The 50,592-nt window shown below is 45.7% G+C and overlaps 6 protein-coding genes across 6 annotated transcripts; 3 read left to right on the top strand and 3 right to left on the bottom strand.

Moving 5' to 3' along the window:
* LOC100623819 (olfactory receptor 5-like) lies at window positions 5,672-6,583 on the top strand. Its single transcript, XM_003356095.3, has one exon. It carries the CDS (start codon window positions 5,672-5,674, stop codon window positions 6,581-6,583), a length of 912 nt encoding a protein of 303 aa, XP_003356143.3.
* Window positions 12,523-13,461, top strand: LOC100623415 (olfactory receptor 5-like). Its single transcript, XM_003356091.1, has one exon. It carries the CDS (start codon window positions 12,523-12,525, stop codon window positions 13,459-13,461), a length of 939 nt encoding a protein of 312 aa, XP_003356139.1.
* On the top strand, window positions 21,980-22,954 carry LOC100623905 (olfactory receptor 5-like). Its single transcript, XM_003356096.1, has one exon. The coding sequence runs from the start codon at window positions 21,980-21,982 to the stop codon at window positions 22,952-22,954; it is 975 nt and encodes a 324-aa protein (XP_003356144.1).
* On the bottom strand, window positions 28,781-29,796 carry LOC100624006 (olfactory receptor 5-like). The gene has a single exon (XM_003356097.2). It carries the CDS (start codon window positions 29,717-29,719, stop codon window positions 28,781-28,783), a length of 939 nt encoding a protein of 312 aa, XP_003356145.1. The 5' UTR covers window positions 29,720-29,796.
* LOC100736698 (olfactory receptor 10A7-like) lies at window positions 39,586-40,878 on the bottom strand. The gene has a single exon (XM_021095121.1). The coding sequence runs from the start codon at window positions 40,794-40,796 to the stop codon at window positions 39,804-39,806; it is 993 nt and encodes a 330-aa protein (XP_020950780.1). The 5' UTR covers window positions 40,797-40,878; the 3' UTR covers window positions 39,586-39,803.
* Window positions 49,362-50,330, bottom strand: LOC100739859 (olfactory receptor 13-like). Its single transcript, XM_005664908.1, has one exon. It carries the CDS (start codon window positions 50,328-50,330, stop codon window positions 49,362-49,364), a length of 969 nt encoding a protein of 322 aa, XP_005664965.1.

Below are 50,592 nucleotides of genomic sequence, written 5' to 3'. Positions count from 1 at the left end.
TTTTTTGTCTTTTCTAGGGCTGCTCTGGCGGCATATGGAAGTTCCCAGGCTAGGGGTCTAATCGGAGCTGTAGCCGCTGGCCTACACCAGAGCCACAGCAACGCAGGATCCGAGCTGCATCTGCGACCTACACCACAGGTCACAGCAATGCCGGATCCTTCACCCACTGAGCGAGGCCAGGGATCGAACCTGCGTCCTCATGGTTCCTAGTCAGATTCGTTAACCACTGTGCCACGACGGGAACTCCTGAAATGCAGTGTCTTCAAACGTGTATTTACCCTCCTGAATCTTCAGCCAGCTGAGGGCTAGCTAGTCTAGGCTGGAGTCGTCAGGCGGATTCTTCTTATCTTGGCTAGCGTTGCTTATGCCACTGAGTGCTGACTGATGTGGGCTTGGCTTAGCTAGAGAATACTGGCTCCCACGTTTCCCCTTCTTCTCCTAGGACCAGAGGCCTAGGTCCAGTATGAGTTTTCTCATTATAATAGCTGCGTGAGAAGACCCAACTGTGCGATGAATTTTCCAAGCTTTGGTGACGTCACACCCGATAAAACGTTGTTGGCCCATGCAAGTTACATGGCCAAATCCAAAGTCTCGGGGCAAGGACGTACACCCTCTATTTGTGGGAGGAACCAACAACATCAATACAGAAAATAGTAAGGAATTTAGAACGTTAGAATCTACCTTAGAGAGCCAGTCACTGAGATTTTTGCTCAAACATCTTCGTCCGGAGACTTGGGGCCATGAAGATGCAAGCTTGTAGATGCCCGTGAGTGTCTGGTTTAACAGGGAAATTCCTGCTGGATGATGGAGTCAGTGCACAGAAAATCAGAACCAACGGCAGGGATGTGTTTCTAATGACTTTGCTGAGGTTTTGATTCCAGGAATGCTTGGAGTCTGTTCTGCCCTCGGGAATTCCTCTTACATGAACCAATACATTCACTTTTTACTTAAGCCACTTTGGGTTGGCGTTCTGTCTCCTTTAGTGACTGATTTACTGGCTTCACCTCCAATAGCTCACCTCAAACATGCGTTACTTTATTTCTTCTCTCAAGCTCCTTAAGAAGTTTTTAAACTCTAAGTAGATAATTCAGAGAAGTTCCTTCGCTTCAGCATAGAGACTACACTTGAAGGGATCTAGTTTTACTTGTGGGAACAGTTTCTCACCCATCTCCATGCCCCAGGATCCAAGCACAGGGCCTGGCATTAGGGAAGAGATCCGTCAATGCCTGATAGTTGAACTAAGCATGGCTCTGAGACTGACTTTCCTCGGCTCCCCCTCCCTTCAAGGCTCCACAGAGCATCAGTAAAAAACCATCTTCCACTCCACCTCTTCACCAAATCCACAGAGACCAGGGGAGGTCTCTGAGGTCTGGAGATCCCGTTTAAGGCTGCTTCTCCGCTTCCTTCTCATTGTGAGGCTAGTCAGCTCAGCAACACAGAGCTACCAGAGCTATAAAGATATACAAGGGTGGGAGGGGTGGGTGCCTTGTTCAGGACCAGGAGCAGGTCCTTCTGAGATGGACTGACAGGCAAGTCCCCCATTGCTTGGTCTCTCCTCCTCTGGGCAGGAGCCCAGTCCACCTGGACATCAGAGCCTGCTCCAGGTGCAGTGTCAGGAAGAAGGGGTCTGTGCCTGCTGTCCCTCCGCCATCAAATGAGGAGGTCAACTGCTATTCGGTGAAGGTGATGAGAAGCGGCACAGAAAGGAACTTTCTTTTCTAGAACACCTAAGGCATTCCAGGTACTGACACTAAAAACTTTAGATAAAGCAGCTGATTTACCTCTCACTTAGCAGTTACCCCAGATTGCCTGGTCGTTTACAAGGCACGGATAGGACACCTGGCTTGCTGAGGTCCATGCAATTGGTGTGGAAAGGGATCCTTTGTGTCTGTCTTCGTTCAAAGTCCTTCCTTTTTTTTTTTTTTTTTTGTTGTTGTTGTTGTTGTTGCTATTTCTTGGGCCGCTCCCGCGGCATATGGAGGTTCCCAGGCTAGGTGTCGAATCGGAGCTGTAGCCACCGGCCTATGCCAGAGCCACAGCAACTCGGGATCCGAGCCGTGTCTGCAACCTACACCACAGCTCACGGCAACGCCGGATCGTTAACCCACTGAGCAAGGGCAGGGACCGAACCCGCAACCTCATGGTTCCTAGTCGGATTCGTTAACCACTGCGCCACGACGGGAACTCCCCAAAGTCCTTGCTTTTAACCAGTACATCCTACCGTCCCAAAGAGGACTCTCATGCAGTAGCTCCCAGAGCATGGCACTCATTAAGGTTTTATTTAAGTCGTATTTTATGTTATAGTGTTGTTTATGTACAGTGTTATGTTCATTTCGACTGTCCAGCAAATGATTAAGTTCTATGTACACATATAGCCGTTCCTTTTCAGATTCTTTTCCTGCATAGGTTATTACAGACTATTGAGCAGATTTTCCTGGGCTGTACCATAGATCCTTGTGGGTTATTATTTTGTTTACAGTGATGTGTGTCTGCTAATGCCAAACTCCTAATTTATCCCCCCCTAGAATGTATTAATTTTAGGGGGAAAACAATGGCTCCTGAACTGCAAAGGAGGCCAGGGAAGCTTAACTGGATCACATACCTCTCCTGGAGCTACCCGGCTTCAAAGTTCTCCAACGCTTTGAGGCTGAAACCCAGGGTCGTTCATGTCTGCATGCCCTCCCCTCCTGGTGCACTGCTTCTTTGCACAAAGCCTTTACATGATAAATATTAGTGAGGTGAAGTGGAATTAAATAGTATTAAAGAATTCTACCCATCAAGAGTCAGTTTTCTAAGGAGAGAAATTCTGAGTGTCATTCAGGACAAGGGGATTTAAACCCAGTTCTGTATGACTCTGAGGCTAAGCTTAACCACTATCGTCGCTGTTACAACAGCAGAGAAATTAGGGTGTTCGAGGGATTGATGGTTACCTAAAATTTGAATAACGTCAAACTGAGGCACAAAGAGGTTAAACAAAATATGCAAAGCAACAGAGACAGAAAACATTGTGACCCAACTTTCTCTGGAGAGCAACAATGGATTTTTTTTTTTTTTTGGTCTTTTGGGGGCTGCACTCGCAGAATATGGAAGTTCCCAGGCTAGGGGTCGAATCAGAACTGCAGCGGCTGGCCACAGCTACAGCCACAGCAACACCCGATCCAAGCTGCATCTGTGACCCACAGCACAGCTTGTGGCAACGCTGGATCCTTAACCCACTGGGCGAGGCCAGGGGTTGAACCCAAATCCTCATGGGTTCTTAATCCGATGAGGCACAATGGGAACTCCGAGAATGGATTCTTATTCAACACTGTATCTCCTTCTAAACTAACATACATGTTAAAAAATAACTCATGGATAAAAAATAATTTGGAATTATATTGACATTTAGACTTGGCTTGATAAAGGCTGTTTCCACCTGTAAAGCTGAGCCTCACTGGAACAGACACGTCCCCATCTAGTGCCCAAGGCAGACCTTTTCCCGTGAGCTGGTGCTGGAAGTTCTCAATCCCAAGAGGGTTTGTGAAGAATAAATGGGTTAATACACGGATGTTCTCAGTACCAGGGGTGGTGCGTGGTAAGTGTTCAGTCAGTGTTGGGAATGTGCCCTCAGCCGTTGGTGTTTGTTAAGTGAATCCTAAACCATCATCACACCCTCCCTGTGTCCCCATTACACCCAGGGAGAAGCCCAAAATGCGTTGTAGTCTTTGCATTCACACGCCTCCCTGTTACTGCTTCTCCATTGACTCCTTTATTTTCGCTGAAACGTAGTCATTACCCCAGGCTCTGTGCTGGGGTCTGGGACTTAACGGACAGATCAGACCTGCCCTGTGACCTTGGGAGAGCTGGGGAGACCCTTCAGAACATGAAGCGTCCACGTAAGAAAATATTCTTCCTCTATTAAAGGGATGAGGTCAACTCCATGCTCAAACGGGATTCATTTCAAGATACGTTATTAATGAAGCTTGGTGGTGCAGAAAGTATGTCCCCGGCCCAGGAACTTCTGCATGCTGTGGGCGTGGCCGAAAAAAGGATGAGGCTTAAAATAGAATGCCTATTACTAACGAGAATACAGAGAGAGAGAGAGATGCCTACTGCCTCTTTTCACTGGTATAAACACTGACCCGACAGCTGTCAGATCATCTTGGGGCCTCGGGATCAAGTGCGGTGGTTGAAATTTTGAACATCACCCACTTAAGTGGGTCGAGGAAGAAATGGCCAGGCAGAGGCATGTTGATGGGATCCCTTACCGTTGTGCAAAACAGTGGTCATTATGGAGAAGGGCCTGGAAAACTTGGTCCATGACAAGCGGTTGAAGGGTTTGGGGATATTTCATTTGTCCTGAATGCCTTCCCCATTGCTTTCCATGTTGGGGGTCCCTCAGCTCTTATCTTACATCCTCAGGCATTTAGCTTCTGTTGTCTTCCATGCCCTGTCACAGGGTCCTGCACATATTTCATCATAACTCTAATCCCTTCTAGATGGCCTTGCCATTACATCGGCTCTCTTGTTCATTGTCTCTTTCTCACAAGAAACTGGCACACTGCCGACAGGGATGTATCTGCCTTGCAATCCCAGGTATTCCCATTGCCTGTCACATAAAGGGAAGCACAACAACAGTCACTGAGTGAATTCTGTAACCAAAACCCTACAGTCCAAAGGACTCTAGTTGGGTTATTTGCCAGCTCTTTATTCTCCATGTCACAGTATCAAAAATTGTTCACACTTGATTGTAACCATGTGGTGCAATTGACTTGAGGTCAAGCCCAGCTGTGTTTTCCTCCTGTTCTGTTGCTTCCTGACTGTGTGGTCTTGGGAAAGTGAATTTACCTGTGCGATCTCCATACATGCCCTATACATAGAACCAGAGAATGTAACTAGGCTGTGTGGCAGCTTCCTGATGCATCATAGGTACTGACAAATCATAGATGTGTTAGTTATGAGACTCTGCACCCCAATTTACATAAACTCCGTCCTTCCTGAAATGTATCACTAAGGAAATACTGCCTATGGGACTATGTGATCACGCATATGGATACAGCAAATGACATTACCAACCTTTGGCTCAAGGACACGTCAATTTTCGCAGGAACTCCTCCCTCTTTGCCCTGCTTGATCAATGTCATGATGACCTACAGTCTAATACAATTCTCAAAGTAAATTCACACTAAGACAAGAATGACATTTTTGAGCAAGAGACCTGAGAGTCTTCCTCTTCTTCAGATGGATAGACAACTCCTAAATTCCTATGCAGAGTGTAAAAAGAAAGGGAAAGACTGGTCTCAAAACTGTTTTTTTTTTCAGAACCCAAATAACCATTCTTATTTCTTATCTGAAGCAATTTCCATCCAATGCCTTGTTTATTGTATCAAACTCATGGGCGAACAGTGTTATTCTTCCTTCTGTTTGCTGTGAAAATTCACTCTGTAAGGACACAGATTTAGTAAGAAGAGTGACCAGAGTAAAACAATGATCGCCTGTCCAGAGTTTGACTCATAAATCTACAGCATCACTCTGTATGACAGTCCATTTCCAAGAGAAGCTGGGTGTTCGGTGCCTAGATTCTACAGGCACCGTGAACATTTTTCCTGTTTACTGTGTCTTTGCAGAAACAAGGATGTCAACAAACTTATTTGTCTCTCCACAGATGGAGAGGTCCTTGAAGGTGGGCAACATGACCAGAGTCCAGGAGTTTGTCTTGCTGGGCTTGTCCACAAGGTTGGACATAAGGGACGTCCTGTTTGTCACCTTCCTGGCCCTCTACCTGCTGACCCTCCTGGAGAACACACTCATCATCTTCCTCATCTGCAGTCACACCGACCTCCACAAGCCCATGTACTTCTTCCTGGGAAACCTGAGCTGCCTGGAGATGTGCTACGTGTCAGTGACCACGCCCAGCCTGCTCGTGGGGCTGTGGACGGGACCCTTTCACATCTCCTTCACAGCCTGCATGACCCAGCTCTTCTTCTTCATCTCTCTCATCTGCACGGAGTGCACCCTCCTGGCCTCCATGGCCTATGACCGCTATGTGGCCATCTGCCGCCCACTCCACTACCCACTGCTCATGAGGCCCCAGGTCTGCCTGAACTTGGCCATGGCCTCATGGATTGGTGGGTTACTGGTCTCAGTGGCCAAGACAACATGCATCGCCAGCCTGTCCTACTGTGGCCCCAATGTCCTCAACCAATTTTTCTGTGATGTCTCCCCTCTGCTCAACCTGTCCTGCACCCACGTGGCCCTGACGGAGCTGGTGGACTTCATCTCTGCCATCGTCATCTTCTGTGGGACACTGCTCGTTGCTCTGGCCTCCTACTCAGCCATTGGGCTGACCGTGCTCCGCATGCCTTCGGCCGCTGCCCGGCACAAAGCCTTCTCCACCTGCGCGTCCCACCTGGTGGTGGTGGGCATCTTCTACTCAGCGGCCCTCTTCATCTACTGCCGTCCCAGCCGCATCAAATCCATGGACCTCAACAAGGTTCTCTCCGTCATCTACACGGTGGCCACACCCCTGTGCAACCCCATCATCTACTGCCTGCGGAACAAGGAGGTCCATGCAGTGCTGCAGAAAACCCTCCACTGGCCTTGATCCTGGTCTTGGGACAGTAACCCCACATCTCCTAAATAAAACATTTCATGGATTGAAACACCATAAGCAATATTGAAAAACAAGTTAGGACTTCTGCTGGTGGCATGATGGTAACTAACGTGACTAGCATCCATGAGGACATGGGTTCGATCCCTTGCCTCACTCAGAGGGTTAAGAATCTGGTACTGCCATGAGCTGTGGTGTTGGTTGCAGCTGTGGCTCAGATCTGGCATTGCTGTGGCTGTGGTATAGGCCAGCACAGCTACAGCTCTATGCAACCCCTAGCCTGGGAACGTCCATATGCTGCAGGTGTGGCCCTAAAAATAGAAAAGAAAAACAAGTTAAATACTAAAGGAATATGTTTCTCACCTAATATATAGTGAGTTTTGTAACAAGCAATAGCAAAAATCTTATCTACCAAAGAGAATTGCGAATAATGTCTATGAGAAATCAAATCATTGAAAATGAATGATAACTGACTGGTAATTCCCATGACAAGTTGCTTGACTTCATTAGTAAAACAGGAAATGTACATTTAACCATCCCACCGTTTTTATCACTAGAAGATTGGTAGATATTTCACAAATGTGTCTGTTGCCCCCAGAAGTAGAGATTGATATGTACACAGACATTCTTTGCATCTTTGTTTGTAATAAAAAATCAGAAACAGGAGTTCCCATCATGGCTCAGTGGTTAATGAACACAACTAGTAACCATGAGGTTGCAGGTTCAATCCCTGGCCTCGTTCAGTGGGTTAAGGATGTGGCCTTGCTGTGAGCTATGGTGTAGGTCCAGATGTGGTTCGGACCCCTGTTGCTGTGGCTATGGTGCAGGTCAGCAGCTACAGCTCCAAGTAGACCCCTGGCCTGGGAACCTCCCTATGCCACAGGTGCGGCCCTAAAAAGATTAAGAAAAAAAATCAGAAGCAACCTACCTGTCCATCCTGTGCATGAATTCAACATAACTCATTCATTCTAAGAAGAGCATTTGGGCTACTAAAAATAAATAGATTTGTATATTTTGACCTGGAAATTTGGCTGGTATGTGTATGCTAAATAAAATACTCAGTAAAATACAGTATGAAATACTTTTCTTTTATATTCTTTATTAACTTTTAATTTTACGAGTGTACGTAGACCCAGAAGACCCTCTCTTGTGGTCTTCAGATGAATTAGTGCTTCTCAGAGCAGGTTATGAACATGGGGCTCCATGTTATTGTGCTCCCCAGAACCCAGGATCGGATAAAGGAAGGGCAGAGCAGTTTCTCATCTTTATACTCCAGGCTCTGAGCACAAGGACAGGCATTTGGGAAGAAACCAGAGAACACAGCATGACCCCCACTGCGTGTGGCTCCGAGACTGACTTTTCTCGGCTCCCCCTCCCTTCAAGCCTCTGCAGCACATCAGGAAAAAAACATCTTCCACTCCACCTCTCCTCCTAATCCACAGAGACCAGCGGGGGTCCCTGAGGTCCAGGGCTCCAGTTTAAGCCTGCCTCTCTGCCTCCTTCTCACTGTGAGGCTAGTCAGCTCAGCAATGCAGAGCATCCTGAACTGCAGACAAAAACAAGAGTAAGGGGTTCGTTAGAGTGAATGCCTCATTCAAGACCAGGGGCAGGTCCTCTCCAGATGGACTGAAAGGCAAGTCCTCCATTCCCTGGACTCTCCTCCTCTGGGCAGGAGTCAGATCCACCTGGACATCGGCGCCTTCTCCAGGTGCAGCATCAGCAAGAAGGCGTCTGCACCTACTGTCGCTCAGCTATCCAGTGAGGGGACACGTTCTCTGTGGGTGCAGACGAGGAACAATAGAAAGAACCATTCTCATTAGAACACCCAAGGCATTCTCTGTACCAACTCTAACTAATTTAGACCTATCTCTATAGAGCATATGAACATGCTCTACTGGACATTTCTTCTCTAGGTAAGTAGGTCAAGTGGCTTCTTGAAGACAATCCCATTAGTAAGGGAGAGCTATCCTGAAACGCATGAACATCTGGCTTCGAAGTGGCTTCTAACCACTATGTTATACCATCCCAAGGGATTTGGTATATAGTAGCTACTATTACACGGAATTGATTAATTCTAAGCGAAAGAAAATGATTCCTACATTACAAATTAGGAATAGAGGCTAATGGATTACTTATGCTTCTTTCAGTCACGCCGATGGAAAGTTTTCAGTGTCCAAACACCTGGAGGCTAGACCCTGCCTCTCCTGGTGCACTGCCTCTTTGAGCAAAGCCTTTACTTGATTATGTTTGTGGACTGGAGTGGAAGCAGACTTTTCCAAGACCAGAATCTGTCTTCTCGTGAGAGAAGTTAGGAGCGTCATTAGGACAACAGGGTTCAAATCCAATTCTGTGTACCTCTGGGCCCAAGATTTAACAATAACACTCTTCTGTCCCTCATTCACAGAAGTTACGCATTTCAAGGTAGAGTTGCTTCCCCTATTCTTGATGCACATACAACTGGAACATGAAAAGGTTACGTCGAATCCTAACTAGGACCACAGAGCTAGGGTTTTGTTTGCCTTAATGAGATGGTCATTCAGGTGTGGCCATAGGAGGAGAGAGAAGAGATGCTCAGAAAAAAGGAAGTTTTACACTCCCGGGTCCTAGAGACATGAGGCTCACTGTACAGGGCCACTTGGGAAAGAGAGGGGTGTCATGAGACGAGAGCGAGGGAAGAACTTAGGCCACCACTGTCTCTGGGGTTAAAGGCAGGACCAAGAAGAGAACTTAGCATGAGCTGGTTTGCATAATTTTGGCAGGCTTTGGACTGGAGGGGTAGCGCCTCATTGCCTGGTGCCTGGACCTGGGATGACTCGGGCAGAGGAACAGCCCGCTGGGGTTCAAGGACCAGATAGTTGAGGTATGGCCTGGATGGGTTGGTTTGCATAAGGAATACATGCTCTTAGCTATCTCTCAAAGTTGGTTAGCCCAGGGAAGGCAGTCTCTCCTCAGCCAGAACACTTTCTTCTAGTGTCAGAACATCCTAATACAAAGAACGGAAACCCAGTTTCCTGGGAAGCTCATGTTCAGCATCATGGACAGCCCCCATCAGCCCGTACTGATGCTTAGACCTTTACAGGGACAAAAGATAGATCCAAGGAGCTCCCCTTGGGGCACAGCGGAAACGAATTTGACTAGTATCCATGAGGAGGTGGGTTCCATCCCTGGCCTCGCTCAGTGGGTTGGGGATCTGGCATTGCTGCGAGCTGGGTGTAGGTCAAAGATGCAGCTCAGATCTCACGTGGCTGGAGATGTGGCTGGCAATTGCAGCTCCAATTCAACCCCTAGCTTGGGAACTTCCATATGCCATGGGTGAGGCCTTAAAAAGGGGAAAAAAATAAAGGCATATCCACCCAACTTTGGTATGAACTTTGGTAAAAAGTCTGAAGTTGTACAGTCAGCAACTATATATGTGGCTATATTTTTATTCAGTCCTCTCAGTAACCCTATGAGGTAAGATGGCAATTCTCACATAGTATTGACTCAAACATTGAGTCTCTGAAATATTAAGGAGGCAAGACATTTTACTTTCTGAAACTCAGTCATCATCCTTGAAAAATAACGATAATGATACCATTTTTTAAAGTTCTTTGAGACAACTCAATAAAATAACATGGAAAATTCTTGGCACAGCGCCTGGAATACTATTTTGAAGAAGGGTCTTAAGAAACACTTGAACTTTTGTTGCATTGTTAATTGTGGCAAATAACTGGGGAAAATGACATTCCCAAGGTTTTCTATGGACTGATCCTTGACCACCTCTCCATCCTCATCTCTCTCTGCTTTTTGTGCTTCTAAACCCAGCTTCAATGCATGGGTTTTCCATACAAGCCTTGCCGTAGACATCTTTGCCCAAGCACTTTTGCCACAAACATGGTCACTGCATACCTAATTGGCAGTTTTCCCATAAAAGATCAAAGAACTGCCTGACACTTTGGTTTAAACTAGTTGATGCTTTGGATTCATTTCCCCCATTGATCATATACCTCTATTTTTATATTACATAAATCTTAGTCCTTATAACGATCTATACATTGACAAGCAGACATGACAGTCTTTTAAAAGTGGATGTTAACAGGAGTTCCAGTCGTGGCTCAGTGGTTAACGAATCCGACTAGGAACCATGAGGTTGTGGGTTCGATCCCTGGCCTTGGTCAGTGGGTTAAGGATCCAGCATTTCCGTGAGCTGTGGTGTAGGTTGCAGATGCATCTTGGATCCCCCATTGCTATGGCTGTGGTGTAGGCTGGCAGCAACAGCTCCCTATTAGACCCCTAGCCTGGGAACCTCCATATGCCGCAGGAGCAGCCCTAGAAAAGGCAATAAAAAAAAGAAAAAGAAAAAAAAGAAAAAAATGGATGTTAACAATTACCTATAGTGACCTGATAGAAATTTGGTGATAAAACTTACCATAAGTGTGAAATAAGAGCATGTAAGGCCAGGTTGCACAGTATACTGGAAAATGAGAGTATTGGTTTGTAAATCCTTCGATGATTTGGTGATTTTTTGCACAACTTTGAAACTTTCTCCAACAGACATGTGACAACATGCCAAGAACAAGTGATACTGTAGGTTTTCACAAGATGATCCAGAGCTCACTTACAAATGTTCGGAAACTGATGCCTCTCTTAGCGAAGGAATAAATTTTGGCGAAAAAGACAGAGTGTGATGCCAAACGAGAGGATGCATCAGCGCGTGGTCACAGCGCGTGGTCATTACGGAGAGGGGCCTGAAAGGCTGGGTCCACAAGAAACTGTTCTCTCTCTTTCTCACAAGAAGTCAGCTCCCCCTGCACAGAGACCAAATGCATCCCGGTCACCTGTGTATTCCATGTTCCTAGCATAGAAATGGAAGCCCAGTGAATGTCACTGATTGGCTTCTGTAATTTATACCCTATGGACAGAAGGACTCTGTCGCTGAGTTATCTGCCAACTCTCTGCTCTCTGTATCTCAGGAGAAAAAGGCTTTGGGGCTCCACAGCCTTGATCGTGGCAATGTGGTGCAGTGGAATTGGCATAGCACTGAAGTGCGACTCGGCTGTTTTTGACCCTGGTGCTTCCTGGCTGTGTGATCTCGGGCAAGTGATTTTACCTGTCTGAGTCTCGTAGCTGTGTTTTGGCATAGAATAAAAATATAACTAGGATTTCTGGCATGTTACTGGCTTGTGGACTCAGTGGAATTATAGAAGTTTTCAAGAATAGATTGTGTGCCCCAGTTTATGTAACAATTTCCTCTGTGAGCCTCAAGTTCCTTAAGTATAACAGTGGAGAAATAATGCTTATGTCTGTATGTGATTACACAGATTGGGTACATAAATTACATTTTCAACCCTCTGCTGAAAGGTGTGTGCACGTTTGTGGGAATCCAACGCAGGAAGGAAGCTGCCCCTTCGTCCTTACTGAACACGGTAACTGAGCATAATATAATCTAGAATATAAGATTGCATTACGGGAAGAGAAGCATTTTCACAGAAAGAGAGAGCTTCCTGTCTTGGATTTATAGAATACGCCTAAATTCCTGCGTAGCATGTAGAAAAGAGGGAAAAGTTAATTCAGAAAGAACCTCTTTCAGAATAGAAATGACAACCATTCTAATTTATTCTGTAGAGCAACTTGCCATCAAATGCTTCATTTAATTTGTTGTAAAAACCTTGGGAGGCAAGTGGTATCCCAGTTTTCAGTCAGTCCAGTTGTTTGGTTAAAGACCTAGACTTACTAAGAAGAACAATTAGAGTATCCAAGATCATCTGCTCTCATGCTCAGCCTTTATCTCATGTAACGAAAGCATTTTTCTCTGTAACAGCCCATTTCCAAGAGAAGCTGGGTGTTCGGTGCCTGGGTTCTACAGGCACCATGAACATTTTCTCATTTTTTTTTTTTTTTACTACTGTGCCTCCGTAGAAACTAGAATGTCAACAAATTTTGTCTCTCCACAGATGGAGAGGTCCGTGAAGGTGGGCAACATGACCAGAGTCCAGGAGTTTGTCTTGCTGGGCTTGTCCACAAGGTTGGACATAAGGGACGTCCTATTTGTCACCTTCCTGGCCCTCTACCTGCTGACCCTCCTGGAGAACACACTCATCGTCTTCCTCATCTGCAGTCACACCGACCTCCACAAGCCCATGTACTTCTTCCTGGGCAACCTGAGCTGCCTGGAGATGTGCTACGTGTCAGTGACCACGCCCAGCCTGCTCGTGGGACTGTGGACGGGACCCTTTCACATCTCCTTCACAGCCTGCATGACCCAGCTCTTCTTCTTCGTCTCTCTCATCTGCACGGAGTGCACCCTCCTGGCCTCCATGGCCTATGACCGCTATGTGGCCATCTGCCGCCCACTCCACTACCCACTGCTCATGAGGCCCCAGGTCTGCCTAAGCCTGGCCATGACATCGTGGACTGGGGGGATGCTGGTCTCAGTGATCAAAACAGCATGCATCGCCAGCCTGTCCTACTGTGGCCCCAATGTCCTCAACCAATTTTTCTGTGATGTCTCCCCTCTGCTCAACCTGTCCTGCACCCACGTGGCCCTGACGGAGCTGGTGGACTTCATCTCTGCCATCGTCATCTTCTGTGGGACACTGCTCGTTGCTCTGGCCTCCTACTCAGCCATTGGGCTGACCGTGCTCCGCATGCCTTCGGCCGCTGCCCGGCACAAAGCCTTCTCCACCTGCGCGTCCCACCTGGTGGTGGTGGGCATCTTCTACTCAGCGGCCCTCTTCATCTACTGCCGTCCCAGCCGCATCAAATCCATGGACCTCAACAAGGTTCTCTCCGTCATCTACACGGTGGCCACACCCCTGTGCAACCCCATCATCTACTGCCTGCGGAACAAGGAGGTCCATGCAGTGCTGCAGAAAACCCTCCACTGGCCTTGATCCTGGTCTTGGGACGTTAGTCTGACTTAAATTTTTCACGGTCCCAAACACCATAATGATATTGAAGGCAAAGGAAATGCAGGAGAAATGTATTTCCCATCTAGTAGACATGAGTTTATATCCATCAATAGCAAATGCTGAATTACCCTTGAGAAAAGTGGGCAATGTCCAGGAGAAAGCAACTCCTCACAGATGAGTCATAACTGCGTCATTAACACACACGACCAGATGCTCAAGTTTGCTAGCAATTGGAGACACACAGATATAACAATCCCACATTCAATTCCTAGAAGATGGACAAATATTTCCCAAGTGTCTCTATTTGTCCCTACAAGTGAAGAGAGATAATATGTGCAATGATATTCCTTGTATCTTTGTAATGAAAAAAATTAGAAGTAACCTAAGTGTCCATCAAAAAAATGAATGGATACAATACATTTTAATACCTTCATCTGAAAGGAACATCTGGCTATGAAATAACCTAAGTGTCCATCAAACGAATGAATGGATACAATACATCATATTACCTTCATCTGAGAGGAACATCTGGCTGTGAAATGAAAAGAAGCAGATTTTTAGTGTCACATGGAAACATGGTAGAGATTTATGTATTAAAGCAAAATCATGACCAACTATGGATTCCTTTAGTTTTATTTTTTTGTTTGTTGTCTTTTAATTTTTATACAATTTCAGACTTACAGAAAAGTTGCAAGAGTACTTAAAACTCTGATATATTTTATGCATTGTCACAAATTGTTTAGTTTTTCTCCATTTTCTTATTTTCTCTCTCTTTCTTCCTCTCATGTCCATTTTTTTCAAAATTATTTGAAAGTGATTTAGAGATATTTTGCCCATTTATTTGTACATGCTTTAGTGTTTGTTTCCTAAAAGCAAGGACATTATTTTACAATTTGAAACAGAGGAAAATAACTGAAGAATTTCTAACCCATACCTCTTTGAAAAGCAACTCTACTAACTAGAGCATAATATTTGTTTTCCACTCTGTATATAAAATTTATTTATAATGAAATGCACAAATCTTAGACGTCAGTCAATATTTTTTGAAGAATGTGTATATCAACACCCCCATAAATATGCAGCACATTTATTTTTTTCTAGAAAGTTCTCTCTTACTCCTTTTCTCTTAGTTCTGCCAGAGGTAATCAGTTTTCTGACTTTTTTCACCACAGATTTGCTCTTATCTGTTCCAGAGTATATACTCATTTGTGTATGACTTTTTTGACCGGCAGTGTTTGTACTGGCAAAAGCTAGGAAACTACACAAATGTTTATGAATAAAGGACTTGTTAAACATATTATGGTCCATTCCTTGGAGACCTGACTGCGCCATACCTCTAACAGACTCTTCTTCCACCCTCACCACCTTTGCACCAGACATCCCTATATGGTTCACGGTCAAGTATTTCAAAGTTAAAACAAGTCACATTAAGGAAAACTTTCTAGGAGTCAAGGTCCAAGTCTTAGTCTTATTCCCCCTCAATCAACAAACATTACATTGCAAAGAATACAGAAATAGGAGTTCCCTGGTGGCCCAGCAATTAAGGACTTGGTGTTGTCACTGCTGTGGCTTGGGTTCAATCCCTAGCCTGGGAACTTCCTCATGCCATGGGCAGGAAAAGGAAGAAAGAAGACAGAAATAAAATATGAAGACCCTTCTCTGAATGAATCACAGGTTAGTTGTGAGAGAATCAAGGTAGTCATAATTATGTGTTTCCAGAACTAAGCAGTTTTTAGACATAAGTGAAAAAAGAATTCGCGTTCATGACTGCCTACTGTGTGTCTATCACTGTGATAGATGGGTACCCATCCCTGTTAATTTAACTTTTCCTTCATCTCTGAGATGTGCAGGTGATCTCCACTGCACCTGTGTTAGTGCCAGCAGTAGTTACCACTCACTAACCATCTACCGGGTCTAGGAACAGTGACAAGTGGGCGATTTACAGGCACTAGGTAGTTTAATCTTCAAGACGACTCTTCACTATGTGTCATCACCCCATGACAGAGGGAGACACAGAGGCTGAGGGGTGGAGGCAAAGTCCCGCCACCTCTGAATGACAGACCAGGAATTCAAGATCAGGTATTCATGCTCCAAACTCCCAGAGCATTTCTCTCCCTTGGTTTGGAGCCCAGGCATTCCACCACGTTTCTGGGTAACCACTGGGGATCATGACATTTTCACTCTATAACACTGCTCTCTGACTGGCGGCAAAGGGTTAATTCTTGGTGTCTGCAAAAGGAGGAAGTGGGGGAACACATCTCTAAGTCAGTGGAAATGAGCCTGAAGGATGAATTAAATTTCATGTGGAGGGGAAGGGAAAAGACAGGCTGGGTAGAAGGACCAGCATGGGCAGAGACGTACAAAATGCACTGTTTGGGGTGTGCGTGTATGAGAATAGGGAAGAGACACGAGGTACATTCATGAGCGTGTGAAAGTATTTTAACTTTGATTCTCTCAAAAGATGGGAGAAAAAAATACATACTGGTGAGGATGTGGGCCATACCATTTGCTCAAAATATTTTTCATTGTTTTCTGAACATGGCATAATGTGAACAGATGGTTTTGCTGGTCCTGAAAAAAACTCTACACTAGAGTTATGGGCACTTTACTTCTAAGCCTATCTATTTGATTTGGTTGCACGAAAGAGAGAAATAATGAAAAATAATACATGGATAGGGTTCCCTCCAAATATTCATTGGGAATTCCAGGAATAGATAGAAGAGCTGTTTGGTATGAAGCCCAAAGCATAGAGAAGAAAAACTATGTCACATATACAGAATACTGAATGTTGGATGCCAGCTTAGGGAGCTAAGGTATTCAGAAGGCACTGGGGAAAGGAATTTTTAATTTTCTATGTGAGCTGGAAGAGTGTTCTATTTATCTGTTTCTTGTATCAAACAAGTTATGTTGTAACACTTCTGAGAGACAGAACTCTTATATTCCTCCTATGATAAGTTTTCCCAGACCTCCAGCTTCCCCTCTTCTTAAAACCCATGGGTTCTTCACCTCTTATGATATTATAATATGGTACAAAGGTCTCCTTCAGGCTCAGCACCTCCCCGTGTTCTGGGAGGACCTTGAGAGCAGGAATTAATTTCATTCAGTTTTGCAATCCCAGTATCCATCATAAGTCCTGTCATGGTTGAGAGGTTCCAAGCTGCATGAGTACAGCCTCGGAGCCATTGTTAGTTCTTAGTCACCTTCCCAAGCCCCAGTACAATTTTGCGAAAATTTTCCCTTCAAAGTTGTCTCTAAATCCACAGAGATTAGGACAGTCCTCTAAGGTCCGTCCTTTGGATTTAAACTTGTCCTTTTTCTTCAGCTGGCTGAAGGAGCAGCGTGCTCCTGGCAGCGCCTAGAACACACAGATGGAGAAACGAGGAGAGGCAGTGAGCTCGTCAATCAGGACCAAAGACAACGTCTTCCAAACAGTCCTGAGATCCTCGACTACACTGGACAATGCTTTGTCTTCACGTGCGTCCAGGGGCAGACGCTGAATGTTTGTTATCCCCAGAGTCTCCTTGAGGAAGGACAAGCAGGACCTGTCTCCTTTAACCAAGAGGTAAGAAAATAGCATCATTTAATTTGGAACAGAAAAGAGAGAGCACCAGGAAAAGCCCCACCCCTATAAGGTGCCCAAAGTCACCCCAAAGGGTGCCAGACACTACCTGAGTGCCACAAAGGCTATTTTGGACTTAATCCCCATGGCAGTCTGAAGAAGTCAGAGTTGTTACCTCCATACTTAAGACAAAGACATGAGGCTCAGAGGTTCAGTCTTTGTCTAAGTCAGAGAGAGCCCAGGTTACAACGAATTCTGTCTGACTCCAAAGACCTTCTCTTAACCTGCATGCCAGTAATTCACGAAGGCTCATGAAATACGTGTCTTAGGTCCACACTAGCCTTTAAAATCACATGGCATAGAATATGGGAGAAAATATTGAAAGGACTCAAAATAAGGGTAAGTGGTTTTTGTTAAGTTTCTAGATTTATATGGGATGTGTGTGTGATTGTGACTAGGTCACAATGTAAAATGTATTTCTTACTGTGGGCCATGGGAAATACACTAGATTATACTGCGTCTAAATTCTTTCATACACAGAACACAGGTAATATGAAAGCTATCATCAGACAGTATCTTTTTGTTCCTAGTGGAAGTATTATCATTTCAGTAATAGGTAACTCAGGCTACAAGAAATTAAGAATCTTTCAGTTACCCAGCTAGCAAGTTGGTCATAAGTTTCCTTGTGGGGCAAAAGCCAGGTGGGTGATAACCACATGCCAGGTCTTCTGACAAGTGTTTGTGGAATCGACTCCCAATTTTTGAATCATCCGCAAAGAGCCCAGTGCTTTTTTCGGTACATGTATCCATTCTTCAGCAGTTTAATCAGGGACATTCTAAGGCATCTGAATTTATCAGAGGGGCAAAGCCTTCACGAAGATGTTAAGTCCTGAACAGGGGTACATAGACAGGAAAGAAAGGCAGAAGAAGGAACAGAGATAAACCCGGGAAAAGAAGGACATCAAGTCCGTGGCAGGAAGTGGTGGCAGGCATTCGTTTTCAGGACCAAGGACAGTGTCCTGTCCACCCGGCTCAACACTTACTCAAGTCCAAGGGCAGCCCAACCTGAGCCACTCAGAGCGAGGACGCCCACCCTCAACCCTATGCTCCTCTGAAAAATGAAGCACTGTGCCAAAATACCAAGATGAAAATTTCCACCGAGAACATATCTCCCCTCTTGGGCAAAACTGCATCCCTGTAATTAAAAAACAACATTAACTACAAATAATTTACTGCCATTGTATTATTTAACATTTTTTCCATCTGTTACTTGAAGGGGACTATTTTAGTGATCTCATCTATCTTTGCATAAACCAACACACTTGGAAGCATGGTGATTTTTCCTTAATTTGGACATGGCGAGACTCTTCCAGGAGCATTTTTTACTAAAACGAATGAGGGAAATGGCACTAAAGCAAGGGAGAAATTACACAGTATTTGATTCGGAGAGATCTTGGAACTCATACTTGAAGTGTGAATTGGACTATGTTTTTAAGGAGGGGTACATAAAAATACAAGTGCAGGAATATGCTGGCACTATTTCTGGAAGGACTCACAGGAAACCGTTGAGTCGTTACCTCTAGAGAAGGATGTTGGCATGAGAAAAGTTCCTTTAAATTTCATTTTAAAAATTAACATGCATAAAATTGGTGTACAGGTACGTGCATTTTAACACATACACAAGGTCCTTTTGAGCATGGCTTTTATATAAACAGTAGGTGCAAAAGAAAATATGCAGCACAGGAGGAGCGTATAAAAATAACAGAGCAGTGAATGCCCTGTATTCACTCACCACTTGAAGAAGGACACGACCATTTATCGGACCATTTATCGTCTCTGCGTGCCCTCCCCAGCCCATTCCTCCCCACTATCTTGAATTTGGGACCCAACATTTGCCTACTTTATTTTGCCACATGGCTTTTTATCTCTAAACAACGTATTCCTTAAGCTTTTGCAAGGGTTCATTTCTTATAAACGGAATTACCACTCTTTGCCCACTGAGATGAACATCTTTTTTTTTTCTCATTACGTTTCTAAGGTTGATTCATTGATGATGTTAGATGTGGTTCTGATCCATTTATTTACTTGCAGGAGAGTACCCCATTCTATAAAGAGATCACAATTCACATATCAATCCTATTATGGGACACTTGAGATGTTTACATTATGTGTTTTTATTTTTGCCAGGAAAACTGTGCTGCTATGAACATTACTCTGGATAGAGATACGCTTGAACGTAGAATTTCTAGGACAGATTTACTCGATAATGCCAAATTGTCTTCTGAAGTTTTCGAATCAGTTCAGGCTCCTTGCAGTAGTGTATGAAAGTTCTCATTGTTAAACTTTATGTTTTCAGAATTCCACAATTCCACAGCTGTAAAATGGTGTTTAATTTTGGTTTTAATTTCCATTTCCTTGGTTCCCAATAAGATGGGCATATTTTTACACTTCTAGTGACTAACATTCTTTGGTAAGATACACATTCAGAACTTTGCCCATTTTTCTGCTAAAAATTTTTGCATATCAATTGACCCATTTCTCTGCAATTCCCACCCAAGAATCCCTCTTCACTTATACATATGGCAAGTGTATTTTTTCCAGTTTGTTAGTTTTCTTCTAATATTTTGTAGTGATCAGAATTTTTTAATGATCTTAATTTTCGAAATTTTATTTATTTTTCTTTTTAATGAGTTTTATTTTTCCATTATAGTTGGTTTACAGCGTTCTATCAATTTCTACTGCAGAGCAAAGTGACCCAGTCACACATACATATATACATTCTTTTTCTCACATTATCTCCCATCATGTTCCATCATAAGTGACAGATATAGTTCCCTGTGCCGTACAGCAGGATCTCATTGCTTATCCACTCTAATTTTTACATTTTAAAGTGGAAAAGTTTTTTATTCTTTCCCCTTATTGTCATTGTATTCTAAACTGTCCAATGTTGAAAAGACATGCTTCTGTATTTTTTTCTAAAATCTCAGAGATTTGCACTTCGCATGTATGTTTTTAGCCCAGTCGAAATTGATTTTTTGTGTGTGTGCATGCTATGTGATGTAGGGTTTCATCCTCTTTTTATTTCTCTATACTGATAACTAATTATTCAAGAACCATTCCTTCCAAAGGCTGTCCTCTTCCTCACCTGTCTACAATACAATTTATGTCATGAATCAAGTTTGTATCTATGCTTGGTCGGTTTCTGGGCTTTATTCCATTCTATTATTCCAATAATCTCTGAAAGTTAATTTGCATTGGGAATGTCGAAAGAGATTGGAGCACTAGGAGAGACTCAGAATGAATTGAAGAGCGATGAAGCCACCTAAAAATAGATTTTTCTCATATGGATGGAAGAACGCTGATTTCTTCCCTTCCTCTTACGTCTTTACCCTTCAGCTACACTGGCTTTTATTTTCCTGGAAGATGCTAAACTCCTTCTTGACAAGATTTTTGCAGTTGCTTTTGCTTGTTCCACTCAGAATGCTCTTCCACCAGCTCAACATTCACTTATCTTTCTCATTAGTTGAAAATATACTCAAACGTCACTACCCTCCTGAAAGAAGCTCTTTCCCTGAGTGCCCACCCTAAAATGGCCTCCTTCAGAAGATGCCAACCATCCTGTTTTGCTTTCTCCTCAGCACTTCCTGCTGAAATTCATTATTTATCTTTCATTTGCCTTCTCTATCCCTTACTACCTAGAATATAAATTTCAAGAGCTCATGGACATGAGTTCTGCTCACTGGTTGATTTCAGGCACCTGAAAATATGGAGTATATTTGAATATATATAAGTGATAAGTCAGATGTAGGTCCAAACAGAATAATCTCCATGTCTTAGTCACCTAAAATGCAAGATGAATCCCCAATACTAGCAGCAAAGGCAAAGGACCCCAATTTCTACAACTCCATCCTTTTCGAAAAGTCACTTACTGCCTGCGAGCTTCAGGACCGTCTTGTATATGAACTGGTAAAATAATGCCGATTTTTGCAGGGTTGTGAAAATCAGTCAATCGCCTGATTCAAAAAGTGGGTTCAAAAAGTGCAGTACAGGGTAGGGGCACATAAGTGATGCTAAGTATATGCAGTTTCTTTCCTTAAAAAAAATGTTCTCTTTCTGGAAGGGGTTGTGTTTAGAAGTATTCAGGGAAGACATTTCTCACTGGTCTCTTTAGAGACACCATTATAGCTGGTCTTCTCTCTAAGACACAGTAGTAAATTGCCTCCAGAAATTCAACCCAATTAAAAGAGGGATATGTCTCAGAATAAGGGAATTGTGAGTCTACCTTTATTGAAAATAGTGCTGACAACTTCTGGGGTCCTGGGACAATTTTCAGAAAGAAAGAGAGTGAGAGAGGGAAGGAAAGAGAGAAAGAAAAGAAAGAAAAGAAAGAAAAGAAAGAAAAGAAAGAAAAGAAAGAAAAGAAAGAAAGAAAAGAAAGAAAGAAAGAAAGAAAGAGAGAGAGAAAGAAAGAAAGAAAGAAAAGAAAGAAAGAAAGAAAAGGAAAGGAAAGGAAAGGAAAGGAAAGGAAAGAAAAGGAAAAGAAGGAAGACATCACTTAAAGTCATAAAAAGTAACAGAACAATTACACCTTGCTTTATAAAGCACTTTCCATCTATTGCCATATTTAATATCCGCAAGGGCTAAGGACCACCTGGATATAGGCTTCACCTCCATCTAACAGATAGATAAGGGGGAGGAGGGACATAAAGGCTGAGCATCTTGCCAATGATCACAGGTGTAGTAAGTACAGTGTAGAGTTTTCCATTTCCAGTTTTTCAGTTTCCCAGTTGCTGCTCATGGTGCTTCTGACAACAGTCCAACCATCAGGCTTCAGCAAAGCTACGCTGGCTCTAGGAGCCCTAACTATATATGCTCTTCCCCTTTACCCATTTATTTTTTTCATGGACCATGACTCTGTCAATCTTTCTCTTTCTGACGTAGATGGAGCGGTCTCTGGACTTAGCCAATATGTCCAGAGTCCAAGAGTTTATCCTACTGGGTTTGTCTGCCAGGCAAGGTATAAGGGACGTCCTGTTTGTCGTCTTCCTGGCCCTCTACCTGCTGACCCTCCTGGAGAACACACTCATCGTCTTCCTCATCTGCAGTCACACCGACCTCCACAAGCCCATGTACTTCTTCCTGGGAAACCTGAGCTGCCTGGAGATGTGCTACGTGTCAGTGACCATGCCCAGCCTGCTCGTGGGGCTGAGAGCCAGTCCGTGCCATGTGCCTTTCGCCGTCTGCATAATTCAGTTTTTTTTATTCATATCGCTCATCGGCACCAAGTGCACCCTCCTGGCCTCCATGGCCTATGATCGCTATGTGGCCATCTGCCGCCCACTCCACTACCCACTGCTCATGAGGCCCCAGGTCTGCCTGAGCTTGGCCATGACGTCGTGGCTTGGGGGGCTGCTGGTCTCAGTGGTCAAGACAACATGCATCGCCAGCCTGTCCTACTGTGGCCCCAATGTCCTCAACCACTTCTTCTGTGATGTCTCGCCTCTGCTCGACCTGTCCTGCACCCACGTGGCCCTGACGGAGCTGGTGGACTTCATCTCTGCCATCCTCACTTTCTGTGGGACACTGCTGATTGCTCTGGGCTCATACGCCGCCATCGGGAGGGCTGTGCTGCGCATGCCTTCTGCCACCGCCCGCTGCAAAGCCTTCTCCACCTGCGCCTCCCACCTGGTGGTGGTGGGCATCTTCTACTCAGTGGTCCTCTTTGTGTATTCCCGCCCCAGCCGGGTGGAACCCACCAACCTCAACAAGGTGCTGTCCATCATCTACACGGTGGCCACGCCCATATGCAGCCCGATTGTCTACTGCCTGCGGAACAGGGAGGTCCACGCAGCGCTCCAGAAAACCCTCCACCCGCGCCGAGTCTCCTCAGGGAGCGCTCACGTTTCCTGCTCCTGATTTTAAAACGTTCATGGCCAAATGTACACACGACTTTCAAAGGCAGATAGAAACCCAGAAGAAGATATTCACGCCATAATGTATAAAGACTTTTTAAAATAAAGGAGAAAAATATGAGCACCTCAAAAGAAAAATGGTCATGAATAGGAAGTTATTGAAGGAAAAATTTAAGTGGCTGATAACCTACAAAAAGATTCTCCAGTAACCCAAGACATGCAAATTTACTCCTTGCCTACTGAAAAAAAAAAATGTGGCGTTCCCGTCGTGGCTCAGTGGTTAATGAATCCAACTAGGAACCATGAGGTTGAGCGTTCAATCCCTGGGTTGGGGATCCAGTGTTGTCGTGAGCTGTGGTGTAGGTCACAGACGCAGCTTGGATCCTGCATTGCTGTGGCTGTGGCGGCCAGGGCTACAGCTCTGATTAGACCCCTAGCCTGGGAACCTCCATATGCCATGGGTGTGGCCCTAAAAAGACAAAAAGACAAAATATATATATGTGTGTGTGTGTGTGTGTATGTGTGTGTAATGCAAAGTGTAAGCACAAGAATTTTTATTGCAACATTGTAATTTGGAATAAAAATTTTATTGGAAAATTTTGCAAGTAACACTAATGTCCACTGATACGAAATTATTTTTTAAATATATTATGTTATGTGCATAGTATGAAATCACACACATTCATTAAAGCGATTAAACCAGACCTGCAGGGATTTCCCTCGTGGCTCAATGAACTAAGGATTTAGCCTTGTCGCTGCTGTGGCTCTGGTTACAGCTGCAGCTTGGGTTTGATCTCTGGCCTGGAAACTTCTGCATGCCGAGGGCACCACCGAAACAACAACAACAAACCAGACCCGCAGGTACTGTCATGAGGAGACAGTATGTTGTTGAGTTAAAAATGAAAGAAGCACTATGAAAGTATGTCAAAGATTTGTAAAATGATAATAATAAATAAACTAATTGCAGTGGTTATTTGTGTTAACCTGTGCCTAGAAAGGAATCTGAAAAGGTACATATCAAAGAGTTATTAGCCTTGTTTGGAGGCATGAGACCATATTTCCTATTTTATATCTTTGAATATTTTGCAATAAGCATGTATTACCTTTATAACTGAGTAAATGAGCATGTTACAAGGGAAAACTGAAATTCAAAGAATTACCTTCTATGGAATGACTTATTGTAACAAGATATTTTTCATGTTTATTTTAAGTAATAAAAACTCATGCTGACAGAGCCTCAAGGGCAATGAGCATATTCTGGGGTTGTTGGTGAGAGTATATGTTAGTACATTTTAGAAGGGCTGTTTGATATACATGCAAAAAGCCTTGAGATCTGAATGGCCTTACATCCACCAGTTCTTCTTTGGAAATTTGTCCTGGAGAAGAAAGTGGAAGATGTGGGCAAAAGCTGACATACAATGATATCTATTCCAGACTATTTGTACAAATAACCCAAAGTTCATCCCCCAAAAATGCAATAGAAATGGCCAATAAACTATAGAATAATGTCCAATGTCCATGACTACTAAAGAAATGGAGCTCAATAAATGCACCTCCACATAGCAAATTAAAAAGAAAGAAAGAAAGAAAGAAATCCTTTGAGAAAACCTAGTGTCGGTTGGATGTGGGGGAAAGATACCCTCTAGGACTGCTGTGGAAATGCAGACTGAGCAGTGTTTTTGGGAAACAATTTGCCAATATTTGCCAAATTTTATAGTCACACACGTTGGACACACAACAATTATCTTTTTTTTTTCATGCTATTGATATTGAGATAGTCTTTAGTTATCTTCGCTGGTGTTTCCAGCCCTTTGCCTTCCAGGCACACAGATGATTGCACTTTCTGGGCTCTTTGCTACATGGGTAGGATCACCTGAGTGCTCCTGGCCACCAAGTCATTGTGTCACTTCCAGACCAAATTATTTAATTCCTAGGGTGAGACTCTCCAGACCTCATTTCTCTGTCCCTGCAAAGAAATGAGGTGCCACGCAAAGTTCAAAACTGGCCCCTTCCACCTGACCATGGTTAGCAGAATACCCTTTAAAATGGTCACAAAAATTCACTAGGAGTTCCCATTGGGGTGGAGGGCTGTGAGGAGAGCAATGTTCTGTGCAATGTTTTGATTGGCCAGCTGGTGTGGTGTCACGTGTTTGGGGGGGCGGCGAGGAGGGGGTTACAATGCTCTGATTGGCCAGCTGGTGTCACCTGCCTTCCCCTAGAGCTAAGAGGAGAGGCTGCCAGCTCACTCAAGCCATAAGGATGGAGGGTGGGGTAGTGCTTCTCCCTAGGAACATTAGGGTGTATCACAAAAGACACCTCTTTAGGTGATGTGGTGTCAAGAAAATATCAGGCGTCTACTGCAGCTGTGATTCCATGAAGGAAATGGATCACAGAACAGAGAAGGAGGCGGAAAGAAGAAAGCTGTACGAAACACAAATTGGTACAACGGCTATGGAAAACAGTATGGAGGGTGCTTAGAAAACTAAATATAGAACTACCATATGATCCAGCAAGCCCACTCTCGGGCATATATCCAGACAAAAGTTTCATTCAAAAAGATACATGCACCCCTATGTTCATTGCAGTGCTATTGGGCAGCGCTATTGACAGTAATCAAGACATGGAAACAGCCTAAATGTCCATCGACAGAGGAATGGAATAAGAAGATGTGGTACATGTATACAATGGAATACTACTCAGCCATAAAAAAGGACAAAATAATGCCACTTGCAGCAATATGGATGCAACTAGAGATTCTTACACTAAGTGAAGTAAGTCAGAAAGAGAAAGACAAATACCCTATGACATCACTTCTGTGTGGAATCTAAAATTTGGTACAAATGAACCTTTCCACAGAACAGAAACAGATTCACACACATAGCAAACAGACTCAGGGTTGCCAAGGGGATGGGGGGAGGGCATGGGATGGATGGGGAGTTTGGGGTTAGCAGATGCAAACTATGACATTTAGAATGGATAAGCAATGAGATCCTATATTATAGCACAGGGAACTATATCCAGTCTCTTGGAGTAGAACATGATGGAAGAGAGTATGAAAAAATACAGAAAGTATGTATATATATGACTGAGTCACTTTGCTACATAGAGCAACTACATAGAGGACACTGCTACATAGAGGACACTGACTCAACACTGTAAATCAGCTACACTTTAACAACAAAAAAGAAAACTGGAAACCCAACAGCTCCCAGTGTTTCTGGGCACTGTGTCAGTCAGTGGGGCAGAAGGAAACTGAACACAAAGCAGAATGGGGGTCACATTTGGCTCTATCTCATGGACAGAAGGGAGAGATTAAAGTGATTTTTTAATATTGAACAATAATTTCATTTTAAAAGCAATATATACTTGCCACCAAAAATTTTCGACAAAATATAATGACACGAAAATGAAAGCAAAGTCTTCACCATTAGCATTTTATAGTGCTGGTTTTCAAATTCTCTCATATTCTTTCAATGTGTATATACATATATACACAGTGCAATAAAAATCAAAACATCATAACATTGTAAGTCAACTATACTTCGATAAAACTAAAAAATGAAAAAAAAGTCAAAATGTAATTACACTGTCCATGCTGTTTTATAACCTGAATTTTCCACATCATGATATATAACTGACACCTTTCATGGAAGTAAATATACTTACAAAATTCACTTTTTGTGGCATGGTAGGATTCTATTGCATAGCTGTGATGCAGTTTTTTGTTTTTGTTTGTTTGTTTTGTCTTTTGCCTTTTTAGGGCTGCACCCACGTGCGGCATATGAAGGTTCCCAGGCTAGGGAACCAATCGGAGCTACAGCTGCTGGCCTACACCACAGCCACAGCAACGCCAGATCTGATCCGCACCTGAGCCTACACCACAGCCCAGGGCAACACAAAAAACGGATCCTTAACCCACTGAGCAAGGCCAGGGATCGAAGCCACATCCTCGTGGCTCTTGCTCGGGCTCATTGACAGCTGAGCCATGAAGGGAACTCCCTGCAGTTTGTTTTACTGACTCCTCTATTGTTGAATGGAGGTTTCTCCCAACAGTGCTCCAGTGAAAGAGCAAAATGCAATAAATATTCTCACAGTTGTGTTGTTGTAGGCATCCCGTTATTTCCTTGGGAAAAAAATCCTTAAAATGATACTCTTTCAAAGCCCAGGGACATTCAGGTTTTACTGCATATTGACAAATTGCCCTCCAGAAACATTGTACTGATATCAGATAATAACTTTTCATGATTACTGAAAATTGCAAAAAAAATTAATTTTGCAGTGTGCATTCTCAAAATAAATCTAAGCAAACATATGAAGACATCTAGAATTTTTATATTTCACATTTTTAAATTTAAATTTCTATTTAGAATTTACTCTAATGTTTTACATTTTGATCCATAACTATATTAGGTCTCCATGCCAATATAGAGATATAATTTTTTAAAACGGCTTCATAAAGTTTCATAATATGCGGGCATGGTAATTTACTCAGTCATTATGCTATTGATGAACAGTCATGTTCTTTCCAGATTGGCCCACTTAAAACAATGCTACAATAAACATATTTATCATGTATTTTTACAGATCAGTGCTTTAATTTCCCTGTGAGATATCTGCAGATGTGGAGATTCAGGGTCAAAATGTAGGCACAATTCGAATCTTAATAGGAGATACCAGATTGTCTTCCAAGAATGTTTTAACAATTTATTCCACCACCAGCCATATAAGAGAGTCCCTATTTTTTCAAAGCCACATCAATTGTGGCTATTAACAATCATTTGAATTTTTCCTGATCTGATACAGGGATGGTACAAGATTGTAACTACCATTTTTTCCTGAGCATTAAGGGGATTTATTAGAATCGTTTGTGTTATTTCATCCATAAATGGCCATTTATAATGGCGCTCCTTACCCTGACATACCTATATTGTTGAAGTAAGATACTGAATGCTTTGAAAACAGTTTGATAGTTCTTTAGAGCATGAAGTATAGCATAAACATATGACCCAGAAATTCCACTCCTAGGTACATACTCGAGGGAAAAGAACTGTTTACCACACAAATAGTTATATGCAAATGTCTACAGCAGCATTATCCCTAATAGCTAAAAAGTAGAAACAACTCAAACATCTATCAACCGGCAAATAGGCAACTAAGTATGGTGTAACCATAAAATGGAAATTTATTTTCTTTTTAGGCCTGTGGCATATGAAGGCTCCCAGGCTAGGGGTCAAACAGATCTGTAGCTGATGGCCTGTTCCACAGCCACAGCAACTTGGGATCCAGGCCACATCTGAGACCTGCACCACAGCACACAACAACGCCAGGTCCTTAACCCACTGAGTGAGGCCAGGGATCGAACCCGCATCCTCACAGACACCATGTCGGATTCTTAACTGCTGAGCCCCAATGGAAACTCCCCATATAATGGAATATTATCCAACCATAAAAAGGAATGACATACTGACACAGGCTACACCATGCATGAACCTTGAAAATATGATGCTAAGCAAAAGAGACCACACAAAATTCTATATATTACTAAACTTATGCGAAATGTCCAAACAGGCAAATCCATAGAGACAGAAGGAAGATTGGTGGTTTTTAGCGCTGGGGGGTGGGGCAGGGGATGGGAAGTGACTTCTAGTGCATAGGGGTTACTTTCGGGGGTGACGAAACTATTCTGGAATTCGATAATGGTGACAGTGGCACAACTCTGTGAATGCACTAAATCTCCACGGAACTGTACATGTTTAAAGATGAAAGGTTTGGTATGTGAACATAAAGTATGGTAACTTGAGACCTCTCCCATGTCTGATGCTAGGCAGCCTCAGCGCCAGTGGAGCATTTTCTGCAGCGCTGCCTGGACCTCCTTGTTCCGCAGGCAGTAGATGACGGGGTTGCACAGGGGCGTGGCCACCGTGTAGACGACAGAGAGGACCTTGTTGAGGTCCATGGATTTGATGCGGCTGGGACGGGCGTAGATGAAGAGGGTGGCTGAGTAGAAGATGCCCACCACCACCAGGTGGGACACGCAGGTGGAGAAGGCCTTGCTGCGGGCGGCAGCTGAGGGCATGCGGAGCACGGTCAGCCCAATGGCTGAGTAGGAGGCTATGGCCACCAGGAGGGAACCCCAGAGGATGAAAATGGCAGAGATGAAGTCCACCAGCTCCGTCAGGGCCACGTGGGTGCAGGACAGGTTGAGCAGAGGGGAGACATCACAGAAAAATTGGTTGAGGACATTGGGGCCACAGTAGGACAGGCTGGCGATGCATGTTGTCTTGGCCACTGAGACCAGTAACCCACCAATCCATGAGGCCATGGCCAAGTTCAGGCAGACCTGGGGCCTCATGAGCAGTGGGTAGTGGAGTGGGCGGCAGATGGCCACATAGCGGTCATAGGCCATGGAGGCCAGGAGGGTGCACTCCGTGCAGATGAGAGAGATGAAGAAGAAGAGCTGGGTCATGCAGGCTGTGAAGGAGATGTGAAAGGGTCCCGTCCACAGCCCCACGAGCAGGCTGGGCGTGGTCACTGACACGTAGCACATCTCCAGGCAGCTCAGGTTTCCCAGGAAGAAGTACATGGGCTTGTGGAGGTCGGTGTGACTGCAGATGAGGAAGACGATGAGTGTGTTCTCCAGGAGGGTCAGCAGGTAGAGGGCCAGGAAGATGACAAACAGGACGTCCCTTATGTCCAACCTTGTGGACAAGCCCAGCAAGACAAACTCCTGGACTCTGGTCATGTTGCCCACCTTCAGGGACCTCTCCATCTAAGAACAAAATACGTCTACAAAGACTTCACACATCTATCTCTCTACCTCTTGCCTCACCCCAGATCCAAGCCATCATCTCTCTTAAGTAAATGAAATAACCCCTTATCTCGTCTTCTTGCCTCTGCAATCCTTCTCCACGTAGCAGCTGGTAGAGTCGTTGAAAATCATATATCATACAGGGTCAGTCCTCTGCCTAGAACACTTGACATTCTCTCCATTATTCTTAGAATAAACATCATGTTCCTTATCATGCCCTTCAAGCCCCCCAATTTTCTGAGCATTGCAAGCTGCTTCAGGTTCGAGCCATGTCATATTTCCTCTCCTCCCATCTATTGAAGCCCCATGTGTACCCTTTCCCTCTTTCCAATGATCCAAGATTCTTCAAGTCTTGAAGAATTCCCACGTGACATTCCTTCTGTCTGGAACACTCTTCTCCCCGTTTGTGCTTTTCCTACTTCTGGGAATCCCTGACAGCCCTGGCATACATTTTTCAATGTCATATCCTCAGAGAAGCCTTCCTTGAAAATCTGCTATCAAGCCCTGTGTCATTATTCTCTATCTCTCTATCACAGAGACACTGTTATTCTTTTAAATTACTTGTCTGTTTGTTCCATCTTTCCAGGTCTCTCCAACTGGATTGTAAGCCTGGGGGAGGGAACAGGACCTGCCTTGCTCACAGCTCTATTCTTGGTATCTAGCAAGAGAGTGTGTTTCCAGTATCTTACAGCTACTCAATGCATGTTTACTCAGTGCATGGTACATCAAAGTTGGATTTATGGGCCTCACACTTTCTGGGAGATGCAGCAACAAATGACAGAGGAGTTGGCTGGGAGCGGTGGGACTCTGCCTAGGTGACCTTCCCTTCAATTTCTGATGGTTGGTGATTTGGAAGGGAGTCAATATAGGGTGGTTAGAAAGATACCCATCTTGGGATCAGAAATCCTAGCCTGTCCGCTTGTTACCATCTTTAGCATGTTGCTTGATTTATGCAAGACTTAGGTTTTTTCCTCTGTGAAATGGGAAGGATGATATTGCTTCCCATGAGATGTTATGGAGATTGCTTAAGAAAATGGAAGCATTAAGTTCTATGCAAAAGAGTTATTACTTTTGATAAAATTAGGGGACATTTTCTGAAAAAGCAACAATTTTCCCATGAATTTCAGTGGTTTTCCTGGGTATCTTAGAGTGGAGAATATTCCTCATCTCCCTAATCTGAGATTCCTCTACTGTTTTTAAGACATGCATTGATAGGATTTACCATCTATTAGAGAAAAGAGTTAGCTGTGTAATTTTCTAAAACAAGCAAATAGACATTTGATTCCTGACTTCCTCTAGAGAAGGCTATCTCCAGCCTTCTCCCCCGCAAATCTCTTGTTATAAAGATGGAGATAACATGTGTTATGTGTGTCTACGTTCAGGTTAGGGTCATGGAACAAAAGACTTCATTCACTTTCCATACCAAGCAAAGGAGGTGTCACTTCCCTTATTGGTAAAGGTGAAGAAACTGTGGTTCCCAGAGGCTACCAGTATGAAGTGAGAGCGCTGGGGGTTTTCAAGTAGGTTCTGTCTGATTTTACTACCCGCCAGTGCCAATGAGGTGGTATTGTTCGTGAAACCTGCCCTTGGTCTGTTAGGGAGCTACCTTAAGCTTCACCTCCTCCACAAAGCCTTCTTTGCACAGCCTAGCAGCCACGTCCGTCCCAACTGCACAGCACAGATGATGTTTACTCCTCGTCTGTCTTCTGCCTTTTATGGGGACCTTCTTTGGAATAACACAGGCACGTCTCAATCCACGACATGCCACGTTCCCCTTAAGAGGGTTTCGAGAACGTCACTTAAACTCTCTGAATCCCCATTGGCTCATAAATAAATTCTGGCATCCTGAGCTCCAGAGTGGAGATTGGCAATAACAATAATTCCCATGTAGCCGCATTCACCAGATGCCAGATGCTGTGTCAGGTGATTTTTATTCACATTTCATCCCCCTCCCAACACTGAGATGTAAGCATTAATATTGCCATTTCACAGATTTAGAAACTAAGGATCAGAGAGTCAGTTAGTTTCCACAAGACCTCCCAAAAGTAAGTAGAAAATATAGATTTGACATTCCAGGTGTGACTGGATCCATATTCATTATTTTCTTCCTTTTCTCTTGGGATTTGTGGTAAATTTTTCCTTGGATGCTAAACAAAAGCAGGATTTTTTGTCTTTTTAGGGCCACACCTTCAGCATATGGAGGTTCTCAGGCTAGGGGTCAAATTGGAGCTGTAGCTGCCACCCTACGCCACAGCCACACTCATGCCAGATCCAAATCACATCTGTGACCTACACCACAGCTACGCCACAGCACATCACAGCTCACAGCAATGCTGGATCCTTAACTCACCGAGCGAGGCCAGGGGTAGAACCTGCATCCTCATGGATGCTAGTCAGATTCGTTTCCACTGAGCTGCGACGGGAACTCCTGGGGTAAAATTTTCATTTTATTTTTTTGAAGCACTTTGGCCAAAGAGGAAAAGAAATTTATTCTTCTGCTCTAGGAAGGGAATGTTAGGGCTAGAAGGGCCACTTGAAGGCTCTCAGTTTGACATTCTCAGTTTTTATAGGAGGAAATTGAAAATATCTACACAGACACAATGGTTGCAGTTGATGATACGATTACATAGAATGCATCTGAGTTTCCCAAAATACCAGGTGCAAAGTACCTGCAAGTATATCATCTTTGGGGTCCTGGACAAAGACTTTATAGGTAGGATCCTATTTCATCATCCCAATGATCCTAAACAGTCAGCCCTCTTAGTCCCATTCTACTGATGAAGAACCAGAGACTTGGAGAGTAAAAGCCTTGTGCTCAAGGTCCCTCAGCAAATTATGAAGCTGATGCTCAATTAAATATGATTTATGGGGAGTTCCCATCATGGCTCAGTGGTAACAAACCTGACCAGGATGCATGAGGATGTGATCCCTGGCCTTACTCAGTGGGTTAAGGATCTGGCATGGCTGTGAGCTGTGGTGCAGGTCACAGATGCAGCTCAGATCCTGCATTGCTGTAGCTGTGGTGTAGGCTGGCAGCTGTAGCTCTGATTCAGTCCCTAGCCTGAGAACCTCCATATGCTGAGGGAATGGCCCTAACAGACCAAAAAAAAAAAAAAACTTACAGGTAAAGAGCTGCATTCTAGGGTCATATTTACCTGGTAACTTCCCTGCTCTGGGCATCAATCCCCTTGATTATACGTCTAACCTCAGACATGATTAAATGAAGCAAGAGGATTAACACACTTTCAGGCTCCACTGACGTCTGTTCTCTTTGATCCAGTAGTGGGTGGTGCTGTCCCTAGTCCAGAAGCAAAGAGGTTACATCTGCCCCAAACCAAAGTCGAAACTGCCGGTGGCCCTGAAGAGGGCTCTTCAGACAAACCCCTCAGTGCTGAATGATGGAGCGCCTCTTGGTTCCAGACAAGAACCCCTCAACGGCCCTCTTCCCTCGGTGTCTCCCTCTCCCCATGGGGCTTTTTTCTTCCATGATTCACTTTCTCAACATGTACTTGGCACATGTGTCTGTAGCATCAACATGCACTCAGCACAGTGGTGATACAGAGATGAACGGATGTGGGCAGTTCCTGCTGTGGCCCAGTGGAAACAAACCCAAGTAGGATCCATGAGGGTGTGGGTTTGATCCCTGGCCTCGCTCAGTGGGTTAAGGATCCAGTGTTGCCGTGAGCTGTGGTGTAGGTCTCAGATGTGGTTCAGATCCCACATCGCTGTGGCTGTGGTGTAGGCTGGCAGCAGTAGCTCTGATTCAACCCCTAGCCTGGGAACTTCCATATGTCATGGGTGAGGCCCTAAAAAGCAAAAAAAATTAATTTAATTTAATTTAATTAAAAAAAAAAACAGAGGCCTGCAGCCTCATGGTTCCTGGTCAGATTTGTTAACCACCGAGCCATGACGGGAACTCCAATATTATTCTTCTTTATTGGTTAAACTTGGACACATTTAGATAGCCTGTCCCACCCTCGATAGCCTTTTCTGGGGAAAAAAAAAAAAAGATGGATATAATTATCTTCATCACAACTTCTGTAATAACTCCACTCTTAAATAAGAGTCAAATAGACCTGGCTCTGAATAGTTACTCTTCCACCAAATAACTGCAAGATTTGGGCAAAGTCCTGGTGGAACTTCAGTTTCTTTATTTGCAAGGTGGGAATTATTTTAGTACTTACAGGGTACTCAAAAGTGTTGCCATGTGCCAAGTTTCTGACATGGGGTAATCAATAAATGTTATCTATTATTATTAAATTGTATGAGATGGAACTAGAGACTCTCATACTAAGTGAAGAAGCCAGAGAGATAAAGACAAATCCCTCATGATATCACTTATATCTGGAATCTATAACCTGGCACAAATGAACTTATCTACAGAAAAGAAACTCATGGTCTAGGAGAACGAACTTGCGGTGGCCAAGGGGGGAGGGTGTGGGAAGGACTGGGAGCCTGAGGTTAATAGATGCAAACTCTTGGATTCTGAGTGGATAAGCAGTGAGATCCTTCTGTATAGCACAGGGACCTATATCTAGTCACTTATGATGGAACGCGATGGAGGGTAACATGAGAAAAAGAATGTATATAGGGGTGTGTGTGTGTGACTGGGTCACTTTGCTGTACAGGAGAAATTGACAGAACACTGTGAACCAACTGTAATGGAAAAAATAGAAATCATTTAAAAAAATAAATAGTATGGCATGAAAAAATATATATGATCCTTTATCATAATAATGACTAATTATTATGTAATTAATAATTAATAATTTCAAGAGGTACACATTACTTCACTAATAAATGTTTTCACCATCCTGTGAGTGAAGATTATGTACTGCACATCACAGAAGAGGAACTAAAGCTTGGAGAGGGGAAGAAGCTTGACCAAGTCACACAGATAGTTCCTGGCAAATCCTGCTGTCCAGTGCAGGTCTACCTGATACTGAAGCCAGGGATCGTTTCTTCGGACGTGGCTGCCTCTCCATGAGGAAGAAGTTGCTCATGTTTGAGTCTAAACAATGAAGCCAACCTTTGGCCCAGCCTCCAAACTGGATTTCAGGGCTGGCAAGTTAGCATAATCCAGGCAGGCAGTCGTGCGGATAGCAAGGCAGAGTAGGAGTTTGATGAAGGGGTATTTATTTCTACAAGGAAGGACTGGGAAAACCTCACACAGGGTCTGACATTTTAAAATCTATTTTTATTGACGTAGAGTGGATTAACAATGTCGTGCCAGTTTCTGCTGTACATCAAAGTGGCCCAGGCATACCTATATATACGTATGTGTATGCTTTTTCTCATATTATCTCCCATCATGGCCTACCCCCAAAGATTGGATGTATTTCCCTGTGCTGTACAGCAGGGTCTCATTGCTCATCCATTCTAAATGCCATAGTTTGCATGCAGAGGGTCTGACGTTTTAACTGAGCCTTGAAGGATTTGTAGAATTATTAAGGTTAGAAAAAGCAGAGAGTGTGAGCCACCTAGGGAAAGGAACTTCACCAGCGGAGGTGCAAAGATGTGACTACACTTTAATCAAAGTCACTCTGCAAGTTCAAAACTTCTGCTCAGATTTTCAGTTCCCATCCCAGCCATTCATTTTCTCTTTCCTTTTCTTTTGTCTTTTTGCCTTTTTAGGGCCGCACCCCATGGCATATGGAGGTTCCCGGGCTAGGGGTCGAATCGGAGCTGCAGCTGCCAGCCTACACCACAGCCACAGCAATGCCAGCCAAGCTGCATCTGCAACCTACACTACAGCTCAGGGCAACACAGGATCATTTACCCACTGATCAAGACCAGGGATCGAAACTGATGGTTCCTAGTCGGTTTTTTAAACCACTTAGCCCTAACAGAAACTTCCAGCCATTCCTTTTCAACCATTCCTCAGAGACATCTCGGTATGGCAGAGAGAATTCAGGCATTAGAATACAAGGCACCTGAACTCCAATTCCAAATCCTCTACTGCTTACTTGTATCAAATCTAGCATTTTTACTCCTCTTACTGACCCTCAGTTTCTCCATCCATAAAAGAGGAACTGTATTTGTAATGATATTATAGGATTATTGAGATACTTCATGGAGGTCATACAGGAAAACACTCACAAAGCATCTGTCATAGGGTAGACTGCTGCCAGTACTATTTCCTCTCTTCTCATCTGGATAAGTCCTTCCTTTGCCCCCTGCAGGTGAACGACCCAGACTCCTTACCTGAATAGCTCACGTAAGAGGAGTCTTGCGTGTCTCTGGCCAGTGACCAGATGGTCTGAGCTCGCACTCAGGGACAGAATTTTCGGGAATGGGACCGGAGAGTTCAGTAGTCGGAAGACAGGGAGAGCTCCTTGAATTCACACCAACCTGGAAGGCGCTGACCATGGTGCTGAGCAGGAGCTCCCGCCAGACCCACCTCACGTCTTCACCTGGCACACACTCTGACCTGGTGTTGTCTGGGCACTGCCACGCCGCCTCTGTCCTCCATGCCAACGTGCAGAGAAACCGGCTTAAACAAAGCTAAGGATCTCTGAGGCCTCCCTCCCCTAATCTCTGTGGAATTGACAGAAGGGAAAGGCTTTTCTTTTTTCTGAATTACAATTGGGCTTGAGGGAAGAGGGCAAAGCCACCCCTAATTTAGAATCCATCTTTAGGCCCTGTCAATAAGCATGCATTGATACCCTACTGTGTGTTAGAATGTGTTCTGTATGCTGGGAACACAAAAACCAATCAGACTTCACTTCTGTCCAAGGTCTGTCATCAAGGTGAATATGGAACTAGATGAGGACTAGGAATTGAGGAAGCAGAGGAAGGGGACTAGTCTAGTTATGGGGACTTACAGGAGACTTTCAGGAGAATGTACTAACTGAATTGAAGGTTGGGAAAGACTCTGAAGATCAGCCTCACTCAGCACCAGAAACACTCCACATGTACAAAAAGCACATGCCAGGTCGTTTGCACGATTCTCTTAAACACTCTCCTCTGAGGCTTCTGTATGAATGTAGAATTCCTTAGTGTGACATTTCAGGGTCTACATTATATGTCCCTACACTATGTGGACTCCTCCTCATGCCTGCAACACCCAGTTTCCTTTCATATTTCTGTCTCTTGTCTTGTTCCGATCCATCAGCCAAGTGTACCTTCTCTTGTGTCATGTTCTCCTGCAGAAATGAGTCATCTTCTGAGGTTGCATTGTTTGGAAAAGCTACCATGAGCCCCCTTTATCCCCTCTTCTTTACTTTATGGATTTTTAATTGATAAGATATGCATAACATAAAAGCCATCATTTTAGTCAGGTTCTAAGTGTACAGCTCAGTGTTATGAGCTTCGTTTACACTGTGGTGCAACCATCACCACCGTCCACCTCCAGAACGCTTCTCGTCTTGCAAAACTGAAACTCTGTAACCACTAAACACTAACTCCCTATCCCCTCCTCCCACGGACATTGCCTTTCTACTTTCTGTCTCTATGGATCTGACTCATATTAGTGGAATCATACAGTATCTTTTTCTGTGACTGGCTTATTCCATTGAGCTTAATGTCCTCAAGGTTCATCCAGGTTGTAGCCTGGATCAAAATGTCCTTTATATTTATTTATTTAGTCTTTTTGCCTTTTCTTGAGCCGCTCCCGTGGCATATGGAGGTTCCCAGGCTAGGGGTCGAATCAGAGCTGTAACTGCCAAGCCTACACCAGAGCCACAGCAACTCAGGATCCAAGCCACATCTGCAACCTACACTACAGCTCACGGCAATGCCGGATCGTTAACCCACTGAGCAAGGCCAGGGATTGAACCTGCAACCTCATGGTTCCCAATCGGCTGCATTAACCACTCCGCCACGACGGGAACTCCTGTCCTTTCTCTTTAAAGTGACTAAGATCCAATGGTATGGAGAGACCACATTTTGTTTATCCCTTCATCTGTCATTTGTTTCCACCTTTTAACTATTGTGAGTAATACTCCTATAAACACAGATGTGCAGGTATCTCTCTGAGACCCCACTTCCCATTGGGATCCCAACCCCCTTTGTTTAAAGCTGCCTGGAGCTAGTTGGATGTCTTTAGATCAGGGGCTTACAGAGCTGACTCAGCTCAGCAAGTTGGGTCAAGAAAATAAATATTCGGAGTTCTCTTTGTGATTCAGCAGCAATGAACCCAACTAGTATCCATGAGGACATGGGTTCCATCCCTGGCCCCACTCAGTAGGTTAAGGATCTGGCATTGCCATGAGCTGTAGTGTAGGTTGCAGTCGTGTCTCAGATCCCACATTGCTGTGGCTGTGGCATAGACTGGCAGCTGCAGCTCCGATTCAACAGCTAGCCCGGGAACTTCCATATGCTGCAGAAAGAAAGAAGAAAAAAAGAAAGACAGACAGACAGACAGAAAGGAAGGAAGGAAGGAAAGACAAAATGAATGTTCATTCGGCAAACCACATATATAAATCAGGTAACCATAGACTTAGAGCTTCAGTGGCAGACAGGGTTTAAAATCCTAATAATGTCAGGTACTAGCTGTGTGAAAATATTTCTCCTATAGCTATGTATTTTCTGCTGAATTTAGGTGATATCTTCATGCTTTCACAGGCAAGGGCTTGAATGTATGTCTATGTAAAACTGAGTTACTTTGCTGCACACCTAAAATTAACACGACTTTGTAAATCAATTATATTCCAATAGAATTTTTTTTTAAAAAAGTCAAGGGCTTGGTATGGATTTTCTACCAAAATAAAAAGATTGGAGAGGTATCAAAATACTTGAAGGAAGTTGTTAAGTGTTTCAGTTAGGAAGTTGTTAAGTGTTTCAATATTAGGAAACTAATATTTTCTTTTTATAAGAAGTTTGAATCTTATGGAAGTAAACATTCCCTTTCCCATTTCAAATCTGCTCTTTGTAGGTAAAATAGAAAAGAGCTGCTATTGATTTATATATGTATTATTGTATGTATACTTTTGTTTTTAACAAATGGGATCATACTATGCAAGTTCTTTTATGATTTCTTTGTTTAACTCCTAATCATGGTTCATCTTTCCGTATCTCTACATACAGGTCTGTCTCATAACTTTTTAACAGCTGCTTAGTATTTCACTGTATATTAGGCACCATAATTTATTTTACCAATCCCAATGTTATAAAATTAGGTTGTTTCACTTTTTTTTGTTACCATTCTAAAAAATTCTAAAATGAACATTTGTATACAAATATCGCTACAGAGGGTGCAACAGCCACCATGGAAAACAGTAGGAGAGTCCTCCAGAAAATAAAAATGAAGCTATCATATGATCCAGGAATTCCACCTCTTGTTATACATCCAAAGGAAATGAAAACAGAAAGTTGAAGAGATATATCCACTCCCATGTTTACAGCAGAATTATTCACAAGAGCCAAGATATGGAAACAACCTGGATGTCCATCAGCGAATACAGGGATGAAGAAAATGTCACACACACAAAATGGAATATCATTCCACCATGAGGAAGAAGGACATATACTAAAAAGTAACTGCAAAAAATAGTGCACGGGACACAGGTGTACTCAAAACTTATCAGCAATTCACATTAACTGGTTGTCCTGCATTTGTATTTGCCACTTCCACAGGAACTGTGCTTTCACTACTTTTTTTTTTTTTTTGGAGGGGGCACACCCACGGCATATGGCTAGGGGTCGAGCATCAGAGCTGTATCCACTGGCCTATGCCACAGCTACAGCAACACGGGACCTGCACCACCGCTCATGGCAACCCTGGATCCCCAACCCACTGAGCAAGGCCAGGGATCGAACCTGCATCCTCATGGATGCCAGTCAGATGTGTTTCCACTGAGTCATGACAGGAACTCCTTACCGTGCTTTTAAACACAAGTACGGATCATGCTCCACTATCAGGAACAGAAACTTACCCTACTCAACAAAGGCAAGTGCGTGAATGATGGCTCCGCTGCAGACAGCCATTAGGGAGATGCTGGTGCTGTTGCAAAGCAGGGAATCCAAGGAGAAACAGAAAGAATTCAGTATGATGCATAGAGAGGTGTCTAAAGACCAGCCAGGCATTGGATGAAAGGCTCTGGAATCAGACTGCTCCTGGAATATGCGTCCCTCTACCTCGAACACACACCTGCCCCAGGGCAGCCTTCACCTCCTTGTTCCGCAGGCTGTAGATGAGGGGGTTGAGCATGGGGGTCACCAGGGTGTAGGACAGGGACACCACCTGCTTGCTCTCCGGGGAGTAGCTGGCCTTGGGTCGCAGGTGGATGACCCCCGTGGTGCCATAAAACAGAACCACCACGATGAGGTGGGAGGCACAGGTGGACAGGGCCTTGCGGCGCCCCCTGGCCGACGGCATCTGCAGCACGGTGGCCAGAATCTGGGCGTAGGACGTGGCTATCAGACAGAAGGGAACCATGATAACCAGCACCGTGGCCACCAACACGTTGTCCTCGAAAACCCTGGTGTCGGCACACACCAGGCTCAGCAGAGGGGCGATGTCGCAGAAGAAGTGGCGGATGCCACGCGGCCCGCAGAAGGGGAACCGGAACAGCCAGACGGTGAAGACCAGAGCCACGGGCGCGCCCGCCAGCCAGCACGCGGCGGCCAGCCGATGGCAGAGCCGCGGGCTCACGATGGCGCCATAGCGCAGGGGCCTGCAGATGGCCACGTAGCGGTCCCAGGCCATGGCCGTCAGAAGGAAGCACTCAGACGAGACACAGGACAGCACCAGGAGCAGCTGCAGGGCGCAGCCCGCGGGCGACACGCCGCGCCCGGGCCGCAGCAGGGTCCCCAGCAGCCGAGGCACGACGTCCAGCGAGAAGCACATCTCCACCAGGGCCAGCTGGCGCAGGAAGAAGTACATGGGCGCGCGCAGGCCGGCGTCCAGGGCGGGCAGCAGCACGATGAGCGCGTCGCCCAGCAGCGCGAGCAGGAAGGCGGGCAGGAAGAGCGCGGCGAGCGGCGGCCGCAGCGCGGGCACGTGCGCGAAGCCCAGCAGCACGAACTGGCCGGCCGAGCTCAGGTTGGCCCAGGGCGGGGCAGCGGGGGCGCCCGGGGGAGCCCAGGCCGCAGGCATGGACCCAGGGGTGCGTGGGGAGCCGGCCCCCCGGGACGAGGCGGCCTGCGGGAGGGAAGAGGTGAGGAGCAGCCACGAAGTGGGAAGGGGCGCCTGCCTGGCCGCTGACCCGACAGGGCGCGCTCTGCAGAGCAGGGAGGGATCTTATTAGAAGGCAAGTCAGACCCCGTCACACTCAGGGCGCGCCTTGCAGACCCGGTGGACGCGGCAGGGACCCCAAAGGCCTTGCTGGAGTCCTCTAGGCCCTGGCGGGCCTGGCCCCGCCCACCTCCGACTCTGCTCCACGGAGCCCCGCCCACCTCTGACTCTGCTCCACGGAGCCCCGCCCACCCTCAAGGCCTTGTCCTGCCTCAGGGCTTTTGCACTGCCATCCCCTCTCCTGGGTGTTAGGACACTGTTTCCCCTTTACGGGGTCCTGTGTGGACTGGTTCCTGGCCACCTCTCCATCCTCTTCTGCTGAGCTTCCTGCTAAGTCTGGCTTCAAAGACCTACTCACGATCCACGAATATCTGCCTTTTCTCCTCACCCCAGGGCCTTTGCACTTGTTATTACTGCTTCTTGAGACACACAGGTTACTGCATGTTTGTATAACTGCTTCCTCTCTTCCTTCAAATATCAGCTAGGATGCTCCTCCTTGTGAGAAATTGTTTCTCAATAACCTGGTTTAAGGGAGCCCCTCCCCACACCCCAACATGGACATATGCCAGTCACTCTCTGTGCCATCATCTCATTCCTAAAAGCACCTTTGAGGTGTTCCCATCATGGCTCAGTGGCGAACGAATCCGACTAGGAACCACAAGTTTGCCGGTTCGATCCCTGGCCTTGCTCAGTGGGTTAAGGATCTGGCATTGCCGTGAGCTGTGGTGTAGGTTGCAGACACGGCTCGGATCCCGCGTCGCTGTGACTCTGGCGTAGTCTGGCGGCTACAGCTCTGATTCGACCCCTAGCCTGGGAACCTCCATATGCTGCGAGAGCGGCCCAAGAAAATGGCAAAAAAGACAAAAATAAAATGAAAGCACCTTTGAAATGGCCCGTTTATTTGCTCACCTGTTTATTATCTGTCTGCCCCACGGAGTGTTACATCCATGAGGACTTCTGCCTGGTTCACAGTAGGTGCTCCGTAAAATCTGGTCCTTTAAATGGTTGCCTCTTTTCCAGTAAACAGAAGACAAAAATAATGGTCTTTCTCCCCACACAGTGTGTTCTATTCTGTTTGGTTTGGATCTATCTATTCTATCTGAATTTTTTAATGTTGGTTGGACCCATTAAATGAAGAAGAGGTGGTACATCAGGGCACATTGCTGCCTCCTGCTATGCCTTCTCACTCCAATTTCCCAGCACCTGAAAAGAAGGCATGGATTCTTTCTGTGCCACAGAGCAGTACTTTCCAAAATCCGGGTTGTGATCCACTAATAGATGATGAAATAAATTTAGTAGGATGTGGCCCGCGTTCTTATGACGAAGTAGGGTACATTTTTAAAAATGAGATCATGATACTGTGAGCTGGAGCTTGGCACCTGCCACCCACCTCTACAAGGACTGAATCCTGAGCCACTGCCACTGCTGGCCCTCAGCACCCCTGAACGGAGCTCAGGGTGGAGACCAGGAGGGAAGCCCTCTGTGCTCTGGGAAAACAGGCAGAACAAGTCTTCTGAGAGTGAGATTTTTTCAGGAGATTTTATGAGCCCAATTCTTGCATCTCCTCGTATCTAGAAAAGCACTAAAATTCTTCACGGGGCCTCAGCTCCTTGTGACCACCAATAACCTTCACGAGACCACCAGCAGCTGCCTTTAGCAAATGTGTGCTTCAATGCATGTACCACCCCCGCCTCCACCAAAATCAGGTCTATGCTGAGTTTTCCCCCATCTCTTTAGAGCAGTTTCTCAGAGTTATCTGAAATGCTGCCTCCCAGGCTATAGTCCTCATTTTGCCCCAAATAAAAAATTTATCTCTCCACTTTTAGGCTGTGCATATTTTTTTAAGTCGACAGTACATAGTAAGGGTGAGAATTGGTTCATGAAACTTCCCTTTCAGGTGTGTGTGTGTGTGTGTGTGTGTGTGTGTGTGTGTGTGTGTATCTGTGTGTCTGTGTACTTACCCAGGAAGTAAACTATTTCTACCTAGTTCTCATAGTCAAAAGAAATTTAAGAAACACCAGCATGGAAATGGCTTTTTATTTAAGGAAAAATGCACTGCTGGGACCTCCTTCTGTTTGAGCTACACTTAAGGCTAAGAAACACTGTCTCTGAATATTGCAAAAAAGTAACAAGACAGTGGCATGGGGGGAGGCAAGGGCTGGGGGGCGCTGCTGGTGGTGAATCTAAGGCAGCTTATAAATTGCATCTGTTTTATAAAGAACTCAGCCATTTAATGAATCCCTGTCTGGGGCAGTATCGTCAGATCTATGGAAAGTGCAAGTAACTCCTGGAGGAAACGAGGGACTGACTGTGCCTCTTGCTGCTGCCATTGGACTCTTGATTTTCTTTTCTTTCTTCCTTTTTTTTTTTTTTTTTTTTTTGACCACACCCATCCATGGCACGCAGAAGTTCCCAAGGCCAGGGATGGAATCCACACCACAGCAATGACCCAAGCCACTGCTGGATACCTAACCCACGGCACCACGCAGGAACTCCTTGATTGACTGATTGATTGACTGATTGATTTTTTTTTTAGGGCCACACCTGCAGCATATAGAAGTTCCCAGGCTAGGGGTCAAGTCAGAGCTATAGCTGCCGGCCTCCACCACAGCCACAGCAACGCGGGATCCGAGCCTCATCTGTGCCCTACCCCACAGCTCCCTGGATCCCCAACCCACTAAGCAGGGCCAGGGATGGAACCCAAGTCCTCATGGATACAAGTTGGATTCATTTCTGCTGTGCCACAATGGGAACTCCCTGACTTTATTTTTAATACAATACTGTCTGACACTCTGACAGTTTTTAGAATCTTTCTCCTATAATACTCACCCCCTAAACAACTGCTACAGCAGGCCCACCTCCAAACTCTGCCCAACACCCATCCTGTCTAAACTCAGCAAAATCTACTGTTCTTTCTGTGAAATCCCTGTTCATTTTCTTTGTCCTCCTGGGAATGACATAGATGAACCTTCAGGCTGGCGGTTATGCCCACGGAGGGAAAGAGAAGGACTCAATATTATATGTACCAAGCCCTTATATGGGCCTTATTTTGTCCCAGGCATTGTTTTAGGCAACTTACCGCCGTTATGGAATCTTCGTGACAGTCCTTCAAACTAAGTACTCACAGGCCCATTTGGCTGTTCAGAGACTCAAAACGTTAAGCAACTTGCCAGCTCCCCGAAGCTCACGGGGAGGTCAGCTGATTCCGACCTTGGCCTGGGTGACTGCCCAAGAGGACAGCCACACCCTCGGTCTGGGTTCAAGGTCTTTCCTGATCATCCTCATTCTTGCTTTTGGCCAGGAGTGGCTGGTGGTGGTTTAAGAGGTTTTGCTAGGGCTCTAACAGGATTTCCTAGATCCTGGCTCTTCAGGCTGTGCTCGGCAGCAGGCAGGGTTAGAGTCACCTGGAAACTGTTTAGAAACACAGCCTTTTGCATTTAGAGTGGATAAGCAATGAGGTCCTTCTGTGCAGCACAGGGACCTATATCCAGTCTTTTGGGAGAGACCATGACGGAAGATAATAGGAGAAAAAGAGTGTGTGTGTGTGTGTGTGTGTGTGTGTGTGTGTGTGTGTGTGTGTGTACATACATATGTGTATATATGCGACTGGGTCACTATGCTGTACAGCAAAAATTGACTTAACATTGTAAATTACATCTACCCTAATAAATTCATCTGATTTTAAAAAAGAATCTGCCTTTTAACAGGAGGTCTGGGTTGGCTGAGAGGGCAGTCATGTTTCACATGTGCTCTCAGCCACGTTGCTTCTCATTGGTTGCACTTGTGTGTCAGTGTCTTTAATGAGAAAAGGATCCACACTTCGCCCAGGGTGGGGGGGCAGGGTCTCATTTACAAACAATGGCTGCTGGTCCTCAGGTAATTAATTCCATGTTTCTTAGAGAAAGAGTGACAGCAAGACAGAGGCAGAGGGACAGGCAGAGAGAAAGAGAAACAGAGAGGAAAAAGGAGACAGAGCGAAACAGAGAGAAATAGAAATTTAGAGACAGAAATCATTAAAATCCTGGTAAAACTGGAAGAGTATATCAGGCGCTTTGACCACTGGTCTCTTGGACCAATAGAAATATTCTCTATCTAGTAAAGGGCTCACAATTTCTTTATCTGGGTCCACAAGATATGAAGAGCTTACAAACCACTTTTTTTTTCTTTCTTTTTTTTTTTCTTTTTTGGGCTGCACTCTTGGCATATGGAAGTTCCCAGGCTACAGGTCGAATTGGAGCTACAGCTGCCAGCCTACACCACAGCCACAGCAACTCGGGATCCAAGACGTGACAGTGACCTACACCACAACTCACAGCAATGCTGGATCCTTAACCCACTGTGCGAGGCCAGGGGCCAAACCCCCATCCTCATGGATACTAGTCGGGTTCTTTAACTGCTGAGCAATGGCGGGAACTCCCGAGGTTACAAAACCTTATCCCCTTTGAAGCAGGGACCTTCTCTGCCTGGGTTGCCACTGAATCCTCAGTTCCTGGCACATCGAGGTGAAGTCTATATTTGAGGACACCCTCTCGTGGAATGATTCCACTTGCCATATGATTTCCAGACACTGGCTATTAATGTCCCTCTGAAGCCTCCTACCCCTACCCTGGCCGTGGCAGGGGTGAACCAAATACAGGCTGCAGAATGACAACGGCCTCTGTTAACCCAGCGCCTCATTCCACGCAGCCCCAGAGGCACCTAAGACACTCACCTCTGGACAGGAAAGGGACCTTCTGCCTTGAAGTTATTCTCCTAAATGGAGGTTTAATGAAACACTATTAATGGGGGCATGCTTGGTAGGGGAGGCTAGAGTTAGAGCTTAACTCTTCCACCACATGTGAGGGTGAGGACAGTCCAGTCAGATAAGCGTGCAACCTTGGGCAAGTGGATTAACCTGGGTGAAGCCTCCAATCCCTCACCTGAGAAGGCGAGGTAACAACACTGATGGCTCTGGGCTGGTGGAGAAGAAAGGCCAGGCAAAGTGTACATGCCCCCCAAAGTTTCAGGAAGCTGGCTGCAAAGCCAATCGGATGGAAAGAAACCCAAGGTGTCCACCCCATGAGATGGTCATGAGAATCCATTGAGATCATGTACCAGCGTGAGAACACCGTGAACATTCAATAACCATGATCATCAATCTCATCACCACCATCAGCATCCCTGCTCCATCCCCACCCCATCCATCACCGTTACCCCTTTCTTATCATCACCACGTCCTCATCACAGTATTACCATCATTTTCGTCCCCATCATCACCATCCTCAGCTCCATCACCCTCATCCTCACCACCCCCACCACCACCACCATCCTCACCATCATCACCACCACCCCCACCACCATCATCACCACCATCAGCATCCCTGCTCCATCCCCATGTCCATCACTGCTGCCCCTTTCTTATCATCACCATGTCTTCATCACAGTATTACCATCATTTTCATCCCCATCATCCTCATCTCCATCACCCTCATCCTCACCAACCCCGCCATCATCCTCACCATCACCACCATCCTCATCACAGTATTACCATCATTTTCATCACCATCATCACCACCCCACCACTATCATCCTCACCATCACCACCACCAACATCATCTTCATCCTCACCACCATCACCACCACCAGCAGCAGCAGCACCACCACCATCAACATCATCCTCATCCTCATCCCCATCACCATCACCCTCACTGTCACCACCGCCACCACCATCATCACCACTGAAGAATGACAAGGCCATGATGCACTGTTACAAATTATCCCCAATGTTGGCAGAGGGGCTGTGATGGGCCCAGCATCACACAAGTAGGCAGACGTGCCCCAGTCCTCTCCCCCCTGGACCCCTTCCTCTTTGCCGAAGACCCACTCACCTTCTTCTTGATCTGTCTGGAGCACAGAACAACCCCTCTTGATCTAGATGCTCCTGGGCCTGACTAGGAAACAGAGATTTCAGTCTTCAGCTCTGGCCACGGAATGAGGGCTCTGAGGACTCAGCCCACAGAGAATTCATTACTAACTCCATGCTGGTGTGCCAGGTGCAGGCAGAGGGAAGTGGGGACCGTGGAGCCTCCACTTCCCTGGAGGTTGTGGTCCCTCTTCCCTCCTCCTGGGCTTCTCTATCCCATGGTCCTTCCTACCTCCCGCCTCCAGGATATCCCAGAGGAGCTGGATTCTGTCTGCTCCTATCACTCACATAAGAAGCCCACGTTCTTCACGCTGGCATTTGAGCCCCCCAAATTCCCCCAGCGCCCCACACCCCCACCCTCATGTCTCATCATGGCCATGCCACCCTTCCCCACACCCCCATGACTCCTGGTTATGTCAGGGGAGCTGAAAGGAGCTCCGTGCTTAGGATTCATGCTCTTTCCTCTAGGGCTGCCACACTTCAACCATAAAAATACCCATTTTAAGGGCCTTATTATAGAAAATGAAAGTATTAGCTGTTGATGACAGCGGTTGGGTGTGTGACCTTTGCAACCAGTCTTCCCCGCCTTGCTTGCTTGGGCAAAGGGTTTGAACATCATGACATACAGTTTTCCCTTCTATAAAAGGGGCATAAAATAGTTCCTACCTCCTAATGGTGTGTGTGTGTGTGTGTGTGTGTGTGTGTGTGTGTGTGTGGTAATGATCAATATACCTCCTACTTCTAGGGGACTAGCACAATGCCTGGCTCCAGAAACATTCTCCAGGAGCTCCCTGGTGGCTCAGTGGATTAAGAATCCAGTGTTGTCATTGCAGCGGCTTGGATACCTGTTGCGATGCAGGTTTGATCCCTATCCCAGGAATTTCCACATCCAGTGAATGCATTAAAAAAAAAATTGGAAATGTTCTCGGTATGTTATAACTGCGTGCCTGACCAAAATGCCACCTCTCCAGGCCCTGCAGTAGCCCCATCATATTGAGAGGGCGCCATATGTGTTTGTAGGATGAATGAGTGAACTTAACCATTTGTTGATTGCCCAGGATGTGCCAGGTGCCTATTTAAGTGCTTTACCAACTGTGAGTCAGTTTATTAAGTCACAAACAGTATTAGAAATGGGATAGACCACGATTTCCCCGGGTGGCTCAGCAGGTTAAGGACCCAGCATTGTCACTGCTGTGCTTGGGTTCAATCCCTGGCCCAGGAATTTCTGCATGCCACAGGCACAGACAAAAAACAAAAACAGAAACAAAAAACCAAAAAACCAAACAAAACAAAATGGAGTAGAACAGAGAATATCGGTGTCCCAGGACTGAAGGATGGGTGACGTTTCAGCCATGCCCATGTCGTTATCTATACCTACATCCATATTCCTTTCTCTCTGCTCACATCTGGATCGATTTCTCCATGTATATCCACGCCCCATCCATGTGGAATCAGTCTTGCTGTATCTTCCTCCCTGTCCACACCCAGGTCAGTTTCAGATCCCACACATGAGGGCGGTCACACAGCCTTGGCTTTCTCCAGGTGACTTTGCGTAACACCAGGTGCAACCATGCTGTCACACGTGGTTCTGGAAACTGCCCGCCTTTGACTCTCATGCGTCCCCTCCCAGCTGCATGTGTGACACGACTTACTTGTGCCTTCATCCCCCCCCCTTTAAATGTGTGAAAGGAGGATCACAGTCTAATCTACATCATCAGGTTATTCTGCAGCGTGAGTGATGACACGCAAAGTCCTTATTGAAAAAGCTTGGCCCGTAAATTCTACATCAAGGGCAATGTATTATATCTGAGTGACAACGAATGTCTTACATGGGGCTGGGGTCAAAAAAAAAAAAAAAATGAAAGTCCATACTGGACATATTTTCATCCTGCCACTGATTCTTTTGGATCAGTCTTTCATCCCACATCAAGGATCTGCAAACTACGCCCCTATCCCATTGCCTGTGACCCTCAAGCCAAAAAAAAAAAAAAAAAAAAAAAAACAAAAAAAACAAAAAAAAAAGGTTTCGCATGATTGAAAAGAAAATCAAAAGAAGATTATTTTGTAATCAGTGAGCATTTATATAAAATTCAAATCTCAGCATTCCTGAAGAGTTTTTTTTTCTTTTTCTTTTAAATAAATTTGGAGTCTAGGTGACTTACAGTGTTGCATTGGTTTCAGGTGTACAGCAAAGTCGATCAGCCATGCTATACCCATGTCCATTCTTTCTCAGAGACGTTGACCCCTACAATTATACTCATTCACAGATTGTATGAGGCTCCCAGGCTGCAGTGGCAGAGCTCAGCAGTTGCAACAGAGCAGGTATAACTGGCAAAGCTGAAAAAATATTTACGTTCTGGCCCGTTACAGCAATGTTGGTGGGCCCCTGACCTATGCACAGAGACAATATGACCTATGCACATATAGACAATGCACTCAAGGATTCAGAGAGGTCCAGTGACATGTACTGTTCAAGATCACAGCCAGGAGGAAGCTTCTAGCTCTGTGCTGGCAGCTCCCCACGCTCAACCCAGGGCAGTGCGGAACCCCCGGAGGCGGGCGAGGGCATAGCAGGCTGCCGCATGGACCTCGCTGTTCCGAAGGCTGTAGATGAGTGGGTTCAGGACAGGAGTTATGACAAGATAGAAAACAGCCACCAGCTTGTGGCGCTTGGCAGGCAGGGCGCTGGAGCCCTGGGGGCGTAGGTACATGGCAGTTACCGTGCCATAGAAGAGACCCACCACCGCCAGGTGTGAGCTGCAAGTGCACAGAGCCTTGAGGCGGCTCTTGGCAGAAGGCAGCTTGCCCACGGCCGCCAGAATCAAAGCGTAGGAGGCAAGGATGAAGGCCAACGGCACCAAGAGGATGGGGGTGCCCAAGCCATAGACCAGCATGTGATTGGCTGTGGTGTCCGCACACGCGGTCCTCAGCACAGCCGGCAGCTCGCAGAAGAAGTGGTCCACCGGGGGCCTCCCGGGGCAGAAGCGCAGGCGCAGCGCAGCCGCGGCGTTGGGCACCGACAGCAGAAAGCCCAGCGCCCACGCGGTGGTGGCCAGGGCGGCACAGCGCGCCGGCATCATGACCGCCGTGTAGCGCAGGGGCTGGCACACGGCCAGGTAGCCGTCCAGCGCCATGGCAGCCAGGAGGATGGCCTCGCTGCTGCCCAGGGAGATGCCCACGTAGAGCTGGGCCCCGCAGCGCGCCGGGGAGAGGGTGCCGGGGCGGCGTGCCATCATATGCGCCAGAGCCTGCGGGAGCGTGGTGCTCACGTACGCGGTGTCCAGCAGTGCCAGGTGGGCGAGAAGGCGGTACATGGGCCGGTGCAGCCGCCGGTCCAGCGCGATCAGTCCCACGAGGGTGCCATTGCCCAGGACCGTGGCCATGTAGGCCGCCAGGAGTGCCGCCCACAGCAAGGGCCGCAGGGATGGCGGGGCCCACAGCCCCAGCAGCACAAAGTCTGAGGTCCGCGTCTCATTCCAGGCAGCCGGGCCCATCCTGGGGGAGAAGCCCAATTGTGAGGCCCCACTGCAGCCCCTAGTGGGGCGAGGGTGCGGCACCGGGCCTTTTCCTCGGCCCCTTTGCTTCCTTCCTTCTCCCTCCCCCTCCATCTCTCCTCTTTCTGCCTCTGTTTCCCACCCCGTCTCTGGCCGGCCGCCGGGCAAGCTCTCACTGGGTCATTCATTTCTTCCTCTCTCCCTCTTCCCTTTCTTGCTTCCTTAGTTGTTTTATTTTTTATTTTATTTTATTTTTGGTCTT

Source organism: Sus scrofa, chromosome 6 (genome assembly GCF_000003025.6).
Source record: "Sus scrofa isolate TJ Tabasco breed Duroc chromosome 6, Sscrofa11.1, whole genome shotgun sequence".
NCBI classification, from domain to species: Eukaryota; Metazoa; Chordata; class Mammalia; order Artiodactyla; family Suidae; genus Sus; species Sus scrofa.
Note: the sequence above shows the minus strand (reverse complement) of the source record. Positions and strands in the feature narration are given on the sequence as shown.

Bases quoted from the DNA above. Each gene is read 5' to 3' on its own strand.
- LOC100623819 (XM_003356095.3), top strand. From the start codon at position 5,672: ATGACCAGAGTCCAGGAGTTTGTCTTGCTGGGCTTGTCCACAAGGTTG.
- LOC100623415 (XM_003356091.1), top strand. From the start codon at position 12,523: ATGGAGAGGTCCGTGAAGGTGGGCAACATGACCAGAGTCCAGGAGTTT.
- LOC100623905 (XM_003356096.1), top strand. From the start codon at position 21,980: ATGGAGCGGTCTCTGGACTTAGCCAATATGTCCAGAGTCCAAGAGTTT.
- LOC100624006 (XM_003356097.2), bottom strand. From the start codon at position 29,719: ATGGAGAGGTCCCTGAAGGTGGGCAACATGACCAGAGTCCAGGAGTTT.
- LOC100736698 (XM_021095121.1), bottom strand. From the start codon at position 40,796: ATGCCTGCGGCCTGGGCTCCCCCGGGCGCCCCCGCTGCCCCGCCCTGG.
- LOC100739859 (XM_005664908.1), bottom strand. From the start codon at position 50,330: ATGGGCCCGGCTGCCTGGAATGAGACGCGGACCTCAGACTTTGTGCTG.